The following is a 56937-nucleotide window of genomic DNA, read 5'->3' as shown; positions in this document are numbered from 1 at the left end:
AGATTGGCAACGAAGAATAATATGATGACTAGTAAAATCTCATTCATTCGGAGTTCAAGGGACTGGAAAAAATGCCTGGATCATCCAAAGTCCTCAATTTATAGAATTCTTTGCCCCCCCCCCCCCCCAAAAAAAAAAAAACCTGCCGAAAATGCGAAGCTGCATTAAGGCCTTATGAGGCGGCTCCATCGCGTTAACACCTGTACACCCGGGACGAGCCGCCCGTTTTGGAGTGCTGCAAGAACAACACAAATTGCAAGCACAGGGCGGAGGAACACACATCGGCCTCTCGGAATGGCGAGACGGTTTCTAAAAAAGGAAAAAGAAATCACCTGCGACGCGCCAGTCGGCGTCCGAAAGCCGTGCGGCGCTGGGATTGGACTACCGGCGTATGCGCGGGCTGAGTTGCCCGTCGCAGCGGCGAAGCTCAGGAACCGAAACTGCGCGGCCAGGCTATTTATTTGATCTAGCGACAGGGGCCTTCCGATCGTTGTCACGCCTGCCGTTACGCCCACTAAAGAGGTGCGCGGGTTACAATGCGCCTTGCAATAGGCGGGATTTTTACAGGATCGCGTGCCCTATTGTGACAACTCGACGCGCCCCTTCAGGAGGCTCCCGCAAAATTCCGCAAGTAGGCTTTCCCGCATTGCGTAGTGTTCAAAACGGGATGGCGGAGGTCACGCTCGGAGAGTTATGAAGGCGACAAGATGCACTCTTCGAATGTGGCCATTAAATATGTAACGTATTACGGAAGGATTAAAAAAGCGTGATTTCGCGTTGCGATTGTTTGAAGCGGGCCGTCGGCCATCTTGGTCGCAGCACGTGTGATATGTGGGAAAGCCAACTTAGCGGAATTTCGCACGGAGAAGAAAGAAAAAAGGATCTCTGCATTGTTTTCCTGTAATTTTTTACTCGATCATCGGCTAATTTTCCCAGATATTATGGTTTTGCCACGGTCGAATTTATGAAAGTATGCGCAGTATACGATCGCTGGCGAGTATTCAGAAATTCTCGAATATCAATTTCTCGAATACGAATCGAATATAAAACATATTCGATTCGTATTCGAAATTTTGAATATTCGCACACCCCTAGTTTCTTGCGATCCCAGCGCCTAAGGGCTATAGGTCATTGGTTGTGTTGCTCGGAAGAAAATGGCAAGGACGTACCAAAGAAAGGAAGAGTCCTTTGGTCAGCCCTGCAGTTGTTCAAAAACAAGCCGGTCCACTCTCTCGATGTGAGTCGTCTGTCAAGGTACTGTAGGAACACCTCAAAAATGCTGCAAGTCATCCACGTCTTCGTGTTATTTTTATGAACGCAATGCAGGATCACGATATTGCACAAACACAATGGATTCTTAGTTTTCCCAATTACCCATGGTTTAAGCATATCGCTCTCGTCTTCAATGCAGCATAGAAGAACCGTTACGCGGTCTTTGCTGACTTTGCCACCATGGCAATCGTCTGCTTTCAGGCACAGTGTTTTGCTTGGTTGCACCTTGAAAAATAGCCCCAGTTCATTGCTATTGTAGACGTCGTGTGGATGGTATGCGTTCAAAATTCCAGGGAGTGCTGAAATCCAGTTTTCAATATCAGCTGGATTAACGCTTACTGCTTCGCCGTTCATTTGCCGATAAGTGATGGCATGCCTTGCTTGAAAGTGGCACCATTCGAGGTGGCAAAGTCGTCAATCCGAAGCAGATCTGCTATCTCCATTAATTACTCGCAGACAATACTGCCATCGTAGTTCACACCGGATGCCCTCGCTTGTTTAAACAATTTCAAAAGAGCTTTCGCCAGCTCCCAATGCCTGGCTCCATGAGAATGTTTTGTCCCTGCGCCGACCACCAACACACTGCCTTCTATCTCTTTCTGCTTTGAAACGATCGTGTTGATAGTTGACACTGGCAATCTGAGGTCATTTGCAATGTCAATTCATTTCCTTTTCGGATTTTTGTTGATGACTGCCAAGATGTTCAACTTTCCCTTCAAGGACAATGGCTTGTGCTTCTGAGATAACATGGCAGCCAGCAAAGATGCAGAGACGTGGTAGTGAGGAAATCATGATGGTAGTGTAGTGAAGCTTTTAATTTTGGCGCTCAATAAAAAAAACCCGCATTGGCCAAAAGAAAGTTGCACCGTCAGCTCTGCGGTAGGTTAGGAGATCAAAATTTTGAGAGGCTTGTGTATCCCGAGTATGCAACCAGAGCTGGTGATGCTGTTTACCGACTACAAAAGCAGCCTAGAGCAGGTGATTGCTTGGCTGGTGGAAACCAAGCGATATCATAAGCACTTCCTGTTTGCTGCGCAGAGCAGATGTACTGACTCTGCAAGGAAGGGAAGGTTGTTGGAGCAGTTGTCAGCGGTAATACCAGTGGTGTGGAAGTAGGTGAGGCAGCGGCGTTGCCATGCGACCTTGCCGAGCGGAGCACTGCGGAGAAGCCGCCGCGGCGGCCAATTTACGCCATGCTTGTGCCCTTCATGTTGCGTGTGCCCGCTCTCGGCCCACTCGTTTGCCAATTCGTCTTCTTTTCTCACAAAACGTATTATACAATCAACGTTTGTGGGGACCCTTTGGTTTGCTTCCCCGATGGGTCCTCCGCAGTCTCTAGTTACTTCAATTAATAAGGAAGGGTGCTGACGTCACAGTGACACGAGTGCCACAGATGGTGCAATTGCTGCACACACGCGCGGGGGATAGCATTCTTTCTTTGGCTAGGGTACTCATCGCATATCGCCTTCAGGCACTGGGTCCACATATGTGGACATGATTTAAGCCACCTCATATTTTCGTACACAAGGCGAATTTCCACCTTTGAATACCGCGCTCTTACCATTTGGCCCTCCCTGACAAGATTGTGGCACCATCTTTTGCAGCTACAGTGAAATGCATTTCTAAAAAAAAAAAAGAAAATATGTGCGTTACATGATTCTTTGGCGGGATGAGTAAATAGCTTTTTTTTGCAGTCTATCTTTACAAATGATCGTGAATGATGCAATATAGGGCTCGGAATATGTCTATAGGTTAATGTAGAAACGGCGTACCAATTTCCATTGTCAGAGATGAAGATACAAGTTCTACAGTGGACATTTGAAGTGGCGTGTACACATACGTGGACATCAAATATCAAAGTGGCGTTTTCTCGCCACTACGTGCCGTTTTTTTGTGCACGTACGGTAGGAAATGGGCTTACTGCTCAAGGGCATTGAAAACGACGCTTGTACAAAGAGAACTTTGGACGAGTCGAGCGCTGAAGTGTTTTTCATGAAAACAGCCGATGTAGAAGCACCTCCACAGAAGTGCGGCCGACCGAGCAATGAAGACGCGCAGACGGTCACAAAGAACCATTACTTAGCTGAGCCGCTATGACCAGTGCTTAAATTCAGGGAGGTCTAGGAGGATCTTAGGACCCCTACCAATATTTAAAAATGAATCTGAGACCACATGTGCTAGATCGTAGAACGCATGAATCCGGAGGAAGCAACAATTTTCAGTGGCAGTCAGAACAATTTTTCTCTACCGTTTTGAAAATTTGGCTGCGGGTTTTAGCAAGAATTATTACGTTTTCTATGAAGCTCGAGACACACAAAAAATACAAAGTGGCAGTACTAGACAGGGGGGGGGGATGAAAATAGGAACCCGCACCCTCACACCATGGTCAGTTCTGAGCTGGCCACTCAACTCCAAGGCTACAAAACAACAATGAGCACATTCGTAGAGCGAGGGGACAATTGGTTTCAGGTCTCTGACATAAACTGAGCAAACAACGACCTTTAAAAATGGCTTCTCAATTTTGTAAAAGCCATGTGTAGAACAGGCCGCAAGATGCTCTCTCTCCCTTTCCACCTGTGCTCAGATCAGTCGAGAACCCTTCAATGCAGCCGGACTGGAAGCAGTACTTATGATGAAAGCAACCACTGGTCCCAACTTCTGAACACGTCAATTACACAATGGTGCCGACGTGACGGCTGCACAGCTAAAAGCCACGCTCAGTGCTCGAAATACCAAATTTTTCTCTGCCTGTAGTCACAGAATGACTGGTTTTATCTGTTCTATAAGTCATGAACTACAGAATAATTCCCTGAAGCATATATTCTCACAGCTAAACATTTATTCATGTCTAACGATAAGTTAGAAAAGGCACGGAAATGTAGCAGTGTTTACGTTCATGTATCAGGTTTAAGGCGCTATGTCCACAAATATGGAGGCAAAAATATCCTTAAATATGAATATTTTTGCGTAATTTTTTGCACATAACTTCTGCTTAGTCTACTGATCGTCATTCAAGAAAAAAAAAGATTTTTTCCTTTCAGTAGATTTAATCGGCGCCTTAAGGGAATATGGATGGTTCGGCGTGGCGCTCCGCTCTCTGCCAGCAAGGCGAGGCCAAGTGGAAATATTTTTCCCTTTAACTCGCCCTTTCCAGCCTCGGAGCTTCTCCTCTGGCCTAGCGTGGGCGAACATTCACTTGTACCTTTTCTGGTGAGTCGGAGGGCCGCAATTCTTTAGTGTATTTTGTTGCTTGCTGGCACTATTGTTGTTGCAGAAATAAATGCCTTGTTTGTGTCAGCCAGAGTGCAGTTTCTTTATTTTCCTCAGAGCAAGGCCCACCGCAGTCGGCGTGTGCTCGGTAGCATACACGATCAAGGGGGGAGTCCGGCAGTTTTGAACTGTGTCAGCCGTTTAAGTGGGGAAAATAAATTTATCTTACTATTACAACCCTCACAAAAATTGGAAACTGAAGGTATTACCAGGAAATCGTGTTATCCAGGAACGTATTAACTAGGGAACAAATACATGCAACTCGATTTTGATCGTATGAACCGGGAATGTATCAATGAGGTTCCACTGCATTTATTGGTGATGCTAACAATCACACTTTAGGCAGCACAAGTAGCGAATACACTAACCTATTATTTTCATATGGATTACCAAATCTTATATCTCATCTGACACACATTGTGGAATTTAGCTCGACACGCCTCGACCATGTGTTATGCATTTTTGAATCACCTTGTAGTCTCTTTCGGGCATGACATGTGTGGAAGATTACTTCACCGTAGCCTTTATCAGCTGGAAAATAGTTGTGCAGTTTCTGAAAGTAAGTGCGGGTTTGTTAAAGAAACTGAGTACTATAAATGCACTGTTATACTGCCTCAAATTTGCTTTAAAGACTGATGAAATGGATGCGAATGAACCCTGCCACAACCTTGTCAACAGACACGCTCAGCGAACTTGACAGAGAGGCAAGATGTTGTGTGGTGTAAGCTAAGGCTTCAACATTCGCATTACACGCTCGTAACGGTCCTGCGTGTTTTTTCAACCTCACGCGAAAAACGCGCGCCTGACCTTCAAGGCTGGTGGTCAGCAAGTTCACGCTATCTTGCCACGATTGGCCAGTACCGCCAGCTACCACAATATTGCCGGATCGCGTCAAAGTGAACAATGCTAAACACCAGCGGCACGAACGCATCTGGACGTGTTTGTTTGCTGATGACGAAAGCATGGACAGAGGTATGATAATAAATCTCCACCCTTCCAAAAAAATCCGTTGAATCTTTTTTTCCCCGCATAATGAACCCTCCGTTCAAACTGATATCGACTTTTCTGGAAAAAAAAGTGGGTTCATAATGCAAGTATATACGGTATATTGTATGTGGGGTCAGACGAGGATATACGCATCCAGTATGCCCATAGATGACACATACTCGACTAAACTAGATAAAAGCATGACATTACTGGCACATCAAAAGGAAACATAACTCAGGTAACATACTGCAAAGATGCATGCAAGGCTGTGCTTCCTTTTCCAGACTCGATAGCCAATTTTTGGTGTGCGGCCCATACCAGCAATATGCAAAAAAAAAATTAAGTAAAAACACACCAATCAGGGAATAAGGGGCATTTATTTTATGTTCAACCATCACTCGCGGAGTCTGAGTCTTGACTCCAAGCTGGTGCTGTGCTCTGGTGCATGCTCATCCTACAAGAAGTCACGCAGCATGTCCGCTGTCAAGGCATAGCCATTTCACACTTTATTCATTTATTTATTACAGATACCTCAAGGGCCCTCGGGTGAGGGCTTTACATGCGGGCTTTACTTCCATCACATAGCAGAGCAGCTCTTATAGCTCGGGAAACTTGCACGGCTTGCCCCGGAAAGCATGCTTTTTGCATCTCGTGTTCCTCAATGCATTCTTTTGCTTGTACCATCGTCGGAAGCACTTCTTGGCCACGTCAAATTTCCTGCCCACCACACACTTGCAGTGTTCAAGAGCAAACTCCCAGCCCTGTAGCTATTACTACGTTGAACTACGTTGAACTAACTACGTTGAACTAACACACTACCACAACTACCGTGCATTTGGCAACCACAATAAACTGGAGCTGCTGATACTGACGCCGATATGGATAGTAGGAGTTTGCGGCAGACAAAAAAGTTGACGATGATGATGACCCACAGTCTTGGGCGCTATCCGTGGGCAGCACCTGGAAGCGTCTGTGCATGGGCATGGCCTCTGTGACCTTTGCTCGCAGCCGGAGCTGATTACGGAGGCCACGGCGTGTGCATTTCGAAGGCTATTCCCGCGTGGGTCGCAGAAAGTTCGGGTGTGGCCCTCATATGGATCTTTTTCTTATTTCCTTCTGGAAAACGGTGCAGCCCATACACAGGTGTGGCCCTTACAGGCGTTTATACAGTAACAGTACTCAGTATACATTTCATAGAAACAAAGCTGTTGCTTTACACCCAGAAAACCTTTAGTACAGTAAGCAAATCAACACATGTGCCGGTACCTCCAAGAAACTTGGGCTACAGTAAAAATATTTCAGCCCATTGCATCTAACCAGATACTTTCTGGTCTGGCCTCTACTGAATATTTTTATCATATGTTATAACAACAACTTTTGCAAAGTGGGTACTGGTTAACTCTTAAGTCTAAGTCTTACGGAAGAAACTTCAATGCGTGAGTGTCATGACTTAATCAGAGCACTTGAGTTAATAAATGCTAGCAAGGCTACAAGCACAGGTGGTATTGAACACCTCTTTTATGGTGTGATGTCAAAAAGATGTGTTGGTGGTGCTAATGCCACCAGTGACTTTTTGTACAGTAGACAAAACAGGCGCTGCCTGACAGTGCTTATACCAGCTGCCGCAGCTACTATGGAGACTCAACAGTAATTGCGCCCGCACACAATAAAGGCAGCACCTCTACCACCTGTGTCACCACACACCAGCGCAAAATTGAAAATTATTTAAGTGAGCCTCTAATAGTTTCTTACAGGTACTAAATACCATAGCAGGCCATGGTAGTAATGCGCAAAGGCTGGCGCTGACTATGTGGCAAAGCTTTTGTATCAAGGAATATGTTATCCTGATTCGTCAATACCCAACTGGCATTTCACACACTGCAACACACACATACCCATACACAAACACGTGCACACACACACGACACATTTGCACCTACACATAACCACAGCTGCACACTTGCGCACATACACGCACTAGCACATATAGAGCAACTCAAAATCAGTTGCCGGGCGAGTTGGTATTTTATGCTTTCATTCACACACCGCGAAGACGAACACAGACAAGTGGAGAAACATCAATAAGGAAGGGTGTCAGCAGGGACACAATCTTGCCAATGCTATTCTCCGCCTGTTTACAGGAGGTTTTCCAAGGGCTGAATTGGGAACAGCTGGGGATAAGAGTTAGTGGAGAATGTCTAAGTAATCTGCCATTCGCTGATGATGCTGCCTAGCTAAGTCAATTTGTCGTTTCCTCGCTTGTCCGTGTTCGTCTTTGCCCTGCGCGAATGAAAGCATATAGAGCTAGATAATTATGCTGAGCGCCATTTTGGTTTGCATAGGGCACTAGCAGCTCAATCACAGCCAAGGATACATACTTTTGTGGCTAGCATGACAATAGACCACATTCATTCACATTATCAATCAGGTGAAAGAACAATGCACAAAATATATAACCAACCTTTATATACATCCTTCACTGATTACGAGAAAGCATTTGACTCAGTGGAAACCTTAGCAGTCATGCAGGCATCGTGGAATATGGGTGTAGAACAGTGTTAGATAACGTAATAACTGCACAACTACCATAGTCCTCCATAAAGTCAGCAATAAAATTCCAATAAGGAAGGGTGTTAGGCAGGGAGACACGATCTCACCAATGCTATTCACCGCCTGTATGCAGGAGGTATTCCGAGGCCTGAATTGGGAACAGTTAGGTGTAAGAGTTAATGAAGAATACCTAAATAATCTGCAATTCACTGACGACATTGCCTTGCTGAGTCACTCAGGAGGTGAACTGCAAATCATGATCAATGAATACGGCAGGCAGAGCAGAAAGGTGGGTATAAAAAGTTAACATGCAGAAAATCAAGGTAGTGTTCAACAGTCTTACACGGAAACAGCAGTTAACAATTCGTAGAGAGGTGCTGGAAGTGGTAAGGGAATAGTGCGCATATTTAGAGCAGGTAGTGTCCACTGAACCGGATCACGAGAGGGAAATAACGAAGAATAAGAATGGGGTGGAGCACATATGGCAGGCTCTCTCAGATGGCAGTTCAATATCCATCAAGACAAAAGTATACAACTGCTGTATCTTACCAGTACTCACTAATGGGGCAGAAACGTGGAGGCCCACGAAAAGGGTTCAGCCTAAGTCAAGGGAAATGCAGCGATCTATGGAAAAAGAAATGATCGGTGCAACATTAAGACACCGGAAGCGGGCAGAGTTGGTGAGGGAACAAATGCGGGTTAATGACATCCTAGTCAAAATCAAGAGGAAGAAATAGGCTTGGACAGGGCATGTAATCAGAAGGCAAGATGACCGCTGGTCCTTAAGGCTAACGGAGTGGATTCCAAGAGAACTCAAGTGTAGCAGGGGGCAGCAGAAAGTTAGGTGGGCATATGAGATTAAGAAGTTTGCGGGGACACAGTGCCCGCAGCTGGCAAAGGACAGGGTTACCATATAAACGCTTGTAGGGGCAGCACCCCTGTATGGGCCGCACCCCGTTTTCACGAAGGAAATATTACAGAAAAATAATATTACTGTAAGGGCCGCACCCAAACTTTTCATGACTCGTGCGGGAATAGCCTTCGAAATGCACGCGCCGTGGCCTCCGCGATCAGCTCTGGCTGCGAGCAACGGTGCACTTGATCGCGGAGACAACACAGGAGCTTTCAGGTGCCACCCACAGATGGCGCCCGAGGCGGCGGCTTATCGTCAACTTTTTCCTCCGTTGCGAGCTCCCACTATCCATATCGGCATCAGTATCACCAGCACCACCCTTTTGCGGCTGTCAAAGGCACGGTAGTTGTGGTAGCGTGGTAGTTCACCGTTGTTGTGGCTTTCGTGTGCTGTCGCCAAGCGTTGCAGTTCTAGCATGATGAGGCAAGCACCTTAATAGCTACATGGCTAAGAGTTTGCTGTCGAACACAGCAAGCATGCGGCGGGCAGGAAATTCGACATGATCGAGAAGTGCGTCCGACGCTGGTGCAACCAAAAGGATGCACTGAGGAACACAAGCTGTAAAAAGCACGCTTTCCGAGGAAAGCCGTGCAAGTTTCCTGAACTGGAAGAAAACCTGCTCTGCTAAGTGATGGAAGCGCGGAACGGCCACGTGTTGACAGCGGAAATGCTGCGCCACTAGTTGTGGGATGAATGTGCACCAGAGCACAGCACCAGGTCGAAGTCGGAATACTCTGCGAGTGACGATTCAACATAGAATAAATGCCGATCATTCCCTGATTGTTGTTTTTACTTTAAAAACTTTTTTTCGCACATCGCTTGTATGGGCCGCACCGTGAAAACCGGCCCTCAAATCTGGAAAAAAAGTGCGGTCCTTACACGCGTTTATATCGTAGTAGGAGAGACATGGGAGAGGCCTTTGCCCTGTAGTGGGCATAGTCAGGTTGATGACGATTTTTTACTGTGACATGCTTAAAGTTTGTCGTTCTTATGCAGCTATATTGGTATGAACTGCATATTTTAACAAGTGCAAAAAGCAACATAAGCACGTTCAGCTCTTTTCATTGCATGATGAGTTATCTGGCACTACAGTCAAGCCCACATATAATGGCTCCACTTAAGACAAACTTTCGCTTATAACAAACGAGACCTGCATGACCGTCAAAATATACATTGTTTCAATGGCACAAAATTACACGTATAATGAACGTCATTAAGCCCTGCTGATCGGTTACAGCAAACGGACGACGTAAACTAGCGCCGTGATGCGAGATAACCTGCCTCCAACCCCTTTGTGTGCCCGCCGCGCGGTATGTTTTCCTGTGCCTCATTGCAGGCAAACTGACTGCCCTGTTTCGTGCCGCTCTCAAGCGAGCTACCCTTTTTCCACCGATGCGTATTCCAAGGTCGCCCTCCATCCCCTCCTCGCAACTCCGCTCTTCTCTCCTCACTCTTGCAAATCCACGCGTGACCCCCCTAATTAACCGCGCCGCCGCCGCTGGTACCGATCGCGGAGGCCAAGCTCCTTGAAGCAGGCATTCCGTGAGAGCCAAGAGATGGCTGCACTGATGCTCACGGATGCCCCTCATTGGTCTCTCCTCTGGCGCACTGAGTCTATTTTTAGATTGATTGGCTTGATTGCCCCCTGTGCACGTGCAACGTGCACAGGGGGCGCGCTTTTGTCCCTCATGTTGCGGTGCGGACGTTTCATTGGCTTCATTCACGTCTTGGGCCCTGGTTGTAATTCGGGATGGCGGACGGGAACACCATGCCCATTTGTATTGTATTCACCGATAGGGATAATGAAAGCGGCCAGGGTGGAGGTGACGGCCACTGGCGTGCAGAACTGCTTCCACAAGGCTGGCTTCGTCGACACAGTGTCTGATGCCAGGCCTGATGTTTCGGAAGATGGCCAGCCCGGCGGCGATTTGTGGCAGTGGTCGACTCCAAAAATGAGAGGTCATGACACTGGTTGTAATGATCTTATTTCTGTCTATGACGATGCCGACACAGCGGAACCATGCACAGACAAGGTCATCGGTTCTGAAGTGCGAGACGAGAGTGACGCGGAGGAATCAGATGAGGATGGAACTTCGGAGCCAGCACCCATAAGCGTGCCTGCAGCAATGGGCTACATAGCGTCAGACAACTCGTCTATGCCAAGGGCCTTGGCAAAGAGCACGCTTTTGCTTTAAATAAACTGGAAGCCTCCCTCATCGGATCTACGCTGCAAAAGCAGACGTCCATCATGGACTTTTTCGCAAAGAAAAATTTTGTGTTTTGACAAGCAACTGTCTTTAAAGCTGTGGCCCACTTATTACGAACTTCGGGATATAACGAATGGTTAAAAGTGGGCTCGACTGTATTTCATGAAGCGGTACATGTGATCATGAGCCTGTGTGCAAGGTGGCAGCCATGGACAGGTATCGTTTGAGTTGCAAGGCATTATTCATTTCTGCCAGTGAATGATAGTAGTGGACAATGCATACAATAAAGTACATGGAAAATAAAAGTGAATACATCTAGCTGTGTCTGCAACACAGTTTACAAGTGAGCAGTATTATTCGGCCTCAGCCATAGTTCAAATAGCTAAGTTAATAGTCAACTGATTTGTGAAGAAAATGGCTAAACCAATCGACTCATTAGGTCACAGCTGCCATCCTCTAGGTAGGCACATGTCCAGGTGCATTGTCTATGCATGAGCAGACGTGGCCAAATTCTCCAGCGTCCATTAAGTGCTGTGCTGACAACATAACACAGGGACGGTGTGTCCACAGGTGGTGAGAGCATATTGTTTGGCCAAGACGATGCCAGCGCTACTCCCAATTACCATCCTGAAATGAAGCCAAGACGGACGGTACAGAGCGTCAACCTGGTAATTTTGTTCAAAAGTTAGCGCACAAATCAACGGTAGCTATTTTTTTTTTAGCAACCTCACATAGAATATTCACATTGCCAAGGTATTTCGCGGAACAGCCGTATGTGCTAAATACACGCCCGTGCATTTCGGCCCCTTTTGTGATTCTAAGAAAGTAAAGCAGCGCCTGTAAGCCTCCAAAAGCCCTTGTGATGCCCTCCCCATTACGCCACTGCCTTTTCCTCTTGCCTACCGCGAGCATGCTAGCAACTGCACTGTAATCTCATTAGTTTGTAGATATGCAGAAGGTCCAATAGCCTTAGCCTCATTATTTATTTAAACGTTTCTGTCCAGTACTTATCCTGCAATTTTATTGCTTGCAAGGGTGGTTCAATCCTATCGACAGAAAGTGGAAATCCTAATCAGTTTGGTAATTGTAGGCTACTATCCTTCCTTAGCTGTGTGAATACTCAGTTCAAAAAAGTGACCACTCATAGAATTACACAATTTCGCACTAGAATAACATCCTGTCATCATTCCAGCAGGCCTCCCAGAAATTCAGACCGACCATCACAGCTGTCCTTTCCGCGACCGGCATAAATAGTGAGGCACTCAGGTATAACAATATTTCTATCGGTGTATTCCTGGATGTTAAAAAAAGCATTCGGCACTGCAGATTTTAAGATCTTACACGAATATGGGTTCAGCTGTTTGTTCTTGATTTCTTCAGAGGTTACCTGAACGGGCGTGCCAGAGCATTACCACTGGCACACACAGGCAAAGTGCTATATGTTTATATTTGTGGGCACTCTGCAGGACTCAGTCCTTAGGCGCACAGTCTTCATGCTCTACATGAACCATCTATTTGACAGGCGAAGTAATACTCGCGCTATTATGCATGCTGATGATACTTTACTAGTGGTTGCCTCTAAGTTTATTAAAACAGTCACATAAATTTTAAGCGCTGAACTTCAGCTCGTTTGTAAACGGTTTCAACAAAGGCTTTTTCTGAATACCAAAACTATGCATGTTATTTTTATGTCTTCTTATAAAGGGTGCATGAATGTGCTTTCCATATTACTGATGTGAAATAACGAAAAAGTCAGCACAATACAACACCTGGGTCACTGGGTGTAACCTTACACACTGCAATGAGCTAGGAACCTCACAATGAGACTTTCTTATGCCTATTTTATTTAAAACCAGGTGCCATTTTGAAATTCACAAGCTAAAACTTCATACTTTAGCTTTCTTCAGTCACAATTAATTTACAAAACTTTTACTGAACCTATTTCAAGCCTGCAGAAGCGGGCATTGAGAAAACTAAAAAAAAAACAAATAAACAGATTATTATCATTAGATTAAAGGCATATGGTGCAGCTGTACCTTGGCCATAGCAATGAGAATGGTGACACGCTGGGTACAGGTCATGGGCCACTCCGTGGCCACACCATTAAGCTGCAGATTAGGGCTAGAACTCAAGATCGACTTCACGGCCCGGACACCAACCCCAGGTACTGGCAGGGCTACGAGGTCAAACTGCCTTCCACAAAGGTAATACTGCACTGATACAGCCAAACAGGCCCAGTATGCCCTGTGAATGGCCACCACCCTCTCTGTACATGTGCCTGACATCCCGTTGCGTCTCGCAAGTGGTTGTGGTGGCTTGCTGTGTGGCAACATTGGCTGGCGCATTGGCCGTGGTTGTGCCTTGGCCTGCAGAATGCAACAGAGCACAAAAAAAAATGTTGACAAAGCATAGACAAACACAGCATAACTCAGTACTGCCAAGAGCACCAGCATGGACAAAGAGCTTGCCTAGATTATTCAGAGTAGGGCTCCTCATTGGACATGTGAAAACAAAGAAAAACTAACCACTGCAGGCACTATAATTTGTGTTCAAATTCGGTTACAAATTGCGTTATTCCACCAAAGTTCCACAATTCGGGTTATTTTTTAAACACGATAGCATTAGAAGCCTCATCAAGACAACAAAGTGGCATCACATAATTTCCAGGTGGCGGGCTGCATCGCCTGCCACCATCTGCCGTCAACCGTAGCAGGTGGTGTACGGGCACAGCTCAGGAAAAGCATTGCATGGGAACAGCAACCTGAGTCTCACAAGCCCCACCACTGAAGTCCAGCAAAGGCATCAACAGCGTTGAATGCTATCGCATTACCAACGCATAATGTAATTAGTTGTGCCTGTGAATTTTTGCAGCAAAGATAAATCACTATTAGCACTCATTTTGTGTACCGCGTCAAATTCTCTGCTTTTTTTGCTCATAATTTTTGAGCAACATAAAAATGGCAGTCTCCATCAAAAAAATACCCTTCAGCAAATCAGATACTGCCCATTTTTGTTTCTAGACAGAAAGAAAAACAATTCAAGGTCAAAGCAGCCATTTTAAATACAGGGCAGCTTTGGAGAACATTCCTGCATTTCATCTTTCTGTCTTGGTCTGGCTCTCCCACAGCCTTGGAGCACGTCAGTGTGGGTAGACCTCAGTGGTGCAATAGTAAGAGCTATGTACAGTATCTGCATTTTTTATCTAGAAAAGTAATTCAGTGCTACTTTTTTTAGATGATCACACACATACATGACATGGCAGGACATCCAAAACAATGAGCATAACTGGCAAGAAACATGAAAGAAGGCAAAGAACAATCTTTAATCGCAACAGGCATGCCAAGGACTTGCCAACATTGAAAGGATGACAAGATGTAACTGTCCGCTCCATCAGAAGTGGAGCATGGATGAAAGAAACTATGCCAAAAGAGTTGACGACAGATCGTATGAGGCCACCATAGGAGACAAGTGTTCCGAGAAGGAACCGAGCGTTCATTAGAAGCCCACCTAAGAGCACAAATGGAAACCAAAAAGGACCAAAAAAGGAACCAGAGTCCAAGGAGATAAATTCTAAAGCTGAAACTAAGCAGCAAAGAATTCACCAGTACCCTGAAATGACTCAAATACGAGTGTGACCAAAATGGGCAAGATTGCTTTCCAAGAGACTTCACGATTTTATTGTTGGAAAACTAGCTAAAAAAGGCGAGGTAAAAAGGGAGTATGTTACAGGAGACTCTCATAGATGGTGCCAGCCACACCAGTGATGCATTGGACCCTCAGCGACCGGAGCAACCGCGAGCAATGTGCCAAGCGCATGAGCCATCGTCTTCCTCCTCACCCTCATATAAACACAGAGCAGATAACGACTCAAACTACAAGTGCCATTTCTCAATCTGCTATGCAGCAGACCCATCGGTGTATTCCTAGTAATTGCACAAATGTAGCCTAGACAGGTATAAAATCTCAGTTATCTCCTAGCAAAATGAAATCTTCAGTTTATTAAGCCATCATAAAATAAACAGGCACAAAACAAGTTGTCTTGCCAACAATTTCTCAAGTTTTTGAGATCATGCAACAGTCAACTCAGTATGTGAAAGCACATTTAAATATACCACTCTCCGCATAACAAACCAAAAGCCAAAGCTGCAAATACTGGCACATCTAATTACTTGAGATTTTTTTGTAGTGATGTCTACAGCGCTATTAAATGTGTAACAGAACCAAAACACATGACCAGGCTTTAAACAGAACAGAAAATAGTTGCCTCAGTCCAAGCCACCAAAATAAACAAGACAGCTCAAATTACAACATCATAGCATTCTCAAGCAGGCTATTATGACTTTTTCAGTTATCCACATGTTAATAGTACCAACACTGGCTCTACATGTTATTAGAAATCTAGACATCATAGATCTCAGGTTGAACAGTAATGAGCAGTAAAGAAATAGTTTTGTCTAAAAAATACAGTTGAATCTCACTAACACAAAGTAGAAGGGGGACCACAATTTATTTCTTTATGACATACTGCAGACCATGAGGCTCAAGCAAGAATGAAGTGCAAATACAAAATAGGATCAAGAGATTGTACACAGTAGGCTGATAAACCGTTCCAATCAGTGATTGTCTATAAAAGAAAGGACTGAAATAAATAAGTCTTAGCAAAGTATGGGACAAGAGAAAGGAGGAGAGTGTCGGATCTGTCGAGTTCTCGATAATGTTCGTTATAATCCAAGTTAGTGGTTAAATAACAAAATAAAAATTTTAATCACAGAAATCGGTGCCAGGAATGTAGGGCAGGGATTAAATTGGACTGCATTACTGCTGCCAATTATAAATTGCTGTTGTTTTACGAGACTGTCGAATATTACTTTCGACTTCAGAACATTAATTTTTAGACCCACCATTCTGCTTTGCCCAAGTCAGTGATCATGCTTTGCAATTCATCCCCTGAGTGACTTAGCAAGGCAATGTCATCAGCGAATCATAGATAACTAAGGTATTCTCCATTAACTCTCATCCCCAACTGTTCCCAATCCACTCCCCTGAATACCTCTCCAACTGTTCCCAATCCATTCCTCTGAACACCTCTTGTAAATGGTGGTGAACAGCATTGGCACGATCATGTCTTCCTGCCCAACACCCTTCTTTATTGGAATTGTATCGCTTACTTCATGAAGGACTATGGTGGCTGTCGAGTGGTTATAGATATGTTCTAGTATTCTTACATAAGGCTCACCTACACCGATTCAGTAATGCCTGAGCCGCTTGAAGTGGTAACGGAATATGTCTACTTACGGCAGGAAGTGACCGCAGATCTGGATCACGAGGGAAACAACTAGAAGAAAAAGAATGGGGTGGAGTATATATGGCCGGCTCTCTCAGATCACGAATGACAGTTTGCCAATATTCCTCAAGAAGAGAGTACATTACAGCTGTATCTTACCAATACTCACCTACGAGGCAGAAACATAGAGGGTAACAAAAAGGGTTCACCTTAAATCGAGGACAACGCAGCGAGCTACGAAAGGGAAAATGATAGGTGTTAACGTTTAGGGACCGCAAGAGGGCAGAGTGGGTCAGAGAACAAATATTGGTTAATGATATCCTAGTCGAAATCAAGAAGAAATAGGCTCAGGCAGGGCGCAGGGCATATAATACTAAGGTAGGATAACCGATAATCAATAATGGTAATGGACTGGATAATAAAAGAAGGCAAGTGTAGCAGGGGGTGGCAGAAAGTTAGGTGGATGGATGAGATAAAGAACCTTGCAGGGATAATATGGCCGAAGCTGGCACAGGACAGGGTTAATAGGAGAAGTATGGGAGAGGTATGGGCCTTTGTCTTGCAGCGGATGTATTCAGGCTGATGCATTAGTGCTGATACTCGAAGAGTATGACTGTACTACAAAAAAATGAAACGGACAGCTTTCCTTTGAATTTTCTTCTTTTTATGTTATAGCATGCAGCCCAGACAATGCTCGCATATTCTACTTTAGACCACATAAGGCTTTGTATATACAAAACCTACACAAAGATACACCAGTCCAGGTTAAAAAACTAACATGCGTTAGTTTTTTAAGCAGGACTGATGTGTCTTTCTCACTTTATGGCTACCAAAACTACCAGAGAAGCCTGCATGAGTGAGAACACATTGGAGAAGGTAGCCTGGCAATACAAGTAATCACTGACAGTCTTTTCATCAAGCCGCCTAGATACCTTGGCTACCAGCTGTGCTACCTGCAGGAGATTGCTGGTGAGGCCTCAAGCAGCAGAATTTATGGACCTCACTCACAAGGCAGTGCCACTGGCATCCTGACAGCAACTATCATCTCAAAAAGGCACTATGGAATTGCAGTATGCTGCCAAGGGCCCAGTCTACAAATTCTTGCTAGTACCAACCTGATGTGCCAGGACACTGCCCTACAGCTCCCACCTGCGCACTAACTGTGTAATGACATAATAAAGGAAAATGCGACCTCTAGAAAAATGTTGACCAGCAATGTCTACAACTGAGCTTTGTCACTTCTGAACACCCTGTAACATCTTGGAACAGATCATATACAACAGATAGGTCATCAAATATTTTTTACCAAACTTCACAGGAAATAACTCGGTTAAAATTCAAAGAAGCTCCTTGCAAAAGTCTCTGGATCTAACAGAATACCAGTGCGCTGCCCATCCCACATAACCACTGCCATCAAGCACATGTTCCGCTTCACCACACTCGAGTCTCGCGATGCATGGCGACAAAGGTTTCCATGCCCCCATTGCAGGAACTAAAAGGAGCAACTCTCGGAGAGAACTTCTTGTTGGGCTAGTTTGTAATTGAACATTGCACTTGTAAGGTGCCAAAACCGCACGCACGCACGCACACACGCGTTCTCTTCTCTTGTGTGTGTGTGTGTGTGCGTGTGGTTTTGGCACCTTAAATGTACAAAACTCTTGGAGGTCTGGTTGATTTCCGGCAACACAAAGAATACCTTTCAATGACAGCAATGCACAACCAGCCTATACATACAACAAAGAAAGGTGTTCACAACACGGACGTTGTGCACCACGATGAATATAGCGATTACTTGTGTGAATACAGTCGTATTTGGATATATCATACTAGGAATCGTGAAACAGCCTGGTATGTTGATAAATCGGTATATAAAAAAAGGCAAAATACAAGCTTGTCTGTCACCTAGAAGCAAGAATACATTGCATCAACGCTAGTAAACCACTGCCTGCTAGCGTGCTGGCAGCGCTAAATTATGGCTAGCGAACACTCGTTAGCTGTCTCTAGCCATAATCTGCTTCGCATCAAAGCCACAGCAGATGTTGCATTTGAACTAGCCACTGCCTACCATAAGATGTCTAATCCTGTTGCCAGTACATTACGAAGAGATTAATCACTCGTTAAATTAAGGCACAGTTGGTTTCCGCACCTTCTGCAGGAAAGCCGGCCCTCAAGAGCCACAACTAGGCTTTAGTTTGGCTGGCTTCACCGCACGACTACTATGCCATGCGGCAGAAATTGAATGTAGCATGAAATTGAGTACAAGAGACCGAAGGCCGCCCTCAAGCACACCTCACGTTCACCTTGTCACACATTTCATAGTATTAGTGCTGCTAGAAGGCGCTCAGGGCAGTGTAGCCAAACCATCTCCATGCACGAAAAGTTATCAAAAAGCATCACTAAGAGAAGCGGCACTTGCAGGGCCATGGCAAACTGTTCAATATACTGAATGGCCAACAAAATTGAGCAACTTTACTAAGCAACTTTCCTGTCTACTTTTGCACAGGTTTTCAAGAAGATAAGCTGTGTGTTCGATATGTCTGATATTTTGAAATACTCTGGTTCAAATATTTGCAGCATTGATTTTTTTTAAACAGATACATAAAGCAAGACCAACTCAAGGTCCCAATGATTCATGTAACCTATTCTTTTATAACCATAATTGGATTGGAAAACATTTATTATCGGCTTGAGTTATAAATGGGTTTGTTGACCTTGTTAGGTGGCTGTCAGTGGAGACTGGCGACGACCTCTTCGGCTCTCGTCACCACCTGTACTTGGGTTTCCACAAAGAAACTCGCATATCTACACTCCTGGGCCCCTCAACCACATCATTTAGTGTTCATGCATTCCTCGCTACATTTACAGCTGAGAGCTACTGCTCCAGGAGGTATGACTACTGCATGAGAAACACACTGCAACCCACTTAAACCTGGCTACTGAATGTAACGTACGCATTTCATTAGATCATTTTTACCAAAGGAACTAGTGAGATTAGGGCAAGCGGTTGCTATTATGATGCATATCACAAACACAACTGCCATAAGCTCCATATACAACCTTTGTCCGTAAAGTTTCGAGACTGATTTATTTTCTTCTCTAGAAATGATTCCCCAAAACAAATGTTTTTGCGTATGTGTAGCTTCATTTTTTCGGGCTAACCTGAGATATTTATGTTAATTGCTGTGGCAGCCGCTAGATAGCACATGTAGAAAAATATGTTGTCACTAGTCGTCTGTGCGTTCTACTGTCATTGAATGTGGAGAGATGGACGTCCACCTCGAACAGCGTGTAAACAAAATTCTGTGTGAAGCTTGACAAGCAAGCCAGACAGATGTATGAGCTCCTTCGTGACGCTTACGGCAACAAGTTATCGCGGGCGCAAGTTTTTGAGTGGCACAAGAGGTTCATTTTGGGGAGAACATCCGTGGAAGACGACACAAGGCAGGGGCTCCCTTCAACCTCACGGAATGAAAACAACGTGGCTCGGATCAGAGAAATCGTACAGCAAGACTGCACCATTACAGTCCGCATGCTATCAGATGCTCTTGACATTAGTAAGACAATGTGACACCAAACTTTGAGTGGGAACTTGGGGAAACGAAAGCTAAATGCCAGACTTGTGACGCATACCCTCACACAGGACCAGGACACATGAGATCAGTGAGTGCTGATTTGCTCTCCGAGGAAGAGAAGGATGCTGCATTCATCGACAGCATCATTGCTGAAGACGAAACATGGTGTTTTCAATACGATCCTCAAACAAAGAGGCAGAGCGCCGAATGGCAGGCCACAAGCACTCCGGCGTCAAGAAAGGTGCGGCAACAGAAGACCAAAACAAAGACAATGGTGATAGTTTTTTTTCAATGCCAGAGGTGTCATACACCATGAGTTCGTCCCACAAGGGCAGACGGTAAATCAGGAGTTTTATATCCGCGTGCTCCAACACATGCGTGATGCACTGCGACGCCGTCGCCCTGACTTATGGGCATCTGGACAATGGAGCCTCCTCCATGATAACGCAAGGCCGCACACTGCTCTCAGCGTGACAAAATTTCTTGCCAAGCACACACAGCATTACTGTACTTCCCCACCTGCCATACTCGCCTGACCTCTCCCCATGCGATTTTTTCCCGTTTCCTCGTGTGAAGCAAGCCCTAAAAGGTCGCTGGATGGGGAGTGTGGAGGCCATTGATGACGCCACTACAAAGGAGCTGACAGCCCTGCCAAAATAAGCATTTTCCAATGGTTTCCAAGACCTCAAGAAGCGTTGGAAGCTGTGTATAGACTGCAAGGGAGACTATTTTGAAGAGATGCTGCACAAATGATTTCAATGTTAAACGAATTTTTTTGATAGACTCAGTCTCGGAACTTTACGGACAAAGGATGTATGTTCTGTCAGCAGGCACTGTAGCACACAAGGCACTTTACTGCTTCCGGGAAGCTTCCGGAAGAGCTCAACTTCAAAATTCTTTTCTCGCTTTAAACAAAAATTACCTCGATAAAATTTCAGAATTGAAAGGCAATGAACCATTCTACGTAACCTGCTATTGTTTGTATATTTACTTTGACCACCTCAGGTTGAAATTAAGTGTTTTTGGCTCAAAACGCACTTTTTGCAACTTTAGTATTTTTTTTACTTCTGTGTACGCAGTTTCATCACCTGTAACATTTATTATAGATACTAGACATCTAGAGGAACAAAACGGCTAATTCCGAATTTCCGAGAGCAAGTTGATGCTTAAAACAAAAAAATGACAAAAATGACACAGTTTCATACTTTTTTCTGATTTCTGAAAAATATTTATGCCATGTAAAGCTGCATGCTCCGAATTACATCAAGACGGAATCTATGAAAATGTCAATGAAAAAATTTTTGAACAGTGTTCTAAAAATTTGAACTCGTTAATAATTATTGAGCAGTGTCTGGTTTCTCGCCTTTTCTAAATATTCAAACTGCCCTCACTTCACGAATTATTTTTTTTCGGCACAAATGTTTCAGGCTTTCATTACACACATTACGATAAGTTTCCATGAATTTTTTTGAACAAATTGGAGATGGTCGAGCACAACACCTGCGACGTTTGGCGTGGAATGACCCTACTTTTAGATAAGGCTTTTCTACACCCTGGTTCCTTAATGCCTGCACGACTGTTAATGTTTCGATTGAGTCAAATACTTTCAGTAATCTATGAAGGCTACGATGGTTATACTCTGCACATTTCTCTTTCATCTGATTGATATTGTGAACATCATTTATTGTTGAGTAGTCTTTATTACAGCTTGCCTGGTTATTTGGTGGGTTGAAGTCTAAGGTTTTCCTGATTCTATTAGCAACTACCTGAGCAAATACCTTGTAGATAACAGGCAGTGTGCTGATCAGTCCAGTTCTTAGTCCTTAACGCCCCCTTTTTTATGGATTGAGATGAAGTTAGCGTTCTTCCATGATTCCAGTACGCCCAAGGTCATAAGGCAATGTGTATACAGGGTGGCTCATTTTTCGAGCACAATCTCCTCACCACCCTTCAACAGATAAGCTGTTACCTGATCCTCACCAGCTATGTGCCTGAGGCAAAGAGTGACTTAGACAGGATGAAAGAAGTAGAGACACAATGCTGAGACACATGTACTGACTAGCTCAAGAAAGTACCCTTTAGTTGCTTTTCCTCTCTGCATTGCTCCTGAGACTTTCATTACTTCCTCTTTTGTTACTTGCGGGATGTCCAATTTTTGTGTCCACAACTCTCTCTCTCTCCACAACGTCCAGATTACAGTGGCCACTGTGGAGATTTGTGTAGAATTCTTTGGCCAGTTTAACCCTCTTATCCATATTGCTAATGATATTGCCCTACCTTTCTCTCGACATATAGGCCTGACTTTTGCCTATGCCTGAGAGATTGCCAGTATCCACGCTAACCATTCTACTGCCTGCTTCTACTGCGCACTCCGTAATGATAACTGTAAGAATGTCATTCATCACTTGAAAATTAAGATCACTGTTATCGATTAAAGCCGATTATCTGTTCTGCAGTGAGATCTTGAATTTCTCGACTATTCTTCTTAAAACTAACTCTATAATGAGATTTTACTTCACTAGTTTCTTTCCTTCCCTCTTCAACCCTAGGCTAATTTGAGCCCTTATCATCCTATAGTCTCTACATTGCACCTTTCCGAAGACCTCCACATCATGCACGAGTCCAGGTTGAGCACATAATATTCAATTTTATTTTTAATCGCGCCACTTGGAATTTCCACATCCACTTTCTGTCCACCTGTTTGCAGAAGGTAGTCATGATCCATAAATTATTTCTCTTAGCGAACTCAACTAATAACTCCCCCAGCTATTCCTACAGCCTGTGCCATAGTGTCCCACTGCCTGGTCTCCAACCTGTTTCTTGCCTACCTAAGCACCGAAGGTGCAAATCAGTTTGCAAAACTTTGCTCACTGCTGATTCCATGTATTCAAACAAGCTTTCAACTATCTGGTCGTAATGGTTGGATGTAGGTCTGTAGGCCTGTACTACATTCAGTTTGTACCTCTTCTTAAGTTTAATTACGATAGCTGCCTTCCTCTCGTTAATACTCTGGAATTCCTCTGTTTCCAGCTATATTCTGATTGATGAGGAATCCCACATTTAGCTCTTGCCTGCCCACCAATACACGATACCATAGTATGTGCCTACCCTTTAACACTGTATAAGCTTCATCTGTCCTCCTAACCTAAATAAGCCCAATGACATCCCATATAATACCTGCTAGTTTCTCGAAGGGCACTGCTAGACTAGCCTCGCTAGAAAAAGTTAACGCTAAATGCTTCCAGGATCAGTTCCCAATGGTGGCCTGTCCAGAGCCAGAGATCCTTACCATACTCCGCTGCAGCCCAGGTCTAACAGCCGCCTAGGTCAGTTGCTCCACAGCCGCTGGGGACTGCGGGCAAGGAATAATTGGCTTATTCATACAGGAGGTTGTAGCCAAGCACTACAGGAGGGTAGCGAAATTGCGTTCTGGTGAGGGAGTGAGTTGTCGGCTCTGATTACCGAGATCAAGCAGCACTCCACGCCTGGCTATGCAATTCCATTGACAAGCGGAGTTTGTTTTATCCAGTGGAGAACAGCACGGCATCAGGATTTCAACCGCAGTCCTTTTCCACACTAGGCAGATGCTCTATTCTACATCATTGCTGATATATTGCTGCTACTATCTATAGAATGCTGGGATGATGGTATTCTTTTACTTTTTTCGGTCCACATTTTCGAGAAAGTTGAGTAAAATCAATTTTAGCGGTTAACTTTCCTAGGGCGAAGGTATCAAATTCGTTAAATGCAAATTAAACTGTTAGCAAATCGAAATTTCTTCATAACAAAAATTTTGCAAAATCAGGCTTTGTAAATTCAGGCTTCACTATTTTATGAACCTACTTCAGAATGCGCACTCGTGACATTACATGCTGTTCTCACTTTAGACTCTGGACACTTATACACACATTCAAAATCTCTTCTGTGCCACGTTCTGGTGCTGAGAGCTATTGGCGTTAATAGCAAAGTGAAAAACACACTTTCAGGATGAATACATACAATATGCACTCAAAAACTTTACCATCTGTGAAGTACTCTTAAAGGAATATGCAGATAAAAAGCAGAATTTTTGTCCAAAAATTCCCCTTTTGGTTCTTGCTTGTTTATGTGTAAGCCTCTCTCTTTCATATCCAAGAGTACCAGCACAGAGTACAAAGTGAAAATTACTAAAACATGCGATGTAACAATGCCTAGTAACTGAAAAATTAGCACTACTGAGCTACTTTCAAAATGGCAAAAAATTTCAGTAGGGACATTTCCCTTCATTGCGGTGCAGCAGGCAGAGAGAATAAGCCTTCCTATTTCGGATGCAATCTCTGGAAGTTTCGTAGCTTGAAATAAAAATTACAAACGTGTTTTTTTCTACTTCCATTAGTGTTTGTGCATGACAGTTCTGAACTTACATTCATCACGTCACAATGAAATTTGGTAAAGATATGCTTGACTATATGCAGAATGCAGCCACACTTAATATGGCCAGATTTCGGTGTGACAGCCCCACTTTTAGGGCAGAGGTCACGCTGTCCCACCAACCTGGCTGTGAGACGGTGTTTTGTCCCACTTTGGCTCCATGACTGAAGGCCGAATGGAGAAGAACGGCCGTTATTACTATGTGGCCGAATTCCAAACAAACTTTCACAGGATGCAGATACGCTGCGGCGAGAATAGACAGCAGAGGCCATCCCGCCCCTTTTAAGGAAGCCGTAGTATCTATACATGGGCCAGTTTGTTTGGATTAAGATGAAAATAACAGCAAGCGAAAGATGGCGGTCAAGATACAGAGAAACACAGGATAAGCTAGTGCAGAGGGTTGGGTTAGTTTGGTATCGATCACTATTCATAACTACAAGTGCATAGAAACGAGGACGAGTGAAGAAAAAAAATGACAGGAGAATCAGACATCTAAGGCGAAAATTCTGTGAGAGCAGTTGGATTTATCCTGGATTATTACTTTGGTACTTTTACTCTAAGCTGAGACTACACACATGAGAGAGAGTTTTTTCTGGAGGATGAAGATGGACGGAGGCGGGTCGAGGGTCGGCAGCCTCTTTGCTATGGGTGTGGAGTGGGGATGTGGCACTTCTGGAAGGTAGCTGGCTTTCCTACTGTGTCTTTTAATTTGATTTTGTCTTCGCTTTTTCATTGTGCTGCTGCACTAGTTATGAGTGGATCCTTGTGGAGGGTGGTAGTGGCATGGGGAGATGAATAGAGGTAGTTGGTAGTGGGGTGGCTACAACACCCCCCCCCGGTCCCACTTCGGCGGGCGATGAAAATGGTCACATTGGCCATACTATTCCTATTCCAATTTATGGTTACCAAATGGATTGAATTTTGTTGGAACGATTGTAGTCCCATCATAAAGAGGCATTCTAATCAGCCTATTTTTTTATATTCAGAAATTTTATACATGGTACACAATTTCATCTTTGCTCATAAAGATCACAGTGAGCAAAAAAATATTTCTCAGTGCCGTCGTGAGTATATACTGAAGACAAGTAGGTACACAAAAACATCCCTATTTTTAAAATGAATGGCTTGCAAAATATTGAACTAATCAATATAGAAAATTGGCAAAAGATTTAAAAAGAACTGGCAAAAACATCTCAACTGTGAAATTTTTATTCACCTGACCCAAATAACAATATATTTTTGTTCTGGGGTATACCTCTTTAGTAAAGTGCTTCTCAAGCCAGGATAAAACATTTTTTTGCGACAAGTAACAATGGTCCCACATATCCTAATGTGATCACAAACGAGGCATTGAGGCTGTGTTGAATTCTAACTTATATTTGAAGCTGCAGATACTGACAGGGAGTATGCAAAGCTCAAGTTCAAATTCTCACTTCCAAGTCATCGTAATCAAACCATAAAAAAACTCTACCAAGAAGTTCCTAGCCCTCCAGAGCAAGTACACTACATATGTTTCACATTATAATGGTGGTCTTAAAGAAGAAACACATGAGAATAGATTACATTAGCGGCGTTCAGAGTTTCGTACACTTAAATACATGGTTAAAACTGCAATGCAATATTACCCAAGAAACAACACGTCATTCATAGCTCGAGAGAAGAATCTCGTTTCACAAAAGAATGTACTAAAACCCTTAAAAGCATTAAATACATCAGCTTTAACACAGTGGCATACTTGTGCTTAATAAGTGCGGTAATTATCTCCTTTTGGATGCTCTTACCTTGCAGTTCGGTGCATTTTATTTACTATAGAAATGGTATACTTTTCTACCCAGCCCAAGTCTTAAAAAAATATCACCGTTTTTCTTTAACAGATCTCTCGACACAACAGACACCGTTGGATGCTGCTCTGAAAACCATACCTTTATCATCATGACTGTGAAAGACTAAAAACGTTCAGGAGTCATATACTCAGAAAGACACTTCTGCAAGACTAGTGAGCAGCCAACCAAAGAAATGAAAGGCATGACCGCACACAGCTTGAAGTCACATAGGCAGTGCAGCCAACACAAGGTTCACGAACAATGAAGAGCGCACCAAAAGTACCAGTAAACATGGAAGCGCAAGAGGTAAACAGCCTGAGACCCTACCTGTGGCGATACTCGGCAGCCGCTTTTTGCAACGTGGTGGAAGGGGTTCTGCCATCCTGTCCGCAACCGGCATTCCCACCAGTCCCAGTTCATTTGCCAGTACAGCATTGCCAGTCATTATTTCCCGGTGTCACTACTAAAGCTGCGTAGAAGGGAAGAAAAGACAGCACTATTTATACTACACTTGAGTCACTACAGAGTGCATTGATGGCCACTGCGATACTGACGAAATGCACGGGAGCTGCGAGGGTGTCACCAGCTGCCAGAATCCTTTCCACATCGTTTCTGATGCCTGGCCCGCATGGAGCATTTTTTGCACGTGAGAACGCACAGCTGAGCTTGATGATGATGATGATGGCCTCTGGCTGAATGGCACGTACCCACGGTGGAGGATTGGCCAGGGTACATTGTTGATACAAATGCACACATGGGTAAGGAGAGGAGTAACTAGATAATTTTGTGAAGAAGATGCAAATTTGGAGAAAAAAGGTAAAGAAAAAGCCGTGAATTCACATTTTAGCATAAGAATCAACCTGATGCAATTATATACCCGTGAATAAAATCGCAGACAGGTTTCAAGGCACATCCCTTGGCGCTTGCCCCAAAGGAGAGTAGGATCGGAATAGATAGAGGGAGCCCCAGTCGAGCGAGGGGGAACTCCAAGTACGTTCTACGGAGAGAAGCGAGCTGCCAGCAAAAGAGGAAAAAGTTATCTATTGACTATTTCGCCACAAGACTCGCAAAGGTTGGTCAGCGATAACCCTGATCGACATAAATAGAGATTTAGTCGCGGTAATCAGCAACACAAGAGGGTCATGGACACCTCACGTTTCCTCGAACTGCACATCCGCACACTCCAAGGAAATGCCAGGTGTTGAAAATCCGCTACAGCAAGGAGAGGCTCATGGCTCAAGTAGTGGAGGCGCTGGAACCGTTGGAAGCGTGCTGCCGTCAAGAAGACAGTATTAGGTACGATGGAACAATAGGTCCCCCAAGGCCGGACTTAGCTAAAAAATCAGCCCTCTCATTAGAAACAATGCCACAGTGCCCAGGGACCCAGTGAAAACAAACTTCTGTAATATGTGGTGGAAGAAAAAATCGAAGGGAACAGCTCATAGGAGTATCCCTCGATTTTTCGAGTGCTGTCAAGGCGGAAAGGCTGTCTGAAAGTATAATAACCTGAGAGATATTTAATGGAATCCTGATTAAGGCCACCTCAATGGCCAGAAACTCGGCGACAAAAATAGGGGTATAGCCAGGGGCCCGAAATGAATAGCTGCAATCAAGAGCCATTGAGTAAATGCCAAGGGCTGCCTTTTCATTTTGCCGGGAGGCGTCTGTAAAAACAGCAATATGGTTAGGAAAATTATCTCCTCAATAAGCCTTTTTAATACACTGGGAGGCAGATCTTTCGCATTCCCTGGGAGGGTGTCATCAAAGGAGATCACAGGGTCAGCGCGGATGGGGATAACTGGTACTACAGAATTTATTGATACAGAAATTTTTGACAGCAGGGAATTAGTGAACACAACCTGCGGAAGCTTATAATTAGGCCAAAAAGTACAAAAGAATAGAGATGGGTTCGTTGTGAAAATGGAGTTAGCCAATCCAGGAACACGCTCCAAAGACCTTAAAAACGTCCGCACAGTAAGAAGCTGAAACCTCGAATTAAGATCAAATATCCGCGCCTCCAAGTACAGCACAGCATTCACCACTGATTTAGGCAGACCGAAGCAAAGACACAGAGCGCGGCATTCCATAACAAACAGGGGTTCAAGCTTGTACTTCGGGCACCCAGAAAAGAGAACAGAGCCGAATTCAAGTATTGGCCGCACATAGGCCTTATAAAGAAAGAGCAAAGTGTCACGACGCATAGCAAATTTTTTGTTGCTGATCCTAGACAACCGGCCAAGGGCACACTCACCTTTAAGCAAAGTGCTTTTAATATGGCACCACCAGTCGAACTGCGGGTCATATATTATACCCAAATATTTAACTGAATCAACTTGCGGGGTAAGGATAAAATGATAAGACAAAGAAATGTAAAGAGGGGATGACGGTGGAAAAACAAGGGCGGCACACTTCTTGACATTTAAAGTTAACATCGGGCTGTCGAGCCAAACTTCAAGAGCATTTAAATACTCCTGCAACAATTGATACAGGATATGAATATTTTTGGCAGAAGCGAAAAAAGCAATATCATCAGCATACACATAACCTTTGACCTCCGGGTGAATAGGGATATCACGCATTAGTATGTTAAACAACAACGGCGAAAGAACGGAGCCTTGTGGGACACCTCTGGACTGGGCGTATGTGTTAGAATTTAATGCACCCTTAGAGCAAAAGAAAGATCTGGTGCTTAAGAACTCCCTTATCCATGCAAAGAGGTACAAAGGAGGTTGTACACCAGCTAGTTTTTGAAGCAAAATGCTGTGTTCAACGCTGTCATACACCTTAGCAATATCTAAGGTAACCAGAGCAGATACCTCTTTTTGCATCATAGCAACCCTAATACGGCTCTCCAAGTCTATGTGCGCGGTACAGATTGAACACCCACTGCAAAAACCAATCTGAGCCTCACTGAAGCCTCGAAGAGACAGAACATGATTTGTGAGGCGGCTAAAAATTACCCGTTCTACAAGCTTAACCAAATTTGATGTGAGAGCAATCGGCCGAATATTATCGAGCTCAAAACCCTTTGTCTGGTCTTTCAGCAATAAAATTATTTTCGCTGTTTTCCAATTTTGTGGAATCCAGGCTTTTCCCAAAGACGAGTTGACAATCTGCAAGAGGTCCAGGGCAGTCTTGCAATAGTATCTTCAGCATGCCAACAGTCACTCCGTCAACCCCAGGGGCAGCAGACTGCAGACAATTTACTATAGACGTTAAATCAGATGCAGAGACCTCAGTAAAATCTGCACTCGAATAGAATGGGGTCGAAGGAAAGGCAGTGCGAGCATGAAAACGCGCAGCAAGGCCCTGAGCTATGGACTCCAATTGTTCTTCTTCATCCCGAGGGGGCAGCACTGTGGATAAAGCGATATGAGAAGAGGGCAGCACGTTAGTACGTTCCATGTATCGATAGAGAGATTTCCGATTGACTGGGTTGGACAAATAGGTGTTCAGATTTGCACTGTAATCATCCTTAGCCTTAGATATGCTGCAAAGAATTTGTAATTGATCCAATTCTTAGGGCACAGGTTATGCGCTAGGCTCTTCCATGCGGCTTTCCTCTGACGATAAGCTTTTTCGCATGCTCCATTCCACCAGTTCGAAGGAGTCTTATTTTGAACGGTTGACTGAACCGTAAAGACTGATCGCCGAGTGGCGTCTAACACGGAAGTTAAAACTTGAGGACCGCAGTAAGAATTATCTGAGGGAACAACCGACGAGAAGGCCTCACCTAGAAGTCTCTTGAATAGTGTAGTATTGACAAATTTATGAGCGTAACCAGTCGCCCTAAGCGGGCTGCATGCAATAGTGAAAGTAATTGGATAGTGGTCACTTGACGTACCGTGGTCAATTGTAGACCACAAAGATACCCGAATACGACTGACAGCTAAAATTAAATCAATAGCTGACTGAGAATTTGCCCTCATGTAAGTTATGGCACGACTGTTATAACAGCACACACCATTTGCTGACAGCCAAGACCAAAGTAACTGCCCGCTGTAGTCTGTCCTCACACCCCATATAAAATAGTGCGAATTGAAGTCCCCAGCCAGAACTACATTTTTGCTGTTGCGCAGTAAAGCGTCTAGCCCGTCCGTGCTGCGGACATTTGCGGGGAAGTCAATATTCGCAACTGTAACAGGGGCACACTGCAGCACAAGGATGTCAACTGCAAGAATCTCACAATCAGGTTGCATTAATTTATGAGACACTTTAGCACGATGGTACAGTTTTGATGAAATCAATGTTACCAAGCCTCCAGCCCTGCCGTTTGGGCGATCAGCTCTAAAAACAGAGTAGCTTTCAATTGCAAAAGGATGATTTGGAGAGAGCCACAATTCTTGTAGTAAAATAATGTCTGGAGAAAAATGAAGAATAAGCTGCTGTGAATCGTGGAAAGAAGATGTGATAGATCGACAATTACACTGGAGAACTGAAATACCTGCCATGATTACTGCATTAAACATGAGGCAGCAACAGCCTCTTTCAACACATCTGATTTATTTGCAGTTCCTGATGAACATTTCTTAGTCTTGACATGCAGATGGTCTGATTTAGTAGAAGAGGAAGCACGACGCTTCTGAGATTGAGTTGTCATTTCAACATCTGACTCACAAGCGTTAGAGAGGGAGACTGGGTCAGAGACATTTACACTCACAGGCATGGAGGCAGAAGGGGTGATTGGTTGAATATTGTCAGCAGATACATTGGATGGAGAACCGGTAGACCAGGCTAGGTTCGCCGGGCGTACGGCCAACCCATCGTCACAAGCATCCGTCAGTACGTGTCCCTGGTCACCCGTGTCGCATTGTTCAAAGGCCATCTTCAATTCAACATGACGTGCAAGTCTTTAGCACTTATTCCACGATCGCTTCGTTTGATTCGTCCCGTCTGCACACCCTTCGGGCTGAGCGTTATTGCGAAGGCTGAACGTTCGCTCCTCCAAGCCAGGATACTTGAATGCAAAGAAAAGCTTAGAGCAATGGAAAATGAAGCCTTTTTCGCCCGCCGCCGCCTGGAATCCCGCTACCCGAAGGAATTTCCTAGCATTCAGCTGCATGCCAATCATAAAGCAACCATGGTGTCCCGGTCCGCTGACCGTGCACACAATAACAAGTTACGTCAACTCCTTCCGCTCCCTTCAACTACAGAGAAAGCTGCGCCTTCAACGGTTATCCATAACCTTTCTTCTTATAAACCCAACAGCGCCGAGCTTTCTGTTTTAAACCTGGGCCTAAATTTCAACACTGGACCTACCCTGGATGCCAAAAAACTTGTGTGTGCCGTGGAAAACGCAGTTAACCAGGTTGAAACTTCGCGCCGAGATGAAGCAAGGACTCGTGCTGTCAGCGTCCTCTCCAGGTACCACCCGCAGCATCACACGTCCCCACTGACCACTGAACAGCGTGAAGCTGTGAGGAGCCTTCGCAAGAACATGGATCTTGTTATACTTCCAGCAGACAAAGGAAACACGACAGTTCTTCTGGACCGCAATGACTACATAAGCAGAATGCAAAGCCTACTGCAAGATGACGCCACCTACTCCCGTCTCGACAAGGACCCGACCGCAAAGGTGCAGCGCGCTTTACAAAGACTTCTTTCTGACGTGTTCAAATTCGTTCCTCCTTCCCACAAAGCACTTTGCTTCAAACTTCAAACTGTTGTGCACGAATGGTTCCGCCCCCGCTCTTTACGGGCTTCCAAAGGTGCACAAACCTGGTATGCCGATGCGGCCCATCGTAGAATACAGTCGTTCTCCTCTTCACAGTTTATCCAGCTACCTTCACCGGATCCTCAGGCCACTTGTCGGTCTCGGCTCAACACACGTACGCAACTCGACTGACTTCATCAAGAAGGTAAGCGACGTATCACCGGACGATGACGAGTACATGGTTTCGTTTGACGTCAAGTCGCTTTTCACATGCATTCCCGTTGACCTCGCCATACAAGTGTGTTCTGCTGCCCTTGAAGCTGACAATTGTTTACCACAAAGGACCCCCATTGACATTCCAGATCTCCGCAGGCTCTTACAGTTCTGCCTGGACAACACTTATTTCGTCTTCCAAGGCTCTTTTTACCGACAACTTCAGGGCACACCAATGGGCGCCTCTATCTCAGTGACTGTTGCGAATCTGACTATGGAATTTGTTGAGCGCCGTGCCCTTGAAACATCCCCATCACCGCCAAGAATCTTTCTTAGATATGTAGATGACTGCTTCTGCCTCATTCGGAAAGATGATTTGCTGGCCTTTTCGTCCCATTTAAATTCCATTGAAGAAGCGATTGATTTCACTGTCGAAGAAGAAATTAATGGCGCGTTGCCCTTCCTGGACGTATTGGTAAAACGAAACAGTGGAAAGCTATCATTCAGCATCTACAGGAAACCCACCCACACCGGAAGATACCTTAACTTCAAATCTGTGCACCCGGCTAATCAAAAGAAATCTGTTGCCACAACCTTGTTCAAACGCGCTGAACGCATATGCAGTTTTCCTGAAGATCGGGCAGTCGACTTTGGTACTGTACGGCAAGAACTCACGCGAGACGAGTACCCAGCTGCTTTTGTGGCATCCGCTGAAAAGCAGTTATCTTGCCCCACACGTGAAAATCCAGTGTTGTCCCCTCTGAAACAAACCGCTGTTCCCTACACACCTGGAATAAGCGAAGCCTTGGCGCGTATTCTGCGCACATTCCAAGTTCACGTTGCCCATGTCCCCACAAGGAAACTTTGGCATGCGCTGGTTAACGTCAAAGACGTTCTCCCCAAAGAAAAGTACCCTGGCGTTGTTTACAGCGTCCCCTGCTCTGATTGTGACAGCGTCTACATCGGCGAGACTGGTGATTTTAATAGACGCCTAAAAGAACATTGTAATGACGTTAAAAACAAAAAAGTGAACTCTAATGCTATCGCCGATCACTCCGTATCAACTGGCCACGATATTGACTGGGGTGGGGCACACGTGCTGGCAACTGAAAAGAATCTGTACCGTCGCCTTCACCTCGAATCATTATTCATTCAAACGACTAATCGCACCCTCAATCGCAACACTGGAAATCTAACTCCTGTATACGCACGCTCCCTGCGCCCTCTTTTCAAACGTATTTAATCCTGTTGCACTTTCTAATCCTTCTCATTGTGAACAAGGCTCCCGTACGGGAGCCGAAACGTCATTTTGTTGTTTTTTGTTTTTTACTTTTGGTCGGCGTCCTCCTTTTAAGTTTTATTATGATCGTCCCCGACCAGACGAGTTTTCGTCCAACTCTCGACTTCATGAACACAGTCTGTGCGGAAATTACCTGAGATAATGCATCACTGAACATATTGATCATGCGGTCAAGTACTCCAGCAACAGCCTTCTCTACTGCAGCGACGACCGACTTTGTTAAGATTGTCTCCACATCGGCAGCAGTCGTGTGGACAACATTTGCGTACGAGCTCTGTCGTCTGTCAAGAAGGGCATAAGCATCTGCACGTGAGCACCGTTCGCATTGAATAATGTCCAAGACAAACTGTTCATCAGCACACTTCGGGCAGGTGGGATCGTCAGCTGTGTGACCAGAGTGGCAAAGGCAACAGCTAAATGACTCACAAGTGCAGACGTCGGAAGCATGATCAATGCCACAAATGCGGCAGCGCGTTGCCGACTTGCAAGATTTCCAACCAAAGGAATGAAAGGCATCACCACACACAGCTTAAGTCACATAGGCAGTGCAGCCAACACAAGGTTCACGAACAATGAAGAGTGCACCAAAAGTACCAGTAAACATGGAAGCGCAAGAGGTAAACAGCCTGAGACCCTACCTGTGGTGATACTCGGCAGCTGCTTTTTGCAACGTGGTGGAAGGGGTTCTGCCATCCTGTCCGCAACCGGCATTCCCACCAGTCCCAGTTCATTTGCCAGTACAGCATTGCCAGTCATTATTTCCCGGTGTCACTACTAAAGCTGCGTAGAAGGGAAGAAAAGACAGCACTATTTATACTACACTTGAGTGACTATAGAGTGCATTGATAGCCACTGCGATACCGACGAAATGCACGGGAGCTGCGAGGGTGTCACCAGCTGCCAGAATCCTTTCCACTTCGTTTCTGATGCCTGGCCCGCATGGAGCGTTTTTTGCACGTGAAAACGCACAGCTGAACTTGCACAATCATAAGTGTGTATCGTGCCTGCTCCTTGCTCCCGTGATGGAGCAAGTTTGGAACCGTGGCTGCGTGCGTTTCACACGCGCAGCGTCTTCTCGTGCAAACGCTCAGGCTTGAAAGCGGTCATCCGGCCGATAGCTCTAACATCTAATTTAGTAAAGCTCATAGAAAGAATTGTGTTCAGCCGCCTATCCGCGCATATCTCAGTAATGAATGCATTGAGCTCTGCCCAGATTGGCTTTCGCCGGGGATGCTCCACTTGCTCTGCCCATGTGGATTTGGAGAGCGGTATCCGCCTTGCTATGCAAAACAAGGAAGTTTCAGCATTAGTGATGCTTGACATTGCTAAAGCATATGCCAGTGTTGAATATTCGATCCTTCTCTCTAAATTGGCATTATTACGCACACCGTACTACATTTATGCATGGATCCATGAATTTTTAACAGGACGGCAGTTCTTTTGCTCCAACGGTTCCTTCACTTCAGACACCTATGTCCAAACCAGAGGAGTGCCACAAGGGTCTGTACTTTCGCCACTTCTATTCAATCGGCTGATGTGCGACATTCCAGTTCACCCTGAAGTTAAAGTATATGTTTATGCAGACGACATAGCCTTCTTTGCTTCTGCAGCAGACATTCATGCCCTATACCGTTCTCTCCAGGATTACCTCAATGCGCTTGAAGTTTCGCTTGATACATTAAATTTGGTATTAAATGTGCACAAAAGATGCGTACTACTTTTTAAAACCAACATACCTCTGTATGTATCACTATGCTATCGCTCGGACATCATACCTCAGGTAGACTCGTTGAGGTATCTAGGCGTCATTTATGATGCCACTTTGGATTGGCGGCCCCACATCAAAACTAACGTGGAGAAAGGAGAGCGTGCACTAGGTAGGCTACTACGGATAAGTAATAAGAAATTTGGTATGCGCCGGGATATGCTTGTACTTCTCTACAAAGCCTATGTCAGACCCATTTTGGAATTTGGCTGCATACTTTTTTCTGGCTCCCCTAAATATAAACTTCATCCGTTGCTGCTGCTAGAAAAGCGCGCCCTGCGCCTCTGCCTAGGTCTCCCTCAATCAGTTTCTACCGCAGTTCTGTACTTGGAGGCTCGTATTCCCGACCTTACCTCCCGGTTTCACCTGTTAACTGTCAGGACTTTTTTGCGAGCATTTGAGTCGGCTCCTGGTGTGGCTACTCCTATTTTCGTCTCTCACCCTGCCCTTTTTCTCACTCCTCATTGGTCAAGGCTCCGCCTACCTCAGGTTGTATTTACCCAGAATCTGTTATCCAATATTGGTGTGGATCTCAAGTTTGTATGTAGAGTTGGTTGGGCAGCGTCCCCTGTGGATATTGCTTTTTATTTCATTTTCCAACCTAATGCGAAGCATCTGCCTGCAGGGATATTAACTGGAATTCTCGTGGATCACCTTGCCCAGTACACACAACATACTGTAATTGCTACAGATGCGTCCGGGGTGGAAAGGAAGGCAGGGGTAGGTATTTTCTCAGTCTCTCTCGTGGAGCTTTTCGGTCAGAGTCCCGGATTACACAACCATATTTCTAGCAGAGTTTATGGCTCTGGAGCTGGCCGCTTTGGCAATTCCCACAACGGTTTCTCAGGTGATATTCCTCTCAGATTGTCTCTCTGTTTTGCTGGCACTGGAGTCTACACGAGACGCTTTTTTGAGACGCTCACTAAACTTTTTTCTGCCTGGATGGGTGAAAGAGGTGCGCTTCGTTTGGATGCCAGGCCACAGCGGTATTTTACAAAATGAAGCAGCAGACTTTTTGGCAAAAGCAGCTCTAAATGCACCAGCTGTCAGTAGCGTCCCTAATCTTGTTCTCTTTGCAATGACTCGATTTCAGCGTTTTCAGTTTATATCCGCCGCATGCAACGATCCCTTACTCTCTACTGTCGACTACCAACATCTCATGTACCCATGGAAGACTCGTGCATGTAAAACCCGACAGTGTGAGGTAACGATGACACTCGTGCGGTGCAGGATTCCCCGTTTAAATCTGTATTTATGTAGATGCGGGTTCAGTCCCACAAACCTCTGTGCGGCTTGTGGCGAAGTATAGACATTGGAGCATTTCTTACTTTCTTGCCAGAGGTTTGCACATCAGAGGAGAACACATCTAGAAATTCCCATTACAAAATTGGGTCTCACCTTGTCGGTTCCTCTCTTCTCTTTCGGCGCGAGCGCCAGGGGTTTTGCACTGCATCAAGTTTATGAATACCTCCACAATTACATAACAGCTACCGGCAGATTCCCTTGCTAAACGTTTCCAAAAAATTCCCGCATTTAAAAAAAACATTTGGGTATTTTCATATCTTTCATTATTTAATTCTCAAATATTCTCTCCCGATATTTCGTTCCTTCTTTTTCTTTTAAATTATTCTGAAATTTCACCCAAGGTTCAATATTTAGCTTGACTCCAGTTTTTCCTATTTTATGGGGTATTCCCACTGAACACTGGCCAATCCCCGGTCATGGGTATGTGCCATGTGACCAAGGCAACAACAACAAAGCGGTTATCGGGTATCGCCACAAGTGTGGTTACAGGCTATTAACAGCGAGCTCTTGTGCTCCCTCTCATAAAAGCTTTAGGCTGTACACTCCGCCAACGATGATCCATCGTTGTAACGTTGCATTGAAATGAATAAAGAAAGTACACATCTCTCAAGACGAAGTTCTCCATGACTAGCAATTGAAGTGACCGTGATGTCCTCTTCGAAGATTGTGCTTCAACATAAACTATGTGCTGACGTGAGCGGATTCTCGTTCAAATACCGCATAAGCTAGAAACGTAACAAGCATTAAGCCTGGACTGCATGTGCGCAAAAGAGCGAGCGAAGCGACAAGGCGGCACGGCGACGCTCGCTCCGTCGCTTGTGGGCAACCTCCATGCATGCGAAGGCGGCAGGCGACGTGCGCAGCGGATTCCGTGCTTTGCGCACTCAAGCTTAGAAACACACCCGTAACCTGTTCTCTCTCTTAAAATTTTGTGAGTGTGCCTCATAGTCAGGGCCAAAGGAATATTTCTTCTACGGCAGCGGTGTAGCGGCAGTGGAGATAACCAACGGCGTGCTTGCGGAGACTAAGTCACATCACGGGTTCACCGGGGAGGTGTGCTTTCGTTCGGTGCCTGTGCACTCCGGTTTAGTAATAACACTCCCATAAACTGTCACCGCAATCTGATTGTACGTGAGCAAAATATAATTTACCAGTGAGAATGCGCGCCGCGAGTGTTTCTGCACATTTGGAGCGCAGCGGCACGGTGGATCGAGCGCCGGTACCCGCGGCTCGACACGCATCTCTCCCTGCAGTACGCCCACTTGCGTAGCCCGCTCCAAATGCTGTTAGCCCTCCGCACCCAACAAGTAGATTGTTTTAATTATATAAATCACGCTGGTCTGCCTCTCAGCTACAAAACCAAATATTTTCTCGACGGTGGTGATGACCAAGACGACGGGCTGGTTTCGAGAGATGTACCCGTGAGAAACTCGTGGACAAACCGGAAATGGCTTTGGGGGGCTCTGATTGGCCAGTCGCGTGGGAGACTTCCGGGCGACGAGCGAAATTTTCTGTGGGTTCAGATCTGCTTCATGCTCAATCTAATAATAGATTTCCTTTTCATTCATAATCTTCTTAATTGATAAGCCGTTTCAGATTCACTTGGATTAGAACTTCCCTGTTTGGATCTGCACCAAACCCTGGCCAATCTTGGCCAATCCCCCACCGTGGGTATGTGCCATCATCTTTCAGGCAACAACAACATCCGAGCGACACGGCAAGCGACACATGCATTTTGCTTCGCGCGACGGCGTTGCTTGCCGCCGTTGCCTTCGCGTGAGTTTTCGCGTATATGGAGTTCAGGCTTAATACCAGAGCCCGCCAGCTCGCCGTCACCTCGAGGCGGATCACGAATTGTACATCACAGCGGACTTCGGCCGGAGCGTGAAACGATGGCGAAACCCGCGCACGCAACTTTCGAACCAACGCGTTCCAGACGTCACCAGAGACGCATCGGCGGCGTATGCACACCAGTGACGACGTAAGTCGATAAATTGCATCGGTTGCTCACAGTACAAAATTGCGCAACACTGCGCGACAGACGGCCAGATGGCTCTGCTGGCGTCACAATCCAATCCAAAGCCCCAAGGCTGCAGGTGAGTTTCACTTTCTGTTCGCGTGCTTTTGTGGTCTTTCAACCTGATCGTAGTGTATTTAAAGCTGTTCGAATCAAACTTTCTTCTTATTGAACAAACGACATCGCTTGTAGAGCCATCGTTTGTCGATCATAGAATTAGAACCACGGAACTGCTTCCGCTGAGCCCGAATTAAGTCTGCTTGAGACGCCAGGCAGAAAATTCGTCTGCCCGCGATCCCCGCCTTCAACAGCGTGGCAAGTTTTTCGTTCTCTAGTTTGCCGATGCTAAACGCAATTCTGCAGTATCAGTAATTCAGTGGACGTCGTCATCGGATGCTGAGACACGCATGCTCAAGACACGGACGCTAGCACGGGATCAACGGGGTCGCCTGGACTTACTGCAGGGCCTGTGGCCATTATTAACCCTGACAGTACAAAATTATTAACCCTGCCATTATTAACCCTGCTCAATCAAATTAAGGATTTCCTTTTCACTCCCAATCATCTTAATTGATAAGCCGGTTGAGATTCACTTGGATTAGACAATCCCTGTTTGGACCTGCACCAAACCCTGGCCAATCCCCCACCGTGGGTATGTGCCATCATCTTTTTACGCAACAACAACCCTGACCGAGTCGTCGATGGTCATTTTTCACAGACGCGGTCAGCTTGCTTTGTCCGCATTGATTTCGGCTTCGTTATTGGGAAATTTGACGAACACGGTGTTGAGGCTGGTGAAGTGAGTTCTGCGAGTTTCTGGCTGCCTTCAAGACTACGCGGGTAAGTGCTAACCAATTGAGTAGCCATGCTGCAATAGTAGACCCATTATGGGCGACCATGCAGTCGCGTTCGTTATCGAGACAGTCTAAAGGATCACACGGGCTTTTTTTGTGTTTGATGTCCAATGGCGATGCTGCTTTATGGCCCTGCCTGTGTACAACTGCGACTTGTGTACACATCTTCACATACATTGTACTATGTATGTATGCAAGTACATGTGAGACAGTGTCGTCGTTACACGTACGATTCACGCCTTGGCACCCGATGCGTAGGCCTTAAAGCGTATACACAGACATGAATTTATTCTTTAGCAACTCAGTACATATGATTAAAAAGAAACCTCTTTTTGACGATAGGGCGCGTTAATTCTGACCAGCAGGCATGAGGTATAAGACGTAATATTAACTGGGAAAAACGCGGTACGTCTGTCCGTCTCCCGTTCATTGGCTTCGGCGTCTGGCATCACCCACATCTTTCTGAGTTCACCAACTTCGCACCACTTCGTTGGAATGCGCCCGGGCCCTGCACCCGGGCTTTTTTTGCGTGTGTTTGTGTGGAATCACATCGCGGCAGCGTTAAGGAGCTCGTGTCGCTGAAAAGCCGGTGCAGTCGGCGTCTTTGGCCATGAGCGAAAAATGGCTCATCTCGGTGGATACCTCACCCGCGCGTAAGGGATTGTGAGACAGGCGTCATTTCCTTTCCTTAACACCAATTTTCATTTCAATTTCCTTCCCTTTCAGCCAGGTTTGGGTGTCCACCGAGATATGTGAGATAGGCCCGGCGTCCTTTACTTAAAAATTTTTATTTTCATTTTCCCTGCCTTACGCGCGGTTCGGGTGTCCACCAAGATATGTTTCCTTTCCTTAAATTGTCCAGGCAAGAGGTCGCACAGAAGGAAGATGGCGTTCCGTGGATTCCTTGGCAATGCTGCAACACGCTGTCGCGTCGTGCTCTTAAAGTCGAAGCTTAAGCGTCCTCCAAATTTTTCCTTCAAAGCTTTTCCTGGTCACGAAACTCCGGCCAGATTTCGTATAGGGACAGCGCACGCCGCTAAGGGCGCAGCTCTCGGTGAGGGGCAGGGATGGCTGCGCGAGCCCTGTCCGCAGCTGCTGTCTTCCGGCTAACAGGCTCACATTCGCTTGGTATTTGTTCTTTCTGGGGATCGGTATTTGGGCTTACCATGGACGCTACTTTACTGGTTATCACCTGAAAGCTAGGCTGCAACATCGAGGCGCAAAAACTCTGTGCGATCGACGGCGTCCGCTAGTAAACCTTGTTGGCGGTTGTTTTCTGACCAACAGTTAGCGCGCTTACTTTCTGTCGCTGCATTTTATAAAACAGCGATTTTTGCACATGGCTCAAGCCTGCATGCGCATTAATTTTCACCGCAGCTTGCCTGCAGTGTCACTATGGAAGATAAAGCGCCGCGGTTAGTAACATATTAATGTGTGTCTGGGTTGCGGCTGTCTCGACCAAGTTCTTGCTTTCATCGAGCTGTGCCACGCATGTGAGTAAGCTGCCCCTGAGAATTCTGTTTACGGCTTGCGCTTACCTTGTGAGAAATACTGCAATTTCACTAATGCTGAAAAGAAGACGTTTTGGCGGCATTTTAAGAACTGGAGTGCGCGCCACAGAAGCGATCATATGACGAATGCACCAGCAGTTTGATAGAGCTATCTCATATTTTTTTTTTTTGCTGACGCTTTCGGAGGTGGAAAAGCCAGCTCCAATGAGTCTTGCTACATAAGCCATTTATTTACACTTTGTGACGCTGTGACGACGGAGTGCAAGGAAGTTTTGAAATTTTGTGTCCAGTGCTCCTTTGCTGGCTTTGCGCTGCCATATTAAGAGACAAGCTGTGAGTGGCCACACAACAAACAGAAAAATAAGCAATAATGGGACCAAGGATGCCCCGGCATCAGGTAAGTATCCGGATCAGTAGCCGAGCGCTCTAACCACTGAGCCACCGCGGCGGGTCGAACCCGGCCGCGGCGGCCGCGTTTCGATGGAGGCGAAACGCTAAGGTGCCCGTGTGCTGTGCGATGTCAGTGCATGTTAAAGATTCCCAGGTGGCCGAAATTATTCCAGAGCCCTCCACTACGGCACCTTTCTTCTTTCACTCCCTCCTTAACCCTTCCTTACGGCGTGGTTCAGGCGCCCGCCGATATGTGAGACAGGATACTGCGCCATTTGCTTCCCCAAAAACCAACTTTCATTCCGGAGTCCTCCAATACGACACCCGTTTTCTCTCTATTAATTCTCTCTCACCTTCCTGTCTTACATTACAGCGTGGTTGAGATGTTTACTGAATAATTAGGAATTTTTTGCGCTATTTCCTTTCCTCAAAAAGCACTAACAGGAGGGGCCCGCCGCGAAGGGATGAAGGTGGGAATTAACAGAGAAAGGTGTGTCGTAGTGGAGGGCGCAGGAATAGTTTCGACCACCTAGGGACCTTTTAACGTGACGCCGATTAGGTGACCACTGAGAAGTGACAGTTACTTAGTCATTTCCTTTCTTTTTAGATCGTAGCTCTACTCAAGGTAACACTTCGGAAAATGCCTCATGCCAGTATTTTGACCTTGACAGTTACTGCGCCATTTCCTTTCCTCAAGAATCAATAACATGAGAAGGAGCCCGCCGCGAAGGGTTGAAGGCGGGAATTAAATGGGTAATCGTGAAGGATGTGCCGTAGTGAAGGGCTCGGGAATAATTTCCATCACCCGTACATTGGATTATTACCATGCACTGACAGCGCACAGCACACGGGCTCCTTCTGCATTGTGCATCCATCGAAACGCTGGGCGGTTTGGGTGTCCACCCAGAAGTCGAGACAGTTACTTTGTCATTTCATTTTTTTTTCAGTGGTCGGGATACCGCAGCCTAGGCGCCCTTGTGCTGTGCGATGTCAGTGCACGTTAGATTCCCAGGTGGTCGAAATTATTCCGGAGCCCTCCACAACGGTACCTCTTCGTTTATTATTGCGAAGCAATACTATAGGTCGCACTTCAGCCCGTTCCGTGGCGAGGCGGTGGTAGGCACCATTGACCTTTAGCGTGACCTCGCTGCGTGACGTCACCACGTGACCTAGAGTGACGTCACACCAGCTGTGTAAAAACGGGGCCCCATCTCACGCCGTCGCCAGGCAAGGCGGTAGCCACCAACGGCGGCCTAACTCCCGCTCCTCTCACCAGGGGCGCTACAGTCAGAGTGACGTCACACCAGCTGTATAAAACAGCTCCGCTCCTCTCGCCAAGGCAGTCATACAGCCAGATGTTACGATGGTGCCTACGAACAAGGCAGCTCGGCAGAATGCAAAGAGGAAGCATCAGCGAGCTACGGAGACTGAAGAAGAACGAGAAGCTTCGCAATCACCAGGCTTAACCAAGCTAAGCCACGGCCGTTTTTTTTTCTTCTCACGTCTCATTTATCCCTACTGCGCGGTTCAGGTGGCCGCCGATATGCGAGACAGATACTGCGCCATTTCCTTTCCCCAAAAACCAATTTTCATTTTCAATAATGGGAAGCATGGAGCGAGCTGTACAAAACAAAAAGCGCTAGGGATTTAACGCGTTTAAAGTATACACGTCCGAAGGTATGCGTTTAGCCTGGGTGGCTTATGGTTTTCCTTTGTTGGGTTGTTGGCACGTTTAGCGACGATATGGACTCGGGTTGTAAGCTCTGATCGAGGTTAAGCTGATATGATCTGTTCGTTCCGCAGGTGGAAGTCGATGAAGACGAAGGTGTGCAATGCGCAGCGCGAGAGTATGTTGCAATTTAAACGTGGCGTGATCGGCTGCGATGACAGCATAGTGCTCTAGTGCAGTGCCCAGCGAAGCTGATCTGTTCGCGCCGCAGCGGGTGGGAACCAGTCGCGGCAATGTTTATTTTATTTCTGCACCCTCAAAGTCAGGGACACCACTATATTCTTCGCTGGGTTGCACCCCGTAAAGCTCGCACCTCTGCACAGCGACCACCTGTTTCTGGACGCAGATAGGGTTTCTCGGGACGCGGTTGCTAACCGCCTGCTACACCGCTCGAGGCTCCGGCAACACGCAGCGAAACTTTGGTCCGGAATAGCGTAGTAGAGATTTCTCTCTAAAAGCAATGCAAGTTAAACGAAAGTGGAAGTTTATCGTTGGGTTTTCACGCTGGGTTCAGCGAGAGAGCGGGGCAACACGTACTGGCTTGCATGTTGATGTCGGCAATGGAACTGCCACTCAGTTCAGCCTGGACTCCATGTACGCGAAAACGAACGCGAAGGCGACGGCGGCAAGCGACGCCGTCGCGCGAAGCAAAATGCATGTGTCGCTTGCCGTGTCGCTCGGATCTGCACCCACAGAAAATTTCGCTCGTCGCCCGGAAGTCTCCCACGTGACTGGCCAATCAGAGCCCCCCAAAGCCGTTTCCGGTTTGTCTACGGTTTCTCACGGGTACATCTCACGAAACCCGCCCGTCGTCTTGGTCATCGCCACCGTCGATAAAATATTTGGTTTTGTAGCTGAGAGGCAGACCCGCATGATGTAAATAATTAAAACAATCTACTTGTTGGGTGCGGAGGGCTAACAGCATTTGGAGCGGGCTACGCGAGCGGGCGTACTGCAGGGAGAGATGCGTGTCGAGCCGCGGGTACCGGCGCTCGATCCACCGTGCCGCTGCGCTCCAACTGTGCAGAAACACTCGCGGCGCGCATTCTCACTGGTAAATTATAGTTTGCTCACTTACAATCAAACTGCGTGACAGTTTATGGGAGTGTTTTTACTAAGCCGGAGTGCACAGGCACCGAACGAAAGCACACCTCCCCCGTGAACCCGTGATGTGACTTCGTCTCCGCAAGCACGCCTTTGGCTATCTCCACTGCCGCTACACCGCTGCAGTAGAGGAAATATTCCTTTGGCCCTGACTATGAGGCACACACAAAATTTTAAGAGAGAACAGGTTACGGGCGTGTTTCTAAGCTTCAGTGCGCAAAGCACGGAATCCGCTGCGCATGTCGCGGGTTCGCGTCGCCTGCCGCCTTCGCTTGCATGGAGGTTGCCCACACGCGACGGAGCGAACGCCAGCCGCCGCCGTCGCGTTCGCGTGAGTTTTCGCGTACATGGAGTCCCGGATGATACTTTTTCGTGACGCCCATGCACGGTTCCGTGTCAGCGTCCAACATGCAGTTGATAAGCCTACTTGACCGACTAACTGCGGGTGGCGATAGTGAAGAAACAGCTAGTGCTTAGTTAGCTGGCGCTTCCCGATCTGTAGAGGCGTGTCAGCTATAGCGGAGCGATATATCGAATCACAGAACTGAGCTGCGCTTATCCAAGAATACTTCAGTCGCATTACGCCCCTGGTTTCCTTTTCAACTCTGTCTCAGTGTAACTCGTAGTCAACAGCCAGCTGGCTATGCCTTGCATGCCAAGAATACTGACCTTTTTCGGTTAAAACCGAAATTTGAAAATTGAATTCGGAGCACTTTGATAGTTTTTATTCTTCGATTTAAACCGAAAAGTCTAACCCCCGGGAATAGCGTTGTTTACGTTCAAGTGATGGCGCTTTTATTACTAGGTAGCTGTTCCGGCGTTCAATAAAGTTCCCCTGCCAGCATACACTATCATCAACAGGATACTGCGCGTGCGAAGAATGAGGCTCATATAACGCGAAGGAAAATAGTGATAGCCAAAGTGGCGGATGCGTCCATTGCGCGAGTAAATGCGGTATTTGATGCGGTCAGCGCAGGCAGTGGGAGGGAAGCGCGAGGAGTCTCGAGGGTAGCGCGCTCTCCTCGAGACAGGCCTTGTTCCGTCCAAGGCCAGCTGGATCAGCGCGCGAGGCGGCGCGCGCGTGATCGAGTCGGCTGCGAACCGTCCCGGCTAATTGGAGAAACCTCCGCTGAAGCCGTTAACTGAAGGAGGAATTGGCGCTAGCGTCTAACCGTAAGAAGGTTCTGAGAGAAGAGATTCCCCCTCTCTATCCCTTTTGAATATCTGACCGGCGCGGCCGCTGCAACCGTCGCGTTACTTCGGACGCTGTCGCCTGCTTTGCGGCGCCGGTCAGAGATACTTTGGCGTTCCGTTGCATCGTGTGTGAGTGGTGTTGGTGCTGCAACAAATACTGTGGTGCTTGGTTTTGTGCTCGTGAGCGTAGAAATTGCGAGTGTGCAGCGAGACCCGCACGGATACGACGGGATTAACACACTACCTGCGTTCGCTTTCTCGGGAACCATCGCTCATTTCGGCGCCGCGGATAATGAAGGTAATGAACTGTGATTTAGTCACCGCTGTTGACGAAGTAGTCGTCATGTTTGGTGTGGGAACCGGTTATGCAATTGTGTGTTAACTGAATTCTATTGATGTCGAGTATATTGGCGTGGAGAGTGAAGGCCACTGCGTGACAGCGGTTTGCTTTCACGCGTTGACACCGATTGAAATGTAAATGATGGTTGGGAGTGTTCTTAGTGATGTATTGTTTGCAGGGATAGTGATGCCTGTTTCACCGAGTATGTGTCGTCCAATAGTCGTAGCGGCTAGTCTAATATACTGGGCTTCTAAGTAGGCCCCTTTAAAGTTCATGTAAGGTGTTATGGACTCCATGTTCGAGCAGTTTCTAGTGTTTTTTTGGTAATTTAAGTATTGCATTTATTGCTTGCCGAATTAAGAAGTCTATTTGCCGGTCCTCACTGGTTGTTAGTTTTAGGTATGGCATAGCATAAAGAATTCAGCTGTGGGTATAGGCGTGCACTACACGAAGGGTGTCCCCATCTCTCAGCCCATGTGCGCGTCCTGTTACCCTTTTTAGAGTTGCGTGATGGCTGAGATGGCCTTTTTGAGTTGCTTAATTGTGTCTCCGTTTTTTTCCATCCCATTGAAGGTACAGTCCTAGGATGCGGATAGCATGGATGTGGCGTACCTATCTGTCCTGAACTTGGACTTCTATGGTGGTTTGGTAAGTCCGTCTCTTAGGGGATATGGTGAGTAATTCAGATTTTTTCTGACGAGAATGCTAATTGATTCTTGGGGTGAGTTTAGCAATTGTATCTGCTGCTCTCTGCAGCGTCTTCGTTTTGGCCGTCATATCCGTATGTTGTCCAGAGTGTGACGTCATAGACCTATAAAATGCGACCAAGATGAGGGATTTTCTGTAATTCTGTAGCTAAGGGGATAATGTGATGTTGAACAGAAAGGGGGAAAGCACGGAGCCTTGCAGCGTGCCCACATTGGCAAGTGTGTAGGGTGACGTGCGGAGATTTGTGAAGTGCACGTGGCTGTCCTGGGTCGGAGGAAGTAGTTGTATACCCTAGGACCTGTTTGAATATCTGAGTGCATGTAGGAGTGCTGTGTGTTTTACACTATCGAAGGCTTTTTTTTAGGTGTATACCAATTATTGCCTTAGTATGAGTTGGTCCAGCACAGCTGATGTAAGCTGTAGCATAGCGGCCTGTGTAGATAGGCAACGTCTGAAACCAACCATAGTGTGTGGGTATTGCGCGCACTCACTGTGCCCAGAATGATCCTTCTGTAAGAGTGTGCGCATCATAAAATATCATAAAAGCTCCTTCAACCAGCACACAGTTGGCATTTAAATGTCATTGGGTTATTCCATGCCAATTGATCCAGACTTAGTACTCAACCATCTTCGATTTCTTTAAAAAAATAATGCCTTATTGCATTACTATGACAAACATTAGCCGAGCTTCTTTTTGCTAGAGTAAATTTCTTTTTGTGGCCGCCATCTCAATTTTCGAAGTGGTAGCCAAACCTAGGCTTGCAAAAACTTTGTAAAAAAACATTCTTACGCATGACTATGAAATTTCTTTTATATAAGTAAAAAGTATTTCGCTTCCATATGCAGTAAATTTAACTTATTTTGTATTAAACAAAACATGGAAGAAGGCACAAAATATGAAAATTTGATATCGTATACGAAATATTATGTTCTCACAGCAGTTATTCCAACTATTTTTCTAACCTGTCCAGAAGGCAAAAAAGGCGATAAAAATGTTTCAGAGAGCAAAAAGCATAAGGCATGGGCGCAAAATAATTATTAAGTTCAGAAAATTTGCTTTTTGAGAAATTCAGCAGTTTATTTCATAATGAGGTGATCTTAATTAAATGATAAAAATGGAAGTTGCACAATGCCATTTAATGGCATATATTTCTAGAAGTTTAATCGGAGCCTTTTTGTTTTAAGTGAGAAAACAATTTTGCAAGTTTTGTGCCTCCGTTCAACATCTGAGATTTCTCCGTGCCTTCTCACTGCAACACATTTTGCAGGCGGCTGCAAATATACACAAAACCAGCACTCCACTGCTCGAATACAATGGTGTGCTGGGCTTCAATGCCTCCAGGCTCGGCAATACAAAAACCTGCTGAAGAGGGCATTTACAGAAAGTAAAAATGAAGTGGCCGGATGGCAGAACTGCTATTGTTCCTCAACAGAAACAGTACTGAGCCAGGAAGCACATTTTCAGCCTGACCAATCAGGGTTAAAAACCTCTACTACCATGAAAATGATTTCAATTTTTCAGTGGAATGGACTTTTTCACTGCATCACATGCAAAGAGTGCTTGTGACTGCACTGAAGGAACTGTGAGGCTCTTGGCAGCAACAGAAAGCATTCACAGGCCATACAAAGGTCAAATACTGTTCTATGAGTTGTATAGGCAACCAAAACTATCCGGTGTGCTGTAGCCATCTGGGTGCTCCAACAAATGATTGAAGAAAACGAAGGTGGACTCGCTAGGCGGTTTACAAGAGCACTACCATTAAGAGGAATAATATGCAAGGTTCACCCTATCGAGCCTTGGCAGCAACAGAAAGTATTCACAGGCCATACAAAGGTCAAATACTGCTCTATGAGCTGTTTACATAGGTGAACAAAACTATCAGGTGTGTTGTAGCCCTCTGGGTGCTCCAAGAAATGACTGAAGAAAACGAAGGTTGGCTCGCTAGGCGGTTTAGAAGAGCACTACCATTAAGAGGAATACGCAAGTTTCACCATATCGAGCCTTTATCTCTCTCTCAATGGTGCATGCTGGACTTACATCATGCTCGAGTTGAAAGCAACAAAATGTGAATGGACATGCGAGTGGACCTTTCAAAACCCAAATATGAGAAGCATCTACCTGGAGCACCGTGCAGCAAGCAATGCTGGGATTGTACACAGGGACACAAATTGCAAAATTATTTCTCGCTTAAAACAAAAATTGCTCCAATTAAACTTTTAGAAATAAGTCCCATTGCCATTAGAAAACAAGTGAGGACCAAGTCACCTTCCAACAAATGGCTGAATATGCCTCGAAAATAGAATTTTTTTGTTGACGTGCCTTACATTTTTTTTCATCTCTGAAACATTTTTATCAGCTTCTTTGCGTTTTGTTGTTGTGTCTGGTTTTATGGCAGATAGGCAACTGAGGCCATCATGCACCAAGCACAAGGTATTGGAAAAGGTTTTTGTTGAATATTATAGAAATGTAAAAAAATCATCCACATATTTGGCACTCATTCGTTTAATGCAGGGTTTCAGAAAACAATGTTCAACAACTCACAAATTGGTTTGCAACAATCCTGTGCTGACTAAGAACAAGCAAGGATGTACAAATAAATGAGGGCACTGTTAGGCATGTACCCTGTTTCATGAAGCCGCTTGATGAAGAAAAGAAGGGAAAGTGGCCCAAAAGAGAGCCTAATATACAACATAAAAAATCCATACTGCTCATGGATATTTCCCAGTGGCAACAAGGTGAAAGCTGTGGCTCCCATGTGGATGTTTCCCCTGCAGACATCCATTTAATACCATCATGATTACAGACCGCCAAAATTTATTAATTAGGTCACTCTGGCCAAACAATGAAGTTTTAAGAGCTTGAAAAAGCAAGCTAAATATACCTAGCTTGAACAGCACAGGAGTCCTTAATCTGGGTGCCATTCTAAAAACAACTAAAAACCAAAATAAATGGCAGCGTCAACAAATTTCAAAACCGGCCTGATGCACAAAACGACCGGCCGTCAGCGCCTGTGCAGCAGCCCCTTTTTGCCATTTCTTTGTTTCTGTCAAGCAGGCACCAAGTGTCCGAACACGTCACGCTTCTTTCAAAACACCACTTGAACGGATGGCGGCTACACTTCAGATGGATTCTTTATGTCACACGGATGCTGACTCAAAAAGAATTACGAGAACCGATGCATAGGAACGCGAGTTATTCAAAGAAAATTTCAAAATACAAGCAAACAAAATGCTGCCCTCAACTCGATTTTCGTGCAGCTTCCCATTCCCAGTTCACTCTCCCAATGACGACACTTAGTGCGACCAATCAAAGTAGCCTATCTGAGCACGTGGCGGAAGTTTGCACTCCATGGTTGCCTGTTCTCTGTAGCTTGTTCATGCCAAGGCTGTCAGCGCCGTTTACATGGTTACAACAACCATGTGAACGCCCAGCTGACACAGCGATGCTTCATCGTCACGTCGACGGTGCAGACGGGAACACTGATCAGAGACATTCCCTTACTTATGGATCTGAACTCGAGCGCGAGATACTGCAACGGTGTGACAGCCTGGGCGAGATATCAGACACATTTAGCATAGCACGTACCGTTACTGCTTACCGCCAACCATCGTCCATCGCTCCTAGGCGAGCAAGGAGCGCGTGCTGTTGACAGGAACGAGGCGCCATCTGGCGCCACTACCCGGTGATCCTCCACAAGGCAACGATGCGCACTCCCTGCTAACTGTGAACCAAACGCATCCTTCCTTAGGACCGAAACGAATGCTTATAGAGCTTCAATGGCTCGATCGGATCGATTCCGCAAAGCTGCTCTCAGATACATAGAGAGTAGCCGTAAGTGTTGAGTGCTAGGTCGTAGGATGTTTACAAAAACTTATCTCTAGTTATTAACACAATTTGCAGTATATTTACTCTTTGTTCCATCATCAAGCTCCCACTAAGTGATATCATACCCGCTGCTAAAAACCGACACTGTATTATGACACCGTCAGCGCCACGAATTTGTTTTTGCGAGCTAATTAAAATATTAAAAACCATAGTATACGTAGTACAACTGATGCTAATAGCACCACTATAACTCATTCTACGCAACCAACAGGCAAAACAATGCACTGAAAATGTGTTTCGGGGCCCCTTTAAAAGTTTATCTCAGACGTCACGCTTACGCAATGCATTTTACGAAGAGATACGGTACAGTCCCTACACAAAGCTGCAAAAATTACCACGTACGAATAAACTGTAGGGCAAGAAATTTTACGGAATAGCGTTAAACGGCTTTAAATTTGACAGAACACACATAGTAGAGCTCTTAAGCAGCATGCTGCAGTACTCTGCAACATTCGTCTCGTCAAAACAAAAACAGCTGTGTGCACAATGATCCTCGGTGAACTCTGTTCAGCTCTGTGTCTCTTCCTATAGATGCAAGGAACTCTGTGTCTCTTCCTAGGATACAAGGAAAGAGCGACCTGTCGCACTGTAGATCTTGGGACTTAGGCACTTAGAAACGGCAAGCCCTGAGACCGCTCTTCCATAACATATCCTTTGTAAAATGGGAACCAGCATGCATTAAGAAATAGGATTGCTTACAACTCGGGGCCGGTGCATGGTAGTGCTGAGCTACTCTACATCTCCACATCACGGCAACGCTCGTCTTTTTTACTTACGCCGACTTCAGGACAACGATTGCTACATTGCATGTACATTCTGTCACATGAACACGTGCACATAATAACATCACCCGTGCTTTCTGTCTTCAAATCTTTACAATGTGAGCAAGCGCCGTCCTGCCAATCTAGAACAAAAAAAAAACGCATTCGGCTGCTCCTGTCCTGATACATCATATACGGTACTTGGACAGCAGTGAATGCTACGCACTTTTGCAGTTATATATGCACACTAAACACAATTCAGTTCACTACGGTACCTTGAAAAACGTGGTCGAAAATGCGTTCGTGTGAACCGCTGAAGCGCACACGCCGCGATGCCATGACGAGCTGCCTGAAAAAAAAGAAAAGTCAACAAAGGCCCGAAGGTACCGGTGGCCGGCTAGCGGCAGAAATTCAGTTTCGCTTTGAGTTTTCACTTACAATGTGTACGGGAGCTGGAATGCATTTGCAGCATCTGAGCAGCATACACGATTGCTAACAGTTGCCAGTTATCGAAAATAAGAAGCGATTAAACATGCTATATTTCTTCGGATTGAAAAGTCACCATGAATTGGTCCCTTTCCGATTTTTTTTACTTTCACTTCAGCAGCTGCATTTCGATGGTGGCAAAATATATAACAGAAAATTGTAGCCTATGTCGCCGTCGAAAGAGGAGGGGAGCATGAAATGTATGGCAGGCAAAGCTTAGCATGTTCTAGGACGGCTCCCTCCTGAATTTATATCCCGGAATGCTTCCAAAGAAGTTGGGACGTTGCCTTCGGGATGGGTTCCTTCACTAGTTCGACATATTCGGCGGCAGTGTTGTTGACATTGGACAGGTGTAGTGCGGTCGACTCCGCGCATGTGTTTGGGTGAGGGTAGCTGCCGACTGCAGAGTATTCTCTATGTCGCCATCACTGCCATGGGTGGTCCATAGCGTGATATCATCAGCATAGAGTGTATGCCGAAGGTGAGGGATGGTTTGTAGTTTGCGGGCAAGGGGGATGAGAGTGACATTGAAGAGAAAAGGGGAGAGGACAGATCCCTGGGCGGGGGGTGTCAACCCCACTAAGGGTGTATGGGCAGGATGTGTGGGGACCGAACTGAATTTCAGTCGTGCGGTTAGTAAGGAATACTTGAATACAGGTGTACATACGTTCACCTATGTTCAAGGGGGAGAGCACCGCCATGATCGCTTGATGGTCTAAGCGATCAAAGGCCTTGGAGAGATCCAAGGCGAGGAAAACTTTTGTGTGGCCCGGTATGAGGTGGTCAAAAATGTCCTGTGTGAGCTGGAGCATGGCGTCCTGTGCCGACAGGTGGGGACAGAAGCCACCATGATGTGCGGGTAGAGGTCTTGCTCCATCATGTGTTGGGTGAGTCGGGTGGGTGCGACATGCTCCAAAAGCTTGCCCAGGCATGATGTTAGTGAGATGGGACGAAGATTTGCAGGTGTAAGGGGTTTGTGGGGCTTGGGTATGAATAAGATTTTGGCGTGACGCCAGGATTGCGGAAGGGTGCCCTCCTGCCAGCATATGTTGAAGTACCCCGTGAGCTGGGCAATCGACGGATCATCCAAACTGCGGAGCATGCTATTAGCGATACTGTCAACTCCTGGAGTGGAGTTAGAGCGGAGAGTCAGAAGGGCCGCTCTGACTTCTGCTTCCATAATCTCTGCATCGAGATTGGCATTCGGGGTGCCTGTATAGGGGAGCAGGGGGTTTGAGGTACATGGAGTTGTATGTGTGTACCGAAGTATGTCGATGAGTGCATCGGGAGAAAGGTCGGTCCTGTGTATAAGGTGTGTGACGTGGTGTTGTGTGGCTGTTTTGTATTGCGTGGGGTCAATTAAGTGACGGAGGAGTTGCCAACTGCATTTGGAGGACAGATTGCCAGCCATACTATCGCAAATCATCCCCAGTCAGATTGGCAGAGCTCCTCAGAGTGCTCAGTAATTTGTGTTTGCAGTGCGGCTAGCCGCTTTTTAAGGGTCCGATAGAGCTTTTGCCCTTTCCAGCGCTCTAGGATGCTATGGTGGGCCTCCCATAGATGGGCCAGGCAAGTGCCGAGGGTGGGCATATCTGGTGTGGTGTCAAGGGTTCGAGTGTGTGCGGAGACATCGTTATGAGTGATGCCACAAACTGGTCGATGTCTGTAATGGGAGCGTCAGGAAGGGCTGCCCGTGCGGCACGGACCGCATCCCAGTTGGTGAGTTTGTGTGTTAGGTGAAGGGTCATTTGTTTGTACGGTACTGTAACGGAGAGGATGTAATGATCGCTCTCTAACGTGTGATGTCTTGATGATGATGATTATAGATTTTTATGGTGCAAGGGCATCCATGGCCAGAGCGCCATGGCACAAGGTATTTTCAATTTCTCAAGGTGGGGTCAAAGACCCATTTCCCAAGACTTTCACCCTAAATAAGCCGACCACCAGACCAGGGGAAAGCTTGTACCCATTTTATCACTGGTGGGTACCCGGCAGCACTGGGGATAGAACCGTGCACCTGCCGAATGCGATGCGGATGCTCAACCACTTGGCCACCGCTGTGATGTGTTGTGTTCCACGTAATAGCCGCAAGGTTACAGCTCAGTGTCAAGTCCGGGCTGGTGTCCGCGCCGACACTGTTGCCAATTCTCGTGGGAGTGGTTAATGTTGTTGTGTATTGTGAGGCGGAGCTCTTGTACCAAGGACCAGAGTCTCCTTCCTCGTCGCGTGGTGGTGCAGTAGCCCCAGTCAGTATGGTGACAGCTGAAGTCCCCTCCAATAATCAATGGATGCTTGAGAACAATACGATGGAGATCTTGCAGTAGCGTTTCCAATGAAGCCATCGGATGAGAAGGTGGGTGGCATATATTTGCAATAAGAATAGATGGTGTGTAGTGTGCATCTTGTATGATTTCTGTGATCACGCAGGGCATCTCGGAGGTGATTTGATGTGCTTGGTGTGTAATGGAGCGATGTCTGAGTGTGGAAGGCCTGGGTGTATTCGTTGCATCCGAGTGAGCGGATGTGTAGCTGGGAAGTGTGGCAGGGGCATATGTGTCCTGAAGGAGGAGGATGAGGCGTGGGAAGTGTGGGGAGGAGGAGTTGTAGGGGTGCGCGCTTGCCCCGGAAGCGGCGGCAGCTCCATTGCAGAATTGAAAAGGAATTAGGTGGTCGCCCCACCATACTGTAGCTTGGGTGGGGTGAGGGTAGGTGGGCTGGGTAGGGGGTTCTGGTGCTCGGCTCTTCTAGGGTGAGATGCTTGAGAGAAGAGTCTTGGACCAAACCGTTGCCTTGACGGATCAGAGATAAGTTCCTCCATCAAGCAACCCTAAATCGCCCTCGTGCGGCAGAAGCCAATTTGTGGCCCCTTTTTTTATGACTGCTGCGGAGGCTGCTGTGTACCAGTGGATCAAGGTTCGGCGAGAGTTGTGCGTTCTGTCGAGAGAACTGCGGACGGCGGCGTGTGCGTCTTGCGAGAGGGGAGGCGTCGTCGCGGAGACAGCGGGGCGCTGAGGGAGTTGCCTTCTCTGCGAAATGTCGGCTTTATCCTCACGGAGGAGGAGAAGCCGTTGCGCTAGGGCGTGCGTGCACCCAGTTGACAGCGCATTGAGGCTTAGCACGCGTTCGAACCACGTTGGCCAAATGGGTGCCACCTTTAGCACGCTGTGAGGTCGTTGAAAACTGTGCTTGGCCCGCGAGGGGCGCAGCGGGGTTTACGGAGCTTCTCCCAAGCAAACACCACTAAAGAAAGCCGGCGGCAGGCCAGGGAACGCTTGTACCCATTTTTACCGGTGGGTTTCGCACCAACCACCCCCCACAGCTGAGATGGGCACCTAACCCACTGGGCCACGGCGTCGCTATAGCGCTTGTCTGCGTCGTTCCCTTTCCGTCCCTCGTGTTCCTTTTGCGCCATTTATTCATCATGAGAGCTGTTCTAGAACTTCCTTGGTTTATGGAGTGGGCAAAAAAAAAATATCTGGAGTGTTAACGAGTTTGTAACGCAAATGATAAAGCATTACCTTTATGGTTTATGGGGGTTCAACGTCCCAAAGCAACTCGGGCTATGAGAGACGCCTTTGTGAAGGGCTCCGGAAATTTCTACCACCTGGGGCTCTTTCACGTGCACTGACATTGCACAGTACACGGCCCTATAAAATTTCGCTTCCATCGAAATTCGACCACTGCGGCCGGGATCAAACCCGCGTCTTTCGGGCCAGCAGCCGAACGCCATAACCAGTCAACCACCGCAGCAGCAGATAAAGCATTACTGGCTTGTGATCACAAGGAAATGAAAATTTAATAGACGAAATATCAAAAGCGGATGTACTTACTAGGTGACTGCAGTGGTGGCCTGTTGGTCAGTGTATCCGCCTCGTATTGGGAGGGGGGGGTTCTGAGCTCGTAGGTGGGAGATGCATATTGGCCCGTGGGTGCCCGGAGTATGGTGCCGGCGACATCACATTTTGGAAGAATGAGGTATGATTAGCTAACGATTTATATCGGGTGCTTCAGCAAAAAATTTCAAAAATTCCAACAAATAGAGAGTTCGAAATCTAAAGTCTCTTCAGAAACAAACTGCCAGTGTGGTGGAAGCCTTTTACTATAGAAGTAATCATAAGTTGCTAGTTAACTAATATTCCTAATTAATTTTATGAGTGTAATGGTTCCTACCAGTTGGGAGTTCAAAGCCATGGAGAAGACAAGGCCATATCAGTTTTTGGAAGAAAGAAAAAGCCGTTCTCTACGTCTCTGCAGCGCCAGAAAATCCGGCGCTATTTTCCGCACAAAACCAAAACTGAGCACGCGTGCGGGGCACGGTTAGCTAGTCATCAGCGACGTCCGCTGATGATAGCTGCAGTTATTACGGCGCCTAATTCCAACTGCCTGCACTGTTGCACCATGGCATGCGGTTTGTTCCGCTTGGTTGCTCTAAAAAAATGGCCACACAGTTGGCGATGAGTTGCCTCTTCCTACACCAAGTGACGAAGCAACTGGATGTGCATGGCATGTTACTACAGCGCCAGCATTTCAAATTGGGCACTGTAGGCATTGCGACGCATAAACAGCGCACATTGCGTTTGCAGCGCATGCTTCCTGTGAGCCTGAAACGCGCAGTTGCGGTTTTGTGCAGAAAAAATAGCCGAATTCCTGTCGCAGAGCAGCAGACAGTTGATTTTTTTTATAACGATTTTTATTGCCTCAGGGCATAAAGGGAGTAGGGATAAGGTAGAAAGAAAACAAAAGAGATGGTGTTAAATGAATGAGAACAGGTGGGCCGATCTGATGGAGGCGAGGAAAGAGCGGTGGTGCGGCCCCTGCGTCCCAAGCAATATATGAGGATGAGTTGTCTGGCGGGAGACCCGCTGTTGCCAGGTGCCGAATTCTGGTTGGCTTCAGCGCCGGGAAACCCACAGCATGTGGTGAATATCACCCTCAGTAATATGCCAGTTGCAGGCTGGACACCCTAGGTGAGGATATAAGTGGTGAAATTGAGGCCACGTCGAGTGACGGCAGGGCAACCCTGACCCGGATCCTCCCAAGCATACCTTAAGGCCACGGGGGACGGTTATCGCACACGGAGGGACGAGAGCACATGTGCGGCGCCGGAGGTGTTCCTTTCTTGTGAGAAGAACGGTAGCAACATGCATGCTGAGGAGCCGAGGCATGGGTGAGAGTATGGTCGCCAAGCGTGTTGCAGAATCTGCAGAGGTTTGTGAACTGTGCAGGTCCCGTGGGACCCACTCAGTTCGAATGGCTTGCAGGATGCGAGACGATGTATATTCTGGCAGATTTCTGGGCTGCGACTGACTCGTCGGAGTAGACATGTTGCTTGAAGGGCGTTGGTGCGGATGACAATGTGGGCTGTAGGAAGCAAGGTAACAGCGGCTACAAAGCGAAAGCATCATGAATAGCAACCAGCTCAGCACAGAAGGA

The 56937-nt window shown here is 46.3% G+C and overlaps 1 protein-coding gene across 11 annotated transcripts; it reads right to left on the bottom strand.

Moving 5' to 3' along the window:
• Positions 1 to 5990: 5990 nt before the first annotated feature.
• LOC144115645 (uncharacterized) lies at positions 5991 to 51480 on the bottom strand. 11 transcript variants are annotated; one of them, XR_013311493.1, is made up of 5 exons: positions 51294 to 51480; positions 34093 to 34234; positions 26616 to 26757; positions 16495 to 16534; positions 13027 to 13565 (listed from the first exon to the last, which is right to left on the bottom strand). XR_013311493.1 is itself a non-coding variant. In XM_077650084.1 (4 exons), the coding sequence occupies exons 2-4, from the start codon at positions 26721 to 26723 to the stop codon at positions 11809 to 11811; spliced, it is 456 nt and encodes a 151-aa protein (XP_077506210.1). In that variant the 5' UTR covers positions 26724 to 26757; positions 34093 to 34413; the 3' UTR covers positions 5991 to 11808. The 11 variants fall into 11 exon arrangements, 1 of the variants encoding a protein (XP_077506210.1); XR_013311495.1 differs by lacking the exon at positions 51294 to 51480 and adding an exon at positions 37676 to 37810; XR_013311496.1 differs by lacking the exon at positions 51294 to 51480 and adding an exon at positions 36618 to 36718.
• Between the last annotated feature and the right edge of the window lie 5457 nt (positions 51481 to 56937).

The sequence above is a fragment of the Amblyomma americanum genome, chromosome 1 (assembly GCF_052857255.1).
Source record: "Amblyomma americanum isolate KBUSLIRL-KWMA chromosome 1, ASM5285725v1, whole genome shotgun sequence".
NCBI classification, from domain to species: domain Eukaryota; kingdom Metazoa; phylum Arthropoda; class Arachnida; order Ixodida; family Ixodidae; genus Amblyomma; species Amblyomma americanum.
The sequence above is the reverse complement of the archived record's forward strand: the minus strand, read 5'-3'. Positions and strand labels throughout refer to the sequence as shown.

Bases quoted from the DNA above. Each gene is read 5' to 3' on its own strand.
- LOC144115645 (XM_077650084.1), bottom strand. From the start codon at position 26,723: ATGCTGTACTGGCAAATGAACTGGGACTGGTGGGAATGCCGGTTGCGG. The intron at 13,566-26,615 runs GTAGGGTCTCAG...TGCATTCTGCAG, and splicing joins GCTGCCGAGTATCGCCACAG to GCCAAGGCACAACCACGGCC.